Source organism: Nansenia antarctica, assembly GCF_963989245.1.
Source record: "Nansenia antarctica genome assembly, chromosome: 4".
Classification (NCBI taxonomy): domain Eukaryota; kingdom Metazoa; phylum Chordata; class Actinopteri; order Argentiniformes; family Microstomatidae; genus Nansenia; species Nansenia antarctica.
In genome coordinates this window covers 31,488,316-31,560,404 of record NC_137689.1, presented here as the reverse complement: position 1 = coordinate 31,560,404, position 72,089 = coordinate 31,488,316, and the positions used below count along the sequence as shown (strand labels likewise).

At 45.0% G+C, this 72,089-nt stretch overlaps 2 protein-coding genes across 2 annotated transcripts; both read left to right on the top strand.

Annotated features, from left to right (window-relative positions):
* Positions 1-4,338: 4,338 nt before the first annotated feature.
* On the top strand, positions 4,339-8,986 carry nrgna (neurogranin (protein kinase C substrate, RC3) a; the record flags this gene model as incomplete). The annotated part of the gene is made up of 3 exons (XM_080529335.1): positions 4,339-4,368; positions 4,575-4,721; positions 8,966-8,986. The coding sequence occupies 3 exons, from the start codon at positions 4,339-4,341 to the stop codon at positions 8,984-8,986; spliced, it is 198 nt and encodes a 65-aa protein (XP_080385461.1).
* Positions 8,987-38,056: 29,070 nt separating this feature from the next.
* hepacamb (hepatic and glial cell adhesion molecule b) lies at positions 38,057-44,998 on the top strand (the record flags this gene model as incomplete). Its single annotated transcript, XM_080529334.1, has 7 exons — positions 38,057-38,204; positions 40,082-40,420; positions 42,544-42,825; positions 43,364-43,457; positions 43,700-43,770; positions 44,145-44,212; positions 44,675-44,998. The coding sequence occupies exons 1-7, from the start codon at positions 38,117-38,119 to the stop codon at positions 44,996-44,998; spliced, it is 1,266 nt and encodes a 421-aa protein (XP_080385460.1). The 5' UTR covers positions 38,057-38,116.
* Positions 44,999-72,089: the final 27,091 nt, after the last annotated feature.

The window sequence follows — 72,089 nt, the reverse complement described above, 5'->3', positions numbered from 1 at the left end:
GACCATCCTGTCGCTGGTCGGTACGCCGCCAAACGCCTTCACTCTCTCCGTCAAGGTTCCCGCAGTGTGGCTGGGTTAGCCATTGAGTTCCGTACCCTCGCTGCAGAGAGCGGGTGGAATGATGAGGCACTCCGGAGCGCTTTTTCACAAGCGCTGAGTGACAAACTTAAGGACGAACTAGCTACCCGGGATGAACCGGAGAATCTGGAACAATTTATAATCCTAGCTATCCGTATTGACAACCGGCTTCGGGAGCGCCGCAGGAACGGCCGCAGGAACGGCCGCAGGAACGGCCTGACCACCCAGCCGTGTATACTTGCTCGCCGCAGGAACGGCCTGACCACCCAGCCGTGTTTACTTGCTCCTCATCCTCCCCGGTCATCACCCCTGTCCTATGCCGGGGCCTCCCGAGAATGAACAGAGATTGCCGAGCCTGAGCCCATGCAACTCGGTAGAGCTCGCTTAATGTCAGAGGAACGAGCTCGCCGAGTCAACTCCAATGCGTGCTTATACTGCGGACGCATGCGGCACTTCCTATCCTCGTGTCCCCTCCGTCCTCCTAAAATAGTTGGCTCGTCCGTAGGTGACGAGTTACGTTCGAGCCAGGCCTATCTTACTTCCCCTCTCTCTCTTCCCCTACTTCAAGCCTGATCATAACACTGACAGTGTTTTACTTTGTGGCTCGGTATGCTTGTGGCTGGATACGAGTAGTCTAATGACTAGGACATACTGTAGGTCGTTCACATCGCCAACAATTAATATTTTACTTGTACAGAATGACCATTGTCATTTCCCAAGCATGCTTAAGAGGCAGGGTTTGACGCTTACCTTTTCCCCAGGTAGCACTGTGCTACCATGTCAAAACATTTAGTAGCACACCAAGAATTTCAATAGCACAATGAAAATTGCGCAATTTTCGTATGACGACAACAAATTATCATAATCATAACATATCAGAATTATCATAACCGGCTCTTGGCCGTAATAAAAATGGAGACTCACACAATGTAAAGGGGAAGTAAGAATATTCATTTATTAATAAATGATTCATGAATAAATAAATAATTAAGCCCAGGCTTTCATATAAAATTAATACATTCTGAGCAATTAAATGCAAAGAATGTCTGTGGTCCAGCAGTCTTGATAATCTGGTCGCCTGGCCCGCTTAGAGCTATCAAGCCATCTTTCAACCGCTGGACTTGGATCAAACTGCTCAAGCGGAGGCCCCTCCAAACTGATTCGCATTAGGTCTTCTGTGGTAGAAACGGCCAGCCTACTTCTGGTTGCACTTTTAATGCGGTTCTGGGCTGAAAACACCCTCTCACATTGGGCATCCGAGATTGGGAGCACCAACATAATTTGGACCAGTTCCAGTATGTTCTAAGGGGAGAACAATTTTCATTTTTAATAAATTTTTAACCCTCACCTCTCACTATTCAAAAACAACATACATACAATAAACATGAATGTGTTTAAGTGTAGGGCTATCTGGATCTACTTTGCCTTACTTGGTAGTCTTTCTTATAGGGGTCCTTTGTGAGGAGAACCTCCCACAGCTCAGCATAGCTTTTGTCGCTGAAGTTCTCGCTTACGAGTACTTTCAGCCCTTCCCATTCCTGTTGCAGGGCAGGAATATCACACCCCGCTCTGAAGGATAGAAGAGAGCAATTGGGTTAGCACATATGCAACTAGTGTCTCACGTCTGTCAATGCAATGTCTTAAAATGCATTCTTACCCTGTCAGAGGCTCATGGAAATGCCTTGCCAGATCTGCAATGCTCTCATTTCCATAAGTGAGTAGGCTGGCTTGGTCTTTTGGCCAGGCATCAGGGTTGAAGACTTTGAAAGAGTCCAGCGTAGACTTGACGCCCTCATCTGACACCAAACTACCAAACCTAAAAAATAAGATTTATTGCGATGTCAACACAATCGATTTGTGATTTACCTTGGTGTGATGCTTTTAAATACAAAAGAGAGCACAGAGCTCCTTTAGTGTTTGTTGCCCATACCTCGCTTTGATAGCATCCATGCTGATGTCAATGGCAGCATCCACATGTCGCTTCAGCTGTGGATGTGTGAGGCCGTTCATGTTCCCCTTCAGGGTCATTCCCTTCAAAAGACACACACACACACACACAAAATCTTGGTTGTGACCATAGCAGTATTACACAATCATGGTTGTGACCATAGCAGTATTTCATCCTCAAACTCTCTCAACCCTGCATAATCCTCAAGATGATCAATGTTAAACCCTGACATCACAAACACTGACTTATCCTAAACTAACCTGGAATCTCATCTCATTTCCCTGCTGCTGTGTGAATGTGGCCAGGATTCTCTCAAACAAGCCACCTTCCTTTGGCTGTGTCTTGAGTGCCTGAAGCTTGGTTAACGTTTTTCTTATTTCTGAAGTGGCTGTGGGGAGGATTAAACTGTTCCTCTGCAGTGTGAGGCTGAGGCTGGCTAGCAGGCCAAACAGGTCACAGAGAAAGTGGCAGAATACACAGAAAAGTGTAGTCTCCATTTCCTTCTTTATCTGTTGAGTAGTTGAGTAAATGGATACGATAAAAAATGGTTAGCTGTTGAAAATAAACTTAACCATCTAACAAAAACAAACAAACAAAAAAAAACTTGATGACAGTAGTGTTTGCGTTTTTAACCTATTCTTTAAAGCCTAACTTTAGTTTATTTATTCATATTGGTCAACACAAGAAAACTTTTTGGCCCGTCCTTGCAATTCCACAGAAGTGGACTGTGAGGCTGCCAGATGCTCCATATGTTGGAGAACCACAGAGTATTGATCAGGATCACTGGCAAGGTCCTTCCCCTCTCCATACTGCAGGAATACCTTCAGCGCCCGGTGAATGTGGGGGATCCACCGAGTTCCCTTAATAATAATAATAATTATTAAGTGTTTTACAGGGTAAAACATCTGAATCATGTCCATAACAAAACAACATTCCAGATAAGTATTAAATACAACACCTTGACACTGCTGGGATTGTGGACATCCACTCCAAGCTCCTGTCCAAGAGCACAGAGCTCTCGTTTAGATTTTCCACTGTAGTGGTAGGTCTTCCAGATGAGGTGCAGGAGATCATAGACTATCGACACCTTTGGCTCTGTCTTCTGTAGAGTGAGTATGGCAAGCTCCAATCTGTGTAAGAAGCAGACATATTCTTCCAACACAAGATACTCAAACAAATGTGTTGCCACTTAATTAAAAATGTTTTCAAGGTTAAGAGTATGGAGATTGTAATGCAACTATGAATGGTTGTGTTCATGAGTATTTATTTAAAGTGTATAGTATTTATAGTGTACAGTATTTATGTATATGGTAGTGTTATCATAGGCTTATTTATTTAGTGCATAGTATTTATAGTTTACAGTAGGTAGTAATTATTTATGTATAGTGTAGCGTTATGCATTTACACTCACCTGTGTGGCATACAATGGATGGGTATGATGTGAGGCCCTGCCGCTGAAGATGGGCTATCACCCCCCCCCTGCCTGCCCATGTTCACTGCGGCCCCATCAGCACCAAACGACACACACTTCTGCATCCATGCCGCTCCATCACCTTCACAAACAGCTGCAAAGGCAGCCTTTGTGGCCTTCAGAACCCCTTTACAGAAAAAAACACAATTAGAAAAACACAATAGTCTCCAAAACCAAATAGACTAATTACAACTTACATAAATTAAGACTATAAAAAAAAAAACTTACCAATGGCATGGGCATGTTCGAGGGCTTGTTGTCCCACCAGAAGCTTCACAGGCTTTGCTTGCGGGTCACGTGTCTGTTTTTTTTCCCTTCTGTTTTCAAAGGATTGCATTGGTTTAGATGCGCTGTGATCTTATTAACGAACATAAGATTGACTGCGCATGACAGTAATTCAGCTTTTTTTTTTTTTGTCGCACTGGTGCGATTGAATGTATTTCCAAGTCGCACAGAAATATATTCACTCGCAAATGCAACCAAAACAGTCGAACTGTCGAACCCTGAGAGGGTAGGCGTCGATGTGACCTACAGGTGTACCATATATCTGTGGTGCGCTGTTCCTTGTTGCTCTGTTGTCATGGTTTTGACACTATGATGGTTTTATTTGACATGCGTACTGTAGGTACTCTGTATATTCTTTGGTATCATCTTTTGAGGGATACCTTTTGTTTCAGGACTCGTTCTTGGAGTATGGTATTCCATCTGCCTGACGTAAACACTAGCCCGGGGCCCTCGTGCAGTGGAAGCCTGCCTCAAGTTACATCCTAAATAGATAGTATCAAACTTTCACAGCACAGCCACCATCTGTATCATACAGCTGCAGGGTATGACTGCAGTAATGTACAGCACACCTAAACTAGACACTCAGGTACCCTACGCTTACTGTCATATCCAAGGGTTAGGGTTATGTCATCATAAAAGCGCATCATTCAGGATACACATATCTATCTATATATATATATATGTAATTTAGCAGATTTTACACTTACATTGCAGTGAGTGCATATATTTTTCAGTTTTTTCAGTATTGCATCTCTGAGTGGAAAAGCAGTGTAAAGTGGTGTGGTGTTGCAGGTTGGGTGTCCCAGGACCCAGGAGGAGGACATCATGGACATCCCCCTGGACGACCCTGAGGCCAACAAGGCGGCAGCCAAGATCCAGGCCAGCTTCCGCGGTCACATGACCCGCAAGAAAATGAAGGATGATAAACCCAGGGAGGAGGTGAGCTTTGATCTCACAATCACAATCACAATCTCTTTGTTGTGATTCAATGACCTCTGTCAGAAACGTGTCTGCTTTCCAGCTTTGTATTAGTATTACAGTTTTTCCCAATTGCTAAAACACAAAAGCCAATTCTCTAAACCAAATGACCAGTTCTCTAAACACATTTAATAAAACTAGCTCCCATTTGCCAAAACCATAAACACATTTCACATGAAGACACAATTCACAAAACACAAACGCAAAAAACTCAATTTAATTCTCAAATTAAAGCTCATGTGATGCAAAATGCTTGCCACAGTCAGCAAAATTTGAACACAATGAACACACCTGGCTTCATTCATTAAACATAACGACTCAAAATGTAAGACACTTGTTGCAAATGATTGTGGTGTGTGTGTGCGCGCGTGTGTGGTATAGTTCCATATAAAAAATAAAAAAAAACATCACACCCTGAACATTGTTTTCAGTGAGTATTGTTGTGTGTAATGGATCCTCTGTAGTGTTTGCATTGAGTTGTGATACAGTACAGTAGTGTACATGTTACGGTACATGTGGGAATACGGTACATGTGGGAAAACTAGGGTTAGGGTTAGGTGCTAGGGTGCTAGGGTTAAGGTTAGGGTTAGGATTAGGATTAGGGTTAGGGTTAGACATGCCAGCATGTACCAAGTCACCCTAGCACCTAACCCTAACCCTAGTTTTCCCACATGTACCGTATTCCCACATGTACCGTAACATACATTGTCTATTTTCTGTAGATTTACATACTCTTCATATGAAACACACACATCTATGAATGCCCAATACTCTACAGTGATATATTCTGAGAACAGATACTGTAAGGTTTCTAAAAATGTGACTGCTCCTGGTGTTTCTGGACACCTCTCGGAAATGAGAAAGACGTCAAATTCGTCTTTAAAGTTTTTTTTTTTTTCCCCCCCCAGATTTTCGTTTTTTTAGCTAACATTCAACTCGAAGATGTGAAGTACCCACTCGTTATTTTTCCGAACAGTTTTACGTTCATTAAATAAGTGTAATCTATAACACAATGACTTCGTTTCTTGTTGTTTGATGGGGATTCATTATCTTTGATGGGGATTTTCTGTGCTTAGTGATTTCCGGTATAGCAACTTTCAAATACTCATGTCGTCTTCAATTTGTTTCGTATGATGCATCATTTGAAAGCTTACAATCTGTAGTTTAAGCACATGTAAAAAACAGAAAAATGATTTCGCCTACAGGTAGCCCTTTTCATTGGGCTGTGTCACAAATGTGCTTTGGCAGTTGTGGAAAAAAAAGAACATTCTCACACACTGAACATTGTGTTTTCAGTTGTATTGTTGTAGTCTGTAATGATGCGTATAGTCAGGGGTGCACATAACTTTTTGGGGCCAGTGCTCAGGGGAGCACCTAGGGATGCTGCTTGGTGCTCCCCGAGCTCACGAGTCACGACCCGTCCCACAGGATGGATAAAAAAGGGATACATGGATAACTTATATTAGCAAAACGACATTTATTCAAAAATAAGATGAACGAACAAATGATTGTGTGCAAAACAAAAGAAACAAATGAAAAATCAAATGACTGCTCTTTAAGCATGAAAGTCTGTCAGACTCCTTTAAACACAATGAAATCAACTGACATCTCTTTAAGCACTAACTGAATGTCTGTTCTTTAAATACAATGAAATCAACTGATATCTCCTTAAGCACTGCTCTGTTCTGTAAACACTGAAATCAACTTTCAACAAAAAGTTACAGCCTAAGCATTTACTTATGCTACAAGCTTAATCATCATCATCACTGCTCTCTTGACTGTTGTTAATACTGTCCTCAATTTCAACCATGGTAGAGGATGTTGTCTATCACTTTAAATAGCTCATTATTTTGATTGTGCAACAAAGTCTTTTTTTTTTTCCTTCTAATATAATTCCCAACCATATTCCCTGGGTCAGGGGTCGAGGTGCGATAATGAAGCTGTAAAACAAACGTCTGAACGTTTGAAAGCTTCAGAGAAAAGAAACGTGAAGTGCCTTGGTGTTGTTTTTCCTTTTAGCGACGAGTCGTTCGGGACTGAATTTTCACGTGTCGGCGTGATAACCATGCGATGCGCGATACGCGGAATGAAAGTACAAGTTACGATACTTTCCGAATGTTTTCGTGAGGGGAGTCGCCGTGGTCGTCGTCGGTGGGTACATTGTGGTCATGAAAGGATATGGTATTGGTATTAACGGGCAGTCAGCAGTTAGCAGTAGGAGTTTTGAGGAAGTCAATTCCTCTCCCAGCGCTTCCAGCTGTTGGTGCGCAAGAGCGCGTTCATGCCGCTGATCCTCCGCGCAACATGCATTTTGGCGACGCATGCGCACTGGCGCACCAGTTATGTGCACCCCTGCGTATAGTGTTTACATTTTTGCAGGCTTTGAGCTGCTGTTTTGGTGTGAAAGTTTGAGTTTTGAAGAGAGAAGGTGTGGTTTTGTTTATGTTGCTTTAGAAAAGTGTGTTGTGTTTAGAGTTTTGGGAAAATGGAGGAAAGTTTTGTGAAATGTGTTTTAGCAATTGAGAAAAACTGTAAGTTCCTAGAACTTAGGCTTGGTCTTAGGCTTGGTCTTAGGCTTGGTCTTAGCTCTCAGGCGTATTACTGTAGTTCAAGGGCTCTGATCTTCATTCAAGTGGCAGAGAAACTACCTGGAGAATTAGTCCCCTAACAGAAATATAATATACCTCTAAGATCTTTGTATATTTACTTACGCGCACATATTAGACATTTAGGACAACCTTTATCATGAACACACTTTCTTCATAACATACTTGAAAGGAAAGTATGAGAAATACAATTCTCATACTTTCCTTTCAAGTATGTTATGAAGAAAGATATGCAATTTGCAACATTTAGATCCAGTTGGACACAGCGCAAGCCTATTTATATTTGCACGATGCCATTATACACGAGAGGGGAGGATAGAGAGAGAGAGAGAGAGAGAGAGAGAGAGAGAGAGAGAGAGAGAGAGAGAGAGAGAGAGAGAGAGAGAAAGAGAGAGAGAGAGAAAGAGAGAGAGAAAGAAAGAGAGAGAGAGAGAGAGAGAGAGAGAGAGAGAGAGAGAGAGAGAGAGAGAGAGAGAGAGAGAGAGAGAGAGAGAGAGAGAGAGAGACATTCCCAAACCTTAGTGGCATCTTTTTTAATTGTATGTATGATTCATTTAGTGATGGTGCTCTGGTTCACAGACTGCCAAGACGCAATGTTAGGAGAAAAGACAAGGATATGGAAAATGTATGTAGGCACATTGCAAGAGAGTCATTACATATGAATTACATACAAGTAGGATGTCGTAGCCCTCACTCTGCTTATCATCTATTGTATTCCCACTGAGACCATATCTACTGAAACATGTATGCACTCACTGCAATGAAAGTCACTTTGGATAAAAGTGTCAGCTAAATGGCATATACTTATTGTTCACACCAAAATGTCCCATATCCTTAAAATAAATATATAAGTGATACCTATAGTGAGCATACGCATATAATCCAGTATGGAACAACATGCTTGGTTGTCTGTAATAATGATACCATCATACCTGTCAGGCTCACAGGGTCAGCTGTACTGTAGGAAATATTCCTAATGTGCTCCACATTCAAGTCTAGCGGTGGTTCTACAGGGAGAACTAACAGAATCAGTTCCCCAGGAATCAGTAACCCAGCTGCCCAGTCCCCGGATGGAAAAAAGAAAGGTTACAGAGCTGACTTAATTGCTTGTTGCTAGGCAATAATACAGCTGGTATCCACTTAATGTCATGAGAGTGCAAGATCTCAACTGTGTTTTGTTCATGAATCATGAACACTCGCAGCACATTGTAGACAATGGGGATTATGTAGTGCATATTTTATTTGCCTGGAAGTTTTATTTATTTATTACAATTTGCATTTATTTCATAATGTTTGAGGCATGATCCATGCAATGCATGTGGGCTACATACATACAGTGGATATTTAGCATACTGTAGACTCAGTAGGACATCCTTCACACCAGTCTCTACATTGACACTAAAAGTGTTCTCAAAGAAACCAAGATTCACATTTTGTGACATGTTTCATTAGATACTAAAAGTTGATGCTAAAAGACTTGTAGAGGGACTATTTTTCAGTTTCCGTTTTTTGAAGTTTGTTTTGGGATCATTCTGGTAATGTGTTATACATCCTGCTACTCCAGCTTGTGATGCCTGTGCTGTGCTGCTCTCTCTCCAGAAGCGCCGGGATCAGAAGTAAAGAGGGGAGAGAGAGGTGACGCGTCAGTGCCTGAACTGGGAGGTCTCTGTTCCTGGCAGGAAACACGCACGCCACTGCAATAACCAAGAGCTCTTATCATGAAGAGTCAAAGCATCACCACACCACACAAATAGAACTAGATCTAGGTAGGTTTTGGAGTTACCTCCGCTTATCAGTGAACTTTCTCTATCTCTCTTACACACAAGTCTACACAAGTCCACACACACACACACACACACACACACACACACACACACACACACACACACACACACTATCTCCTTCCTCTTCTAGTATCAGGGTAGATGTCTGTGACCCCAAATAACTTTTCACAGCACTTCCATTTGTGCTCACTTATCTGGCTATATAATCGGATACATTTTACAATAGAAAAGTATGCATTTGAACGGATATGACAGTTCAATTCAAAAAAATGTGTATGTTTGTGAATATGTTTGTGCTTTATGTCACTTTAATAAAATGCATTGATCGATGGAAAATGTATATTATTGCTCAGTGCTTTATTAGGTATAATGACTCATGTTTATGTCGTGATAAGTATTGGCAAGGTGCACAGTGGATTGAGGTATAAGGATGGTAATCCTTACTTGAGATCTGTGCGCATTAACTGTCATTGGCATGAATCTTTGCATTGAAGTCAATTGGAAATGTGTTGGACGAGTTACACACACACAGACCTTGAGTTAGGATTCCTCCCTGAATGATGGACCCCAAAGTTGCTGTATTTCTTCAATTCCTTTTCTTTCCCTGTCTCTCTTTTCTCTTCTGGATAGTTGTCATGGTATCAGTATAGTAATAGTAAACGCTCTACATGGTAAACTAAACAGAAATGTGCGTGAAAGTCGGTGTTCAGATGACTTGCTGTGAAAAATGAAATAAAAGGAGGATTAGCCATTGAATCAACACCATTAGCATAGTGTACAGTTTGTTACATACCTCCGTACAGCAATGGGATTTTCGTGTTGTTGCTAATCAATCTTTTAAACATGGCTAATTTGTCTTCCATGTAGCACTGATGCTGGTTAAAAATGGATTGAGTGAAATGCACTCACTCTGTGCACTGTTGCAGATGTAACCCTTTACAACGCATCTGAATGGATGCTAATCATGAGTTTAGATTCAGCCATTTGGAGTGCTGGAGGATAGGGCTATCTCAGAGGTATGCAAGAGGAAGTTACTCCCATGCACCAACCCCCCCCCCCCACACACACACACACACACACTCTCTCTCTCTCTTCCCCTCTGTCTGTCAGTCACGCAAACGTACATGCGCACACACACGACACAAACAAACAAACAAAACAATAGAATGAACTCACGGCCGAACCAAACACCTTCACCTCCTCCCACCCCCATCCTCTACTGACTCTCCAGCCTCCTCTTCACCTCCTCCCACCCACATCCTCTACCGACTCTCTAGTCTCCTCCGCTCCTCCACCCCCCCCTCCTAACCTAATAGACTCAGTGCAACTTTTTTACCCCGGCACTCATGTTTTAATTACTATGCACAAATCACAATGGACAGGAGAAACTGGAGCATGTGGTAATTATCTCTCCCTGCCTCCCCTCCCCATCGTGCCTCAGTTATATTTAATGCCTAGCTAAAAGGACAGGTTGTGAAGCATGCTACAGTTACATCACAACTACATTAGTAACATCAGCATCTATTAGCTGAGACAGAACAGCGGGGCTTTGATTGCACTTCTGGTGATGGTAGTGGAGGGAGGGTTAGGGGACTGGTGATGGTAGTGGAGGGAGGGTTAGGGGACTGGTGATGGTAGTGGAAGGAGGGTTAGGGGACTGGTGATGGTAGTGGAGGTAGGGTTAGGGGACTGGTGATGGTAGTGGAGGGAGGGTTAGGGGACTGGTGATGGTAGTGGAGGTAGGGTTAGGGGACTGGTGATGGTAGTGGAAGGAGGGTTAGGGGACTGTTGATGGTAGTGGAGGTAGGGTTAGGGGACTGGTGATGGTAGTGGAGGTAGGTTAAGGGGACTGGTGATGGTAGTGGAGGTAGGATTAGGGGACTGGTGATGGTAGTGGAGGGAGGGTTAGGGGACTGGTGATGGTAGTGGAGGGAGGGTTAGGGGACTGGTGATGGTAGTGGAGGTAGGGTTAGGGGATTGCTTGGGGGGTGCGGGCGGGTGGTTGTTGCAAATCTAAAACGGCATTCCAAGAGTGCTCTTTATCTCTATTATTTATTTTGGTGTTGCGTCTAATCTGCATCTAATGTGACCTGTGCTTTGCCAGTTTCTTTGCTTATTCTTGATGATAATAGTCCGCTGTTGAAATAGCCGGAAGTGTGTGTGTGTGTGTGTGTGGGGGGGGGTCCTTCTCTGACCCCGCCATAAAACAGACACTGTAGCAGACTGTGCACTGAGAATGTTAATTCAAATATCAACCTCACTAACAATAGCAAATCCTATCCAGTGTTTCTTTCCCTTCTGAAGTTGAACCCTCAATCTTACGTAAAAAAAAAACAGCCAAGCTGTCAGTTCTTTCTAAGTTTTCACTTCTTCAAGTTGAACCCTCCTGTGTAGACTCCTGCACTTGGGCAGCTCTGCAGCCGCCTACTCAGAGCTCCCACCCACACCGCTGTTTCCACACTGGAGTGGGGAAACAGCTCTGGGATGCTAATGACGCTATGCTCGCTCGCTGAGGTGGGAGTTCTGAATTATGAATCTTTTTTTCAGAGGTTTCCAATGGCAACCCACCGCCGACATTGCAGCTGCCACCCTGGTTGATTTCCCCTCCTCTAGTCTTGTTGGGTTTGAAACACACCACTTTTTTTTTTAAGTTATGGAGATTGCTGTCATTTAAAAAAATAAAAACATTTTGAGGTGTTCATTTTCTTAGTGCCAATGCGTCAGATGCATCAGATTGCATCACCCGAGATGTGGTTGGGGGTGTCACGGATTTATCAGGAAAGATGAGAGATGAATGCGCATGAGAGGAACAGAGGGAGGAACGAGTTTTAGTGAACCAAATGATAGTGATTGCAGTGGCATTTGACAGAAATGAACAGCAAAGTCAATCTCAAATGATTGTATATTCATCCTGTTATTATTGTCAGGTTGTTAAGGTGGGTTTGAGCCTGCCCAGGGGCATCTGACAGTTTGTATTGGTCCCCTATTAATAACCACTATCACAAAAGGGAAGACAATGTCACCGTGAATGGCTACAGTAGGCAGAGCACTTGAGGCATGCTACAAGGTTGAGATTGAGAAACAGGCAATAAATTGATTTCTGAAAAACTGAACACCACACAACCCCAATACAGTCTGATCTCTCACTGTGTTTGTTTATCTGGTTCCAAACTACTGCTGGTTGTCAAGCAGAAGTTCATTCAAAAGAAGATTTTTTTTCTATCTATAAGAGAACAGTGAACAGCAGAGGGTGTAGTTACAACATAGATCTGTTGTTGCCCTTGCATTTAGTTGCTGCCTGTTATGTTATTATGTTGTATTTTAATGTTGTTTAATTCAATGGGGATCTATATCAGAGAAGAACCATCCATTACGCCAAATCTATGTATATGTAACGATGGTCAAACAGGCAAACTTCTTTCAACCAATTATTTTTATTGATCTGCATGGAAGACATATAAAACACAAATCTTCCTCTGGTCTGCAACTCTTGTGAATCCATTATGATGGCAGCCATATTCTGGTACCACCGTGTATGTATATTTCACATCAGGATAATTTGTTTACAGAAAGAACACAAATTTCCCTCAAACATTACAAATAACAATTACAAACAACATGTGGAGCAACATACCTGCATGGAAGACATATAAAACACAAATCTTCCTCTGGTCTGCAACTCTTGTGAATCTGCGCATTCAAAATAACATACAATAAATGTTCTGTTTCACATCATCACAATACATCACATCATCACAATACATGTAAAAACAAACAGCACAGTACTACACCAACATTTTCACCCTACATTACAAGATTCTCCACACAAACAACAAAACACGAGGAGCATTTTACATCGCGCACATACCCATTAAGATGGCAGCCATATTCTGGTACCACCGTAAGTACGGCAGCAACAGAAGGACCAAAGAACGCGCAGACCTGCAGTACACCCAAACTCCAAAGGGGGCTCCAACAACAACCAGGGCTGCTCAAGCACGGCGAAACTCATCTACATTCACCACAACTAAACATACATTCCCAACTCTGTTACACCCACCTCCCCTGAATTTCGCCAACCTTGAGCAGCAACTATACATTTAAATACTACTTTTTACTTTTTACACTATTACATAGGGCCGCCAAAGGACAGGACAGCCAACTTGAAAAGTATCCTATAAGGATGAAGTGGAAAGAGAGGTAAACTATCTCTCCAACCAACTACTGGCGGTAGGATGCGTTCTACACCCCACAAGACCCTTTTTTTCACTGTGTATTACTAGCCTTCAAGAGGCCACAACCTCTTATGAAACAATCAGAATAACGAACAAACCTATATGTCATAGGATGTCAGTGTGCACAGTGTATACATGCACTGAACTGAGCTTCGGCTTATCTAACTGTGGAAAGCCTGGAACACTGACCTACAAACAGCTGACATAGTATAAATCAATCTGTCAACTGGTTTGATAAGGCGACCAAACTTGGACTTGACCTGTGTGACTGTACTAGGATGTTCACACTGTGTGACAGAAGCTAGAGTGTCAGTACGCAGTGTGTCACTAGCATCATCTGTCTGATTTGTGTTACCAGAAACATCAGTACAATCATCAGCGCTAACCACAAATCTAGAATCAGAGTTAATGGACTGATCTACCATTTGCTCCTCAGCCATCTGCTCGGGGACCCTCTGAGGGGCAAACAAGACTGAAGACACTACAGTGTTAGTAGCTTCTGTCCGTGAGTGGTCAGGGAATGGTAACTGGGTGACCCACTCTAGGGTTCTTCCCTTGGGATCCGTGGGCTCTGGAACAGTCAAGGGAACATCCCTCTCCCGAACAGCTCTTCCCCCATACTCCATGTCTTCAACCTCCCCTCCCTCACTCCCAGGACAGGAATCCACTCTCTCCGACTCGAACGCGGTTCCTCTACTCACTTCCCCAGGCAAGGAATCCTGTTCCACTTCCGACACGGACATGTCACTTGGCTCATTTGATGTATGAACAGCAGACAGGGATGAAACTGGGTCAGAGATCACACTCGTATCATACACCGGCAGAAAGTTCACCAACATCAATAGATTACGGTGGACTACCTTCTCTCGTCCAGTGACAGTGTCTTGTATCCTATATGTGTGAGTCTCAGAGTTCCTATCCACCACAGTGTATACAGTAGACTCCCAACGGTCAGCCACCTTTCTCTTTCCTCTCTCTCTCTTGTTCGCCAACAGCACACGGTCTCCGACGTCAATGGTGGGCCCTTTCACTCGTCTGTTGTAGAGCTCTGTGTGACGGTGCTGTTCTTTTATGACATGTTCCTGGGCTATGACCATAGCTTCTCTCCGATCCTTCGTGAGAGACATCACATACTTGTCGTAGCTGACCACAGCTGGATCATTCAGGACTGTCCGGAAGAGTATATCGACAGGGAGACGAGGAGTACGCCCGAACATCAGATAGAAAGGTGCATAGCCAGTTGACTCATGTGCTGTGCTATTGTACATGAACGTCAGAGTTTGCAAACGCCTCGGCCAGTTGATTTTTGCCTCTGGTTCAAGTGCTCGGATCATGTTACCGAGAGTTCTATTGAAACGTTCCACACTACCGTTACCCATCGGGTGATACGGGGTTGTGTGCGACTTTCTGACACCGGAGACTCTGAGCAGCTCACTCACTAGTTGACTCTCGAAGCTAGCTCCCTGGTCGCTATGGATACGTTCTGGGAACCCAAAGACGCAGAAGAACTTGTCCCATAGAACTCTCGCCACCTGTTTGGCTGACTGATCTTTGCAGGGGAATGCCTGGGCCATTCTTGTAAAATGGTCAGTAACAACTAACACATCAACTGACTTGTTCCTTGAGTCCTCCGCTGACCAGAAATCAATGCAAACCAGCTGAAGTGGCCTGGTTGATGTGATACTCTGCAAAGGCGCCCTCGCAGCAGGTTCAACAGTCTTACTGACAATACACCGCTGACAGTTACGGACGTAGTCTCTTACGTCTCTGTCGAGGTTGAGCCAGAAGAACCTCTGTCTGGCCAAGCCAAGACTCCTGAACTGAACTTGATGGCCAGCATGGTCATGAACACCTCTCAGAACTTCAACTTTCTTAGACTCAGGAACCACATACTGGCGGCGTTTTGACTTCACGACTTGATCCCTCGAGACTCTGTAGAGTCAACAACACAACAAGTTTCTCCCAGTGCTTCAGGTACCTCATGACTGTGACTGATTCCTTATCTCTCTCTCTCCTGGAGGGTCTCCAATGTCTCTCCACATAGTACAAGACTCGAGAGAGAGTCCTGTCTCTGAGCTGTTCATCCCGGAGTTCCTTCTCACTGTAAGCAGGAAGTGAGTCCTGACCACCTGGGACTAACTGAGGCAAATGGTGCAAGACTGCTACAGCGCGCGTTCTTGCTCCGACCTCCCACAGATCGTCATATGACTGTAGAACAACAGACACTTCATCCATCTCCATAGACTGAGCGTGGACATGCAGAGGTGATGGGACACTTTGAGCGTAACTCTCTGCCTGGCGTGGAGTGTCACCACTATCATTGGACGACCGGAAGGCGTCCTGTACAGAAGCACTCGACACATCCTGGACTTCGGAGAGGAGATTCTTGTAGGGCTCTTCAAGTAATCTGTGACTGACTCTTTGCTTGACGAAAGGCACACGCCTCAAGGCATCAGCGACAACATTCTGTGGGCCTGGCACGTACTTGATGTCGAAGTTATAGCTCGCTAACTTAGCCACCCATCGTTGCTCGCAGCAGTCCAGCTTGGGCTTCGTCATGATATGAGTCAATGGATTATTGTCCGTCCAAACAGTGAAATCATGCCCTTTCAACCAATGGCTGAACTTGTCACAGACACTCCACTTCAAGGCTAGGAATTCCAACCGATGGGCTGGGTAGTTTCTCTGAGACTGAGAAAGGGACTTGCTGGCGAATGCGATTGGCCTTGCTCGGTCTTCACCCTCTTGGATCTGCGACAGGACAGCACCGATGCCATCAAGGGACGCGTCCGTTGACAGCATGAAGGGACGGCTGAAGTCAGGGTGAGCCAGGACAGCCGTCTCAACCAGCGCCGTTTTCAGCTTCTGGAAAGCCTGCTCCGTTTCGGGGGTCCAGTCAGTAACATTCAACTTCCTGCTTTGTGACCTTTGTTTCGACTGTTTCTCCTTCCCTTTTCTCTTCTGGCCCGTCAACAGAGAGAAGAGAGGCTTTGCAATAGTGGAGAAGCTAGGTACAAAGTTCTGGTAGAAATTGATCATCCCCAAGAAAGATCTGATTTGTTTCTGTGAGGGGGTTACACCGTCCGCTTCCATCAGGTCAGCACTTGTCATCTTTGCGATGCTCTCAACTTTGCTGGGATCAGTCAACACACCGTTGTCATTAATTATGTGGCCGAGGAATTTGACGGATTTCCGGAGAAAAAAACACTTCTTGGGGGCCAATTTCAGGTTATGACCACGCAGTCTACTGAACACCATCTCCAAGCGTTCCAGAGCTGTCCTCTCATCAGGGGCGTACACCAATAAATCATCCAGATAAACCAGTAAGCTCAGATAGTTCTGGTCTCCGAAAATGCTAGTCATCATACGCATGAAGCACCCAGGACTATTACAGAGGCCCTGCGGGAGGCGATTATACTCATACAAGCCCATAGGTGTTGTAAAGGCAGAGTACTTTCTGTCATCCTCGTGTAGTGGCATGTTATAAAACCCTGAGGTTAGATCCATAGTACTAAACAAGGAGTTACCTTCAAGTGCAGCTAAGCAGTCGGCCTGGTGAGGGAGTGGGTGAGCATCCTTCAGGGTCCTCTTGTTCAGCCAGCGAAAGTCTGTACAGATACGGAGATGCATATTCACTGGTTGACTTCCTTATTATATCTTTCTCCTCCATCTCACTCAGTACTTGGCGCAACTTCTGATACTGACTGGGGGGCACTCGTCTGAATGGGAGCCGGAATGGCCTGTGATCTGAGAGGTGAATGCGATGTATGAAGCCCTTTGCCTCTCCACAATCCAGGTGATGGCGTGAGAAGATGTCCTCGTAGCGCACAACCAGGTCAGCCATCTTGCTTCTACACTGTTCAGACACGTCACAGGAGTGTATGTCGAGCCCACTCAATCCCATGTACTCGCCACCCTGGTATCTTCTGCCACGAGGAGCACTGTCACGCTGCTGCACTTTCCCCATCATCTGCTCCAGCCTCTCCATAATGCGAGCAAGAATCCTGTCTTCAGATTGCTGAGTGTTCTGGGCCACAGCAGTCGCGGAGGAGGGGCACGGAAGCTGGCCTAAAGCATGGTCCTGGGAAGGAATGAGGGTAGAAGGCGGACACTGTGTGTGGTACACTGGACTATGGGCAGGAGCAGGGGGGTACTGGGTGGAACACTGCTCAGACACAGACTGAATCGAAGGCTCTGGATGAGACTGCACAGTGTGGAGGGCGGTGGCATGGCTCTTCAATGGCACAGAACTACCGGTCCTGCCAGAGGCTCTCAGCTCTCTCTGATAATTATCAATCTTCAACTGTATGTCTCGTGAGCTCCACTCCTCAATAGCCTTGCATTCCAGAATACGGGATAGTCCAGAGTCCGGGCAATGCCTGACAAACATCCGTGCTACCTCTTCACCCATGTTCTCCATCCTCCTACCTTGTCTGCGAAGGCCCTCACCAGCTACATCAGCTGCTTTGTTGATCCTCAACCAGTAGTCTACAGGGTTCTCATTGGGTCTGGGTAGAGTGGCATAGAAATCTGACAACGGGAGGCATGATGACACATCACTGAAGTACTTGAGAAGGATATCATAGATGAGATCAGGGTTCTGCTTCACATCAAGTGTCTGATCGCTACGCAAACCAACCCTCACGACATCCTTTGCCTTACCCAACAGCCTTGCCAGTATCTCCTCAGCCTGTTCATGCATTGGACATTTCTGCTTTCTCAGATAAGCTTTAGACATGTCAATCCAGTCCTGGACTGAACACTTATCAGAACTATCACCTCGGAACATTGGTGGTTCCCTGTCTGATTTTACATACACAGTAACGCGCGGAACCTCCTGTCTAACAACATTAGGATCAGTTACAGGATCTGGAGGCGATGTGCAGTTGAGGTGTGCACTGCTCATACTACTTGAGTGAACTACACCAGCTGAAATTAACTTGGTTACAATGGACTCGCCAATCTGAGCACCTAGCTGACCCATCATGTCTGAAAGGTGATGAAGAGCTTCAGTGTCATTAACACTGGGTGTGGATGTGGGAGGAGCCTCCCCTGTAAACTGCCCGACAGCAGCACAACCTGGGTCCTGACTTGACCCTGTGCCTCTACCACTGTCAGTAAACAACTGGGAACACCCCACCTCCCTACTATTCAACCCACCGATGACAGCACTGTCAGAAAAGCTCTGACATGCCCCCCATGCACCCCTCCCCATAGGCAACACTGGACTGGCAAAAATATCATCATTAAAACCTGGCCTCTGAGCCATAGTGGTACAGACTTGCGTTGTGTAATATTACTGAATGAAAAAAAAATTAATAATAATAATAATGTTTAAAAAATATATAAAGTTACAGCAGGACATAAAAAACAAAACAATCAAAGCACTTTTTAAACTGATGTAATCACAGACCTCAGACTGAACAGTGGTGTGCCGTCAGGGCCAGCAAGGCCTTCTCTGCTGGCCTAAACATCATCAGAATATACATTTTATTTTAATATATTTTTTCCACAAATATGTATTAATGATTCCCCATAGTCTATTCTCTTCATTTCATAGCTTTCCTCTTGGTTGCGCTGCTTCCAGTCTCCGATTGAGATTTGGAGGGCTGGCCTTTATGTTAGAGCTTTTATCCAATCAAAATGTGTTGCCAGGGGGCTCCAAAATCTGCCCGCCTGCACAATAAACCGTGCCGCGAATACGACCTGTAACTTAACGTTGAACGAGAAAACCTGTGGCGTTCCTAGTGGAAACCTATGTAGATTTCGAGTTGGCGAGCAAAAGCAACAACGGCGCCTGCTGTAAGGCTCAATGATGTCAGCACCCAGCACGTCTTTTGATTGGATACGCACTATTGATACGCACTATTGATATTCACTATTGAGATGCGTAACTTTGCCGGTAGATGTGGGACTTTTGAACACCTTTGGGACACCCGAGTGGATTTACAGCTCAACGAACAAGTGCGCAGGGAAACGGAGCTCCACAACGAAAGGGTGATCAGTACCTATGTCCCTATTTTTGCTCACCCTTTCGTTGACTGATCGATAATACTGATCGATTGTGTCCTGTTTTTGGGTAAACAATAACTTTCATTTAGGGGACACGATGAAAGCGCCGAGTCCACAAACAGAGGAAACTACGTTGAGCTTCTTTCTTTTCTTGCTGAAAACAACCCAGATTTACATTACCACCTGTCCACAAACAAAGTGTTTACTGGGACGTCAGGCAAAATACAAAACGACCTGATTTTTGCTATTGCTGAAGTGATGGGAGAAGAGATCAAAATGGAGATTAAAAAGGCACCCTTTGTCACTATTATGGTGGACGAGACGACAGACGTGGGTAATGTAGCGATCTTAAATATGTTAGTTTAACACTCTTCATTGTAAATGCGGATTTATTGATAAAAAATGCTTCGGAAATATTAATATACCTCTGTCTGACTATGTTAAGGTGATGCAACGCCCGGTTATACTGTGTTTCTGTCTAGTTTCTAGAGCCATGGCGTCATAACGATGGTATTAAGAGGTAGAATAATTCAGGTAGGAATGTGTCGGACATCACTGAAGGCCTAGGTGTGAAATGCACCGCCCGCCACTGAGACTGAATGACCATTTACTATAATACTCTGACCACACTTGATCTATCACACTAAGACCTGGCATCCACGCAGCATCCACGGAGATCGGCGTTCAGCTGATCTTGAGATCGACGTGTCACGGCACCAGTGTAACGATGGTCAAACAGGCAAACTTCTTTCAACCAATTATTTTTATTGATCTGCATGGAAGACATATAAAACACAAATCTTCCTCTGGTCTGCAACTCTTGTGAATCCATTAAGATGGTAGCCATATTCTGGTACCACCGTGTATGTATATTTCACATCAGGATAATTTGTTTACAGAAAGAACACAAATTTCCCTCAAACATTACAAATAACAATTACAAACAACATGTGGAGCAACATACCTGCATGGAAGACATATAAAACACAAATCTTCCTCTGGTCTGCAACTCTTGTGAATCTGCGCATTCAAAATAACATACAATAAATGTTCTGTTTCACATCATCACAATACATCACATCATCACAATACATGTAAAAACAAACAGCACAGTACTACACCAACATTTTCACCCTACATTACAAGATTCTCCACACAAACAACAAAACACGAGGAGCATTTTACATCGCGCACATACCCATTAAGAAGGCAGCCATATTCTGGTACCACCGTAAGTACGGCAACAACAGAAGGACAAAAGAACGCGCAGACCTGCAGTACACCCAAACTCCAAAGGGTGCTCCAACAACAACCAGGGCTGCTCAAGCACGGCGAAACTCATCTACATTCACCACAACTAAACATACATTCCCAACTCTGTTACATATATTCATTGAACTAAATAAATGACATCAATGACTTAAGTGTCCTGACTGAACTTCCATTTATCAAAATATGATGTATGTATTGAGTCAAGACTTAACACTTGTGCTCTTCTTTATACAGACCATAGACGTGTTTGTTCTGAGAACGTAAAAGCTGCAGCAAAACAACAAAGGAGCATGCCTTCTATTCCGTTTCCTTGGTTCCATACACTCACCCAGAGTTTTGGCAACGCAGAAACCACGTTGACATCCTAATGGCAAAACACGGACTGAACCACATTTCTCACTTTGGGCCAAAGAATTATAGAAGAATAATATTATCTTTGTAACCTGTCTCCAACATGAGCAGATCCAACATGCAGATTGCAGAGTGTTGAAACTCCTCGCTTTCTTTGAAGTGCATCTGGCTCATTGGTCCCCTGTTTTTTCCTTCTCTTCTAGGCCCAGAAGGGCTCTCCTCTCTACAGCCCTCCTTGTATTGATAAGAGAGGAAAAGAAAAACAACAAGTGGTTCCAGGCTGAGGTAGTGGAGGGCATTCAGTGCCCCCCAAGGAGCCTGCGTCTCTGTGTGGCATTGTCAACTCATTGTGGCCGTTTCCATCTCAGGAGTGTTTGAATACGCTCAATTGAAGTCGTAAGGGGATGTTTTGTGTTCGTTGATGTGCTGCACTTGGACTTTTTCTGCCTCTGCTCTTCTCTCACGTTTTTTGGGGTTGTCTTTTTGGTGTTTGGATGTTACCAGTGTCCAATGGCGCAAAAGAATGAATGAAAATGTTGGTGTTAAATAATACATTTCTTTACGGCTCTTGTGAAAAAAACGAAACCACACCCTGCGAGAGTGAAACAAAAACAAACGTTAGGTCATTTGTCGTGTCGTCTAACAGAATTTATAAAACGGATGGGTGAAATCAAGCAATCTGATTGGTTCATAGCCGTGGTATATTGAGCGTATTCATAGCTTTCATGTGACGTCACAGCATAGTGGAAACGCCCACCTGACGGGCAAAAGGCACTTTTTGCGGGCAAAACCCACGGGCAAAACCCACTTTTTGCGGGTTAATAACTTTGATTCTCCGGGGGTTAGGAAAATAATTCCAACGTGTCCGGATAGAGTAGAAGACAGGGAATCCAACACTATTTGAATGGAGTCGATCCTCCACTCCTATCACCGTGGACACATAAATAAATATTCCCTCGCCTCGCTGACAGCAGGAGTTGGGAGTTTCGTCCAGTAGCCGGTGAACGCCCGGTTGATCGAGTTTCATATTAAAAGTACATCTTCTCGGGGTGTCAGCGCGGTGGTTAAGGGCTCAAAATGACCGTATACTGATGGTGAATTTAGCAATAATAGTCTTATGTTTGTACCACCTCCATAACCGGTGTTATTCACGGGAAAAGCCGGTCAAGGAGGCGAGCAAGCGGGAAAAAAATGGAAGTCACTGTCGTGTTTCGTAAGTAAACGCGTGAGACAACTGTTAACTATATACCACGTACTTTATTCACCATCCAGTTCCACCATTCATTCCACTCTTCATTCCACTCTGCCCGCTTACCCACTGCGCATGCTCTCCCCTGTCTCCCCAACTCATTCCCATTGGTCTACAGCATAAGCGTCACACCATATATTAACATAACACCACATCTCCCCTTTCTAGAGACAAAGGGTAGACTGCCTTTGCCTCGTCAGACCTTAGAGGATTATTCTGCCTCTTTTGTTGTAAAGGTCTGTCCCTGTGTAAATCCTGAACATACGTTACTATAGCGGTTTGCTCCATAAATCTCAAAACTAACAGGGCTACTAAAAGTGCTCAAACTAGACCCCATCCAACGTAACATGGAATAACTTTTCCTTAAATACAACAGTAACATTACCCATATACTCCTTTTTTTTTTTTTTGGGTAAACACTTATACAAACACTTGTCCACATTTCTCAGTTACATGTCAAACCTCCTAGGTTTAACCACTGCTCTCCCCCCCCTTGTTCTGAGCGTGGGAGTCTCTGCAGGTGGGGCCTGTGTTCCGACTGTAGGTGACATGGGAGCCTGCCCAGGGGTCGGGTCTGGGGCCGGCTCCGGGGCTTGTTGCTGCGGCGGGGAGCCCCTGTCTTGTGTAGGTGTGTGTAGGGGTATCAGATGCTGTCGGTTGCGTCTCACCACCCCCTGGGGCAGGCCCACCAGGTAGGACCTCGGAGTAGAGTGGTTTCGGAGCACAGTTCCCGACGTCTTAGCATCCGTGACCCATACCTGCTCTCCCGAAGACAGGTCACAGAGGGGTCTTGCACGGTGTCGCCGGTTGTAGTTTACCGCATCCGACCTCCCTTTCACCTCCTCTTTCTGCGCGAACGCGTCGCTGTCCGGCAGTGTAGGGACCAGTCGAGAGGGCAGCACTGGCACCGTGGTGCGCAGACGTCGGCCCATGAGGAGCTGGGCCGGGCTGTACCCACTCTGAAGGGGTGTGGCTCGGTAGGCGAGTAGAGCCAGGTAGGGGTCGCTCGCTTTTTTCAGGAGGTTTTTCATAGTCTGGACTGCCCTTTCTGCTTCACCATTACTCTGTGGAAACCTTGGGCTGCTGGTGATGTGTCTGAACCCGTACGCAGCAGCAAAGGAGGTGAAGGCTTGACCAGAAAACTGAGGCCCATTATCTGACATCAGGACCTCCGGGATGCCATGGCGGGCAAACATGGACTTCAGATGTACAATAATGTCAGTGGACCTGGTGTGAGACAATTGGGCAATCTCAACATACCTGGAGAAGTAATCGACGACGAGTAGGTATGTGTCTTTTCCCAGGACGAACAGGTCGGCCCCCAACTTCTGCCATGGTCTTTCAGGGCACTCTGACGGCATGAGAGGTTCTCTGGGATTCTGTCGCTCCTGAATGCATGCCCTGCAATTGAGCACCATTTCATTTACCTGTTGGCTGAGTCCAGGCCACCACACAGACTGGCGGGCACGCTCCTTGCACTTCACAACACCTTGGTGTCCTTCGTGTAGTCTGGCCAGCACGTCGTTCCTCATTACTGAAGGTATCACCAGTCGTGTGCCTTTCAGCAGTAGACCGTCTTCCACTGTGAGCGTAGCTTGCTCCCGCCAGTAGCTCTTCAGCACAGGTTCCTGGCTTGCGTGGTCAGGCCATCCCTCTGTGCACAGCATCATAACACGTGAGCAGACACTGTCAGCATTTAGCTCCTTCCTCAGGTTTTCCATATATGAGGCACCAACGGGTAGATTGTCCATTACACAGTCCACATATATATTGGTGCTCTCCATTAGCTCCTCTTCTGATGTAGACCTGGATCTTGTCACTGGGGAGCGCGACAGCGTGTCTGCTGTCCAGAGTGATTTTCCTGGCACGTGCACGATAGAATATGAGTAGCGCATCAACCGCATCCTGAAACGCTGGATTCTTGGCGGCAGAAGATCCAGGGCTTGGCCTCCCAGTAAGCTGAGAAGGGGTTTATGGTCGGTCTCCAGGCAGAAGTGTTTTCCTATGAGGAAATCCTGGAACCGTTCGCAGGCCCATGTGAGGCCCAGGGCCTCCTTCTCGATCTGTGCGTATCGTTGTTCTGTGGGAGTGAGGGACCGAGACGCGTAAGCCACAGGCTTCCATTCAACCCCCCACCTCTGGAGCAGAACACCTCCCAAGCCGAACGAGGATGCGTCGGCTGACACTTTGGTGTCTCTCTTTTGATCATAGACCGCCAGCACTGGAGGAGAGGACAGGGCTTCCTTCAGTGTTCTGAATGCTGTCACCTGGGCCACGTCCCAGGCCCAGCTGTTTCTTTTCGAGAGAAGGTCACGGAGCGGCTTGTCCTTTTCTGCTAACTGGGGAATGAATTTTCCCAGTTGATTGACCATTCCAAGAAAGCTTCGCAGCTCGCTGACGTTTGCGGGCTCCTTCATCTCCATGATGGCCTCCGTCTTCCTCGGATCTGGGCGGACCCCTGTAGCCGTGACGATCTGGCCCAGGAAGACCACCTCACTCTTTGAGAGTTCACATTTGTCCATATTCAGGGTGATGTGGGCCCTTTCCACCCTTTGCAGTACTGCGTGGAGTCGAGTATCGTGCTCTTCCTGATCCCGCCCCCACACCAGCAGGTCATCGATGTGGCATATCACACCTTCCAGCCCCTCGGTTACCTCCGCCATCATGCACTGAAAATGTTCAGGTGCTGAGGCAATTCCGAAAGGAAGGCGGTTGAAATGAAACCTTCCGAATGGGGTGATGAACGTAGTGTACTTGGCTGATTCTGCTGCAAGTGGAACCTGCCAAAACCCCATGTTTGCGTCCAGTTTACTGAAAACCTTTGCTCCGGCAAGCATCCCGAGGCTCTGCTCTATCGACGGCAGAATGTACTTCTCCCTGCATACAAACTCGTTCAAGCCGGTCAGATCCACACATAGACGCACTGATTTACCGTCCTTTTTGGGGACGACCACCATGGCGGCGCACCAGTCGGTTGGCTCTTCCACGCGGCTGATGACACCCAGGTTCTCCATGCGCTGGAGCTCATCTTTGACTTTCCCCATCATAGGCAGCGGAATCCTCCTGGGGGTTTTCAAGGAAAATGGCACAGCACCCGGTTTGAGTTTTATGGTGTATGCTTGTTGTACCTCACCCAGGCCACTGCACAGCTTGGGGTAGGTCGTCTTGAGGGTCTCCATGTCTATGCTGTTGACACGGAGGAGTAAGCCCAGGGCTACGATGGCTGGCCTCCCAAGCAAAGGCGTGCTCAGGTTATTCACCACATAGACCTTCTCCGTGGTCTGCTTGCCTCCTCTCCCCAGCTGCAGCTTGGTGAACCCTGCCACGTCCAGCGGCATTCGTCCTGGACCAAACAAAGGTTTCTCTGCTTTGTAGAGAATGGGTGGCTGTGTGTTAGAAAACATGTTAGCAAAAACAGCCTGTGACACAACAGTGACATCGGCTCCAGTATCGAGCTTGAAGGTGACCTGTTTTCCCATCACTTCTATTTCTACAATCCATGGATCAGCCTCTGACGTCACAGAACCAAGGAACCAGCCCTCCACCTCTTCTTCAATACCGTGCACAGCTTTACCTGCAAGGCACACACGCTTGTAGTGACCCATTTTTCCACAGGAGTGACACTTCACCTCGTTGGCAGGACACTCCAGCTTGGGGTGTGGCGCGCCACCACATTTGTAGCACTGGGAGCTGCTCTGGCTGCTGTGTGCCTTTGCTCCAAAGCTCTTATACATGTTAGGTTTGGGCTTTTCCTTTGGCCTCCCTTTAAACACTCTGTCTACAGAGCTGACGTCCATCTGCACTGCACTACTGCTGCTGTCACTCCTCAGTGTGCTTTGCTGCTTTTTGATCTCCTCTGATTGTCTCGCCATGTTGATAGCTTTTTCTAAGTCCAAGTCTTTTTCCATTTGCATGCGTTCTGAGAGCCGCAAGTCTGCCAGCCCTACCACTAACCTATCCCTGATCAGTTCATCATGCAATTGTCCATAATTGCAGTGCTCTGCCAATGCATACAAGGCAGTGACAAATGCATCCACGGTCTCATTTGCTTCCTGTTTGCGCATGTTAAATCGCGCACGTTCGTACACAATGTTCTTTTTCACTACAAAGAAGGATTGAAAGCCATCCCTCACTTTACTGTACAGATGCAGGTCTCCCTCGCTGAGTTTCAAACCCCTCAAAACATCGTCGGCCTCATCTCCCATACAATAAATCAAAGTGTTCACCTGAGTATCATCAGAGCTGGCGGCTAGGTTGCTTGCCTGTCGGAACCTCTCAAATCTCCGTATCCACTTTGTCCACTCGAGCGGCTTAGAAAAATCAAAAGGCTCCGGCGGCTGAATGTTGAACGTCGCATTTGTAGTAGCCATTCTGCTAGCTTCCTCTTCCTCTTGCGGCACGTTGTCGTTAGCCAGCTGCTCGCCTTCTTGTCCGCTAGCCAGCTCGCCGTCAGCATGTAACGTGGAATCGCTCATACAGCCTGTCGATTAGGCACATCTCTGTACTGATTTAGTTCAACAGCACTTCTGACACCATGTCGTGTTTCGTAAGTAAACGCGTGAGACAACTGTTAACTATATACCACGTACTTTATTCACCATCCAGTTCCACCATTCATTCCACTCTTCATTCCACTCTGCCCGCTTACCCACTGCGCATGCTCTCCCCTGTCTCCCCAACTCATTCCCATTGGTCTACAGCATAAGCGTCACACCATATATTAACATAACACCACAGTCACCAGCCTCCACTGACATATACATATATTTATAAAACGGATGGGTGAAATCAAGCAATCTGATTGGTTCATAGCCGTGGTATATTGAGCGTATACCACAGCTACGATTAGTAGAGCCTCATCACAGTTCGAAATGAATACGCCTGTTTCACGGTCAACATTCCAAACAGACTTTTAATTCAATCTCAAGGACATTTTATCAACTTCAAAAAAGTAATAATAATAATCCTACGCAAAGTAACCATGTAGATTCCCAATATGTGGTCTGTTTATCAAAATAAAGCCTGTTTGAAAATGTGTCGAGACGTTTTCGGAGTGCCCTGCCTGCGTCCACTACAGCCGCGCGCTGTGACAACAGCACTTGTCAGCGTTCCAAATCCGTCAATATCAAACACCATACTACAATCCGTTACAAACTAACAAACGTTTCTGAAGCTAGGTAAAAGATATGGAAATGGAAACATTTCAGGTGAATTTTGACCTCCTGGGTGGCCTAACTATGGAGGAGTGGTTAGAGTGCTCTCCAGGTAAAGTTACACATAAACGGCGACATACCGAGATAACTGACGGAGAGCTGGCCCAACTGGAGAAAGACCGAAGTGACCACAACACCGTGAAGCAGACCAAGTGGGTAGTGAAGTGCTTTGAAGACTGGTGTCAGAGTAAAGGTGTGGTCGTGGACTTTCAGACAGCGTCAAAACAGCAGTTAAATGGCATTTTGAGGGAATTTTATGCTACTGTTAGAAACGGTAAAGGCGAACAATATGGACTGAGCAGCTACATTGGTCTCCGTGCTGGACTCAACCGACACATTAACGACCCACCGCTCAGTCTGTCCTGGTGCCTCCTCAAAGACACAGAGTTCACAACTTCAAACAATGTGTTCACCGGCGTTGTCAAAATGTTGAGGAAGAAGGGACTCGACACAACAGCACATCACTCGTCCATTACAGACTCGGATTTCAATGCTATAAAGCGAATCCTAAACCCTAACACCCCAGAAGGACTCACAACAAAGTGTGGTTTGTAGTGCCGAGAGACGGGAGTCGGAGGCGGCGTATCAAATGTCACAGCTAGACGTTTATTAACAGACATGAACAAGTTGCTACCACACACTTAAAACAGGAACTAAAACTGAGTACCACCCACTTAACCCTCCGTACGGAACAATACTCCCAACTATTAGTTCCGGGGGTGAATTATGTTAACCCAACACACAAGCCCCCCCAGAATTCACCCATAGTCAAAATCCCTGTGTCGGGGAGGGACGACGATCCGACCCCGGCGGGTGCGGGACGCAGGGGCATCCGGGGCAGGGGCAGGGGCAGGGCCAGCCGGGGCCGGGGCAGGGGGAACCGGGACAGGGGCAGGGGCAGGGGCAGCTGAAGGCACCGCGACCAGGGGCGGGGGGTGGGGCATGGGGGGGCGGCCACGGCGTGGGGGCTGAGCCAGTTCCAATGGCCGGGAAACGTCCACGTGAGCGGACTTGATCCTATCAATGGAGACCGTCTCGTGTCTACCACCAACGTCCACCACCAGGGTCTTGTCCCCGTGTTGTAGGACCTTGAACGGGCCATCGTAAGGGGGGCGTAGGGGGCCGCGGTGGGCGTCGTGGCGAATGAAGACAAAGTCTGACGAGCGCAGCTCGGTGGGGACCCGGAAAGCAGGGGTACCGTGCTGTGAAGTGGGGACGGGTGCGAACACCTCAGCGGCTTCCAGTAGGGAGGAGCGCTGCCTGGCTGCAGACCAGGGGACAGTGGCATCCGGGATGAAATCCCCGGGGACTCGTAGGGTTTGGCCGTACACGAGTTCGGCAGACGAGGACTGCAAGTCCTCTTTGGGGGCACATCTGAGGCCAAGCATGACCCACGGAAGTTTGTCCACCCAGTTGCCGTCCGTCAAACTCGCGCGTAGGGCCGCCTTCATTGAGCGGTGGAACCGCTCGCACAAACCGTTAGCCTGGGGGTGATAGGCAGTAGTGCGGTGCAGCTTTACCCCCAAACCACCAGCTACAGCGTTCCACAGTTCCGAGGTAAACTGCGAGCCACGGTCAGAGGACAGGTCAGACGGGGTCCCAAAGCGCGCGACCCACGTGCCGATGAACGCACGGGCCACGTCGGAAGACGCCGTCGAGGAGAGGGGAACGGCTTCGGGCCAGCGGGTCGTCCTGTCCACCATGGTGAAAAGGTAGGTGAAGCCGTGAGAGGCGGGCAGTGGTCCCACAAGGTCGACGTTGACGTGGTCGAACCTCCTCTCAGGAACAGTGAAGGGCTCAAAAGGGGCTCTGGTATGGCGGTGTACTTTGGCGCGTTGACAGGCCACGCACGTGTCGACCCAGCCCCTTACCTCCTTCTTGAGTCCCTGCCATACGAACTTCTCAGAAACCAATTTTACGGATGGTTTCCTGCCGGGGTGGGAGAGGTTGTGTACAGCCTCAAAAACGGGCCAGCGCCAGTTCACAGGGACTAGCGGCTGCGGCTGGCCCGTAGAGAAGTCGCACAGCAGTTTTGCGCCTGAGTCACCGACTGCGACATCCTCCAAGCGTAGTCCTGTGTCCGCGTTCTTGAGGGTCTGGACCCCGTGATCGGAGGCCTGGTCCGCACTCATGCGGAGGTAGTCGAGACCCAGTTGAACGGCCCCGACGACCGCTCTGGAGAGACAGTCCGCGACCACGTTGGACTTGCCAGCGATGTGTTGGATGTCTGTGGTGTACTCAGATATGTACGAGAGCTGGCGCTGCTGGCGGGCAGACCAAGGCTCGGCCACCTTGGACATGGAGAACGTGAGGGGTTTGTGATCCACGAACGCCGTGAACTCACGGCCTTCCAGCAGGAACCGGAAGTGGCGGACTGCCAAAAAGAGGCCAAGGAGCTCCCTGTCGAACGCGCTGTATTTGCGCTCTCTGGGCGTCAACTGACGGCTGAAAAAGGCGAGCGGCTGCCAGGCGCCTGCGACCCATTGTTCGTGCACCGCGCCGACGGCGTAGTCGGACGCATCGGTGGTGATGGCAATAGGGGCCTTGGGTGACGGGTGGGCCAACATGGCGGCCTGGCTTAGGGCGGTCTTGGTGGCAATGAAGGCGGCTTCCCTCTCGGCCGTCCAGTCGATGGCCTGGTTGGGGGATTTGTCCTTCATAGCCTCGTACAGCGGGTGCATGGTGTGGGCTGCACGGTGGATGAACCGGTGATAAAAAGTCACCATTCCGAGAAACTCTCGGAGTGCTCGAGCTGTGTGTGGGCGGGGGAAGGCGGAAACGGCCTCCACCTTCGATGGAAGGGGGGCGGCCCCATCTTTGTTGATGAGATGCCCAAGGAATCGGATGGAGGGTAACCCGAACAGACACTTCGCCGGGTTAATGATCAGGCCATGTTGGCTGAGCCTCGTGAAGAGGTCTCGGAGATGTGCCAGATGCTCTTCCACCGAGGAGCTGGCAATGAGGATGTCGTCCAAATAGACGAATAGGAATGGCATTTCCCTGAGCGTCGAATCCATTAGCCGCTGAAAGGACTGGGCCGCATTCTTAAGTCCAAACGGCATGCGTAGGAATTCGAATAGCCCGAACGGCGTGATCACCGCCGTTTTGGGAATGTCTGAAGGGTGCACGGAGACTTGGTGGTATCCACGCACTAGGTCCACCTTTGAGAAAACCAGCTTACCCGCCAGATGCGCAGAGAAGTCCTGAATGTGGGGGACTGGGTAGCGGTCGGGTGTCGTAGCGTCGTTGAGGCGGCGGTAGTCGCCACACGGTCGCCATCCGCCGTCTGGTTTCGGCACGATGTGTAGCGGTGAGGCCCATGGGCTGTCTGAGCGGCGGATGATACCAAGGCGCTCCATGTTGGCGAACTCAGACTTAGCGACTGCTAGCCTGTCGGGGTTGAGCCGCCGGGCCCTAGCGTAGATGGGGGCGCCCTTGGTCTCTATGTGGTGCTCCACCCCATGCTTGGTAGTGGTGGCGGAAAATGTGGGCTGTGTCAAGCTGGGGAACTCGCTGAGCAGGCGCTGATAGTTGTCACCCTCTGAGAGTGAGCTGGAGAGCCCACCATATGTCGCCTCACCGCGGACACATGCAAGTGAGGAGAATGTCAGTGCGTCCACCAGGCGGTTGTTCTTGACGTCCACGAGCAGTCCGTGAGCACATAGGAAATCTGCACCGAGGAGGGGGAAAGAGATGTCGGCCGTGACGAATTCCCATGTAAACCGCTGACCCCCGAAACATAGGTCTACAGCTTTCGTGCCATAGGTGCGGATGGGGGTGTCGTTAGCGGACTTTAAATGTGGGCCATGACCTCCCCTGGCGGTGTCATCCACTGTCGCAGGCAGGACGCTCCTCTGAGCACCGGTGTCACAGAGGAATTTGCACCCGGAGAGAGTGTCTCTGATGAACAGTAGCTGGTTTGCTGTGCCCACGCTCATAGCCACTACAGAACGCAGGCTTTGCCGTTTCCCGCCGAGCCGTAGTTGCAAGGGGAGCGGCACCTCTTCGCCTTCGCGCCAAAGCGTGAGTGGAAATAGCACATGCCTGGGCTAGTACGGCTATCGGTGGTAGGTGGGCCCTTGTTAGCTAGCCTGTCTCTGCCAGGGGGAGTGTAATTGTGTGTCGGGGCTAGCACTTCAGGGGTAAAACGCTGGGTAGCTAGGAAGAAGCGGTCAGCCTCCTCTGCTAACTCACGGGGTTCCGTAATAGTCGTATTAGCGAGCGCCGTCTGTACATGAGCAGGCATGTGCCGAAGAAACAGTTCAATAAAAAGAAAATTTGGTTCTTCCGTACCTAGTAGGTTCAGCATCATGTCCATGTGCTGGGAAGGCTTGCTGTCTCCCAGCCCCTGAATTGCGAACAGACGTCGGGCTCGTTCCGACCGTGATAGTCCGAAGGTCCTGAGGAGGAGAGTCTTAAACGCTGTATATTTATTCAGGGCAGGGGGAGCTGTAATGAAGCCCACCGTTCTGGCTGCAGTGGAGCTCCCCAGAGCCGAGACGACATGGTAGTAGCGTGCGGCGTCGTCTGCAATCCCACGGAGGGCGAACTGCGCCTCCGTCTGTGCGAACCATGCTGCCGCGGACGTCTCCCAAAACTCCGGCAATTTGAGAATAACGGCGTTATTTGCCATGTTCGGTTCAGTCTCGGATACTTCAACGGGACTGACGTCGGGGTCACCAATGGAGTGCCGAGAGACGGGAGTCGGAGGCGGCGTATCAAATGTCACAGCTAGACGTTTATTAACAGACATGAACAAGTTGCTACCACACACTTAAAACAGGAACTAAAACTGAGTACCACCCACTTAACCCTCCGTACGGAACAATACTCCCAACTATTAGTTCCGGGGGTGAATTATGTTAACCCACCACAGGTTTGATATTCAGCTACACTTTGGGCAAGGGGAAACGAGGGGAATCGGCAGCTCAAACCCTCGTCATTCACCATAAAAACGGACGAAAACGGAGTGAAGTATGCAACGTTGACATTCAATGAGCACACAAAAAACCACAACGACCCACAGGCGAGGAACAGAGAGAGCACAAGAGGATTTATGTATGAACTGCCTGGTGATCCTCTCTGCCCTGTCTCTTCGTTGGCAAAATACCTCTCCCTCCTACCTCGGGACGCACCAGCCTTTTATCTTCACCCAAGAAGAAAAGTGAACGTTGATATCGACAGTGTTTGGTAAATAGCCTACTTAGCCTAGCCTAATGCGTAATGCATATCATTTAGATTACAACTAAATTAGGATGAAATGAAATTGTATTTATATAGCGCATTTCATAGAGGCTATAACGTTACTAAAATCTAATGAATGAATGAATGAATGAATGAATGGTCTTTATTGTCATTGCTACAGTACAGGTACCAAACAACGAAATTTAGGAGGGGTGGCTCCCCTGGTGTTAGGAAAGGAAAAAAAAAAAAAACACTTAAAAAAAAAGAAAAGAAACACAAGAAGGGAAGGAGCTGGTTTACATAAATAAAGGCTATGTACACTATCCACTATACTATACTGTACAGATAGACGACTAGGGTTGTCAGATTGCACATAGTGTTATTGCACATTTATTTAAAGTGTCGCAGTTTGCAGGCTTGAAATGTACATATTTGTGCCTCAGCACTACACCTGATTTTTTCAGTCCAGCAGCTGCCATCAATCCGTCCAGACTGTCCAGGGCCCAGAACCTAGGTCTTTGCTGTGTTCAGGGCCTGGACGGCCCTGTGGTAGAAGCTGTTCTTCAGTCTGTTTGTCCTTGCGGCCATGGTCCTGAACCGCCTTTTCGAGGGCAGCCGGGTAAAGTGTTTGTACCCAGGGTGGGTTGGGTCCCTGGAGATCTTGGAGGCCTTCCTGAGACAGCGTGTGTTGTACAGCTCTTCCAGAGAGGGGAGGGGGGCGCCGGTGATCTTCTGGGCTGTTCTCTCTCTCTGTAGCGCATTTCTCTCCGCGGTTGTGCAGCTGGAGAACCAGTTGCAGATGCCGTAGGTGAGGATGCTCTCCACTGCGCCGCGGTAGAAGGTCACCAGTATCTCCTGCTTGCTGTGTTCCTTCCTGAGGACTCTCAGGATGTATAGCCGCTGTTGTGCCTTCTTGATGGTGGCTTTTGTGTTGTCCTTCCAGGTCAGGTCATCCTGCATGTGCACCCCCAGGAATCGGAGGGTTGAGACTCTCTCCACGCTCTCTCCGTCGATGAGCAGGGGCTGGATCTCGGACTTTTTCCTCCTGAAGTCTATGATGATTTCCTGGGTCTTTGACTTGTTCAGCAGCAGGTTGTTAACCTTGCACAGCTTGCTCAGTTGCTCTACCTCATCCCTGTACGCCGTCTCGTCCCCCCCCGAGATGCATCCCACCACGGTGGTGTCGTCTGCAAACTTTACGATGGAGTTGCTGGGGTGGACGGGGGTGAAGTCGTAGGTGTAGAGGTTGTAGAGGATGGGGCTTAGCACGCAGCCCTGGGGGGACCCAGTGCTGAGTCTGAGGGCTGTGGAGATGTGGGGGCCCACCCGCACCCTCTGGGGGCGGTCGGTCAGGAAGTCCTTGATCCATGCACATATAGAGTGTGATAGACCCAGGTCTAGTAGTTTGGTCACTAGCCTGTCTGGAAGGATGGTGTTGAAGGCGGAGCTGAAGTCCACAAAGAGCAGTCTCGCGTAGCTGTTTCCCCTCTCCAGGTGGGATAGAGTGGCGTGGAGAGTCGTCGCGATGGCATCCTCTGTGGACCTGTGGGCTCTGTAGGCGAACTGGTATGGATCCAGGTTGGGCGGGAGGCGTGTGAGTATGTGGGCCCGGACTAGTTTCTCGAAGCACTTCATGATGATTGGTGTGAGTGCCACCGGGCGGTAGTCGTTTAGGCAGCTCACCGTGCTTTTCTTCGGGACTGGGATGATAGTTGAGGTTTTCAGGCAGGGTGGGATGGTGGCCTGGGACAGGGACTGGTTGAAGATGTTGGTGAAAACCCCGGCCAGCTGGTCGGCGCAGTCCCTCAGCACCCGTCCCAGGACGCCATCCGGCCCCGAGGCTTTCCTGGGGTCCACCGCGTTCAGCACGCGTCTCACTTCATGCTCTGTGAGGGTGAGGCTGCTGAGAGCTGGAGAGAGTGGTGTTTGTGTTGTGGTTACCTCCGTTTGCCCCTCGTCGACCTCGGGCGTAGAAGGTGTTCAGCTTTCCCGCCAGCAGGGGGTCGTCCTCTGCGGCTGTGAGCCTGTTGGCTCTGAAGTTTGTCATGTGCTGAACCCCCTGCCACATCCGCCTGGAGTCGTTGCTCAGGAAGCATTCCTCAATCTTCTCTCTGTGGTCTGCCTTGGCCTCTTTGATGCCGCGCTTTAGGTTAGCCCTGGTGGTGCTGTACAGCGGTGTGCTCTTCCCTGCGAAGAAGGCGTTGTCCCTCTCGTTGATCAGTTTTTGGACCTTCCCAGTCATCCATGGCTTCGTGTTGGGGTAGACCCGGACCCGTTTGTCCACGGTGACTGAGTTGGTGCTCATGCTCATATTCCTGCCATGGGGTGTCATTTAGGCAGATCTGCAGTGGAGCGGACCCTTCTGGCCAGGTTCTGACAGTCTTAGTGGTGATGGGAGCACTTTTCCCCATGGTAGTGTATGCTGGGATCAGGAGGATTGACACATGGTCAGACATGCCTAGATGAGCTAGCGGTCTAGCCTTGTAAGCACGTTTGATGTTGGTGTATACCTTGTCCAGTGTTTTTTCTCCTCTTGTTGCACATTTAACATGCTGATAGAACTTGGGTAGTACTGCCTTCAGGTCGACATGATTGAAGTCTCCTGCCACAATGTGAATTGCCTGTGGATCTGTGCTTTGTTGACCACTGATGACGTCATATAGCCGCGCCAATGCTAAGCTACCGTCTGCATTTGGTGCAATATAAACGCTTGTAATATACACTGCATTGAATTCTCTCGGTAGGTAAGTGGGTCGGCATTTAACAGTCAAGTATTCCAGGTTTGGGGAACAGTGGCTACTTACAGTTTTCGTGTTTAAGCACCAGCTATCCTTCGTAGATATTATGATGCCGCCTCCGCGAGTCTTACCGCTGAGTAGCGTGCGGTCTGCGCGGTGTAAGGTCCGTCCTTCCAAGCTAATCGCGGAGTCCAAGATAGTTTCATTTAGCCAGGTTTCAGTGAGAATAATCACACAGCTATCTCCCACGATGTTATTTTTGGCAACCTGTAGTCTCAATTCATCCATCTTATTCGTCAGGGACCTGACGTTGGATAGGAAAATACGCGGCAAAGCAGGTTTGTCTGGGCTCCTCCTTAGCCTAGCTAACAGGCCTGCCCTGCAGCCCCGTCGTTGCTTGCGGTCCTTACGCCGACGTTTGCGCCTCAGGGAAGGGACTGAGTACCAAGGTTCTCCCGGTAAACGGGCGATCTCGTGATAAATCCTTTGTTGCTTCAGGAACTCCGCTGTTACTGTCTTCTCGTTTTGCGTGCCAACTTCTAGTAAGTCGTGCCTGCTGTAGGTACTATTTCCACAACCGTTCCCTATAAGTACTAAAGTAAAAATGTACATACAAATGCACTTAAAATCAATGTTACAGGTTCACTCGAGACGAGAGCCGATGGGCGTCAATCACCTGGCTACAATGTTTCCCCGACTCTGCAAGCAAGCAGGGACGCAGAGATATACAAACCACTGCCTCCGCAGCACCACGATACAGAAGCTGTCGGATGCCGGTCTCGATACCAGAGAGATAATGACTGTTAGCGGTCACAAGTGTGAAACGTCTCTGCAAAGCTACTGGAGACCAAATCACGGGGACCGAAGAAAGTGGAGCAATATCCTCGCTGCACCCACACCCACACACAACAACACACAGGCTGCTCCACCTAACAAAAAATGCAAGCCCAGTAACGATACAAGTGCTAGTTATCCTGCACAGTTTTTTAGTGGGTGTACAATCAACGGAGACATCCAAATTAATGTAAATAAATGCTAAATTCCTATGAAATCTACAATGCTAGTAGCCTAGGCTAATGAAAAAGAATGTTAGTGTTGTTGCTTAGTGACCAACTGCAATAAGAGGAACTATTTTATTTGAGGGGAACTATTTAAGATGATTAACTCATTGACTGCCAAAGACGCCATTTGGCGTCTTATAAAATAGTAACGTTGACTGCCAAAGACGCCATTTGGCGTCTTTGTTTTTGTTTTTTTGTTTTTTCGGGGATGGCTTTATTGACGTCTTATACACCTGGTGTGTGAATTTCAGACTTGGGTGTAATGTATTTCTGCCCCAGATGGGGGCAGCAGTTCGATTTAGCTCAGATATAAAAAGCTGGAGACGGAAGTGGCGTGTTGTGGGTTGTAGAAAATGACGAAATGAATAGCGAAGACGAGAGGAGACAAGCATTATAAGCAGTTGACACTGGCACAGTGCTTGTCTGGCAGTGGATCTGCAAGGAGTGTGGTGCCGATCAGGTCAACTGCAAGCAGATCTGGTGCAGGAGATGCGCCAAATGTTGCAGATGGTGAGAACCGGAGCAACGCGCAATGCTACACTCGTGGTAGCATTGCTGGACCATCGGAGCCACATCGCCGCGACTCTTCAAACAGTTCAGAGTCGCAGGACGTAGAACCAGACCCCGACTCGTCGGACGAGATGTATGCCCAGCTTCGCGTCGGGCCGAACAACGCCCCTTAGCTGTGATATAATAAGCATATACCACGGCCTGTCGTGAGCTATTGCTTAAACGTACGTCCCCAGATGAGCTTCTCCTGTTAGTGTGCAGAGAGTTACACAAACCGCTGAGCAGCCCCCTGGGCCCTCTCCCCCATCCAATGCCTGTGTCAAATTGGAATCTTATGTTCAGCGGTATCATAAAATGTAGATTGTTAACAGCAGATGATGCTTGCGAAAGAAAGTAACAAAAAGAAAGTTTGCGAAAGAAAGTAACAAAAAGAACGTTTGCGAAAGAAAGTAACAAAAAGAAAGTTTGTTAGCATTTGTGGCGGTAATGACTAGCCCATATGATGTCATCAGACAGGAATCCAGGGCCTCACAGAAGATGTATTTGGCTCCGCTCAGCAGGTGTCCACCATCTGATAGTGTCAAAGAATGATGTACTGTTGATACTGATGTTTTTGGAAATAGGGTAACAGAACCTTCAAGACTTTTGGTTCTCAAAAATTATGATATACCCCAAATGACTAAACTCTACCCAACCAAGAGCCACACTTTTAACATCTGATTCTATCTTACAGACTGTGATTTTATCTCTCTCTCTCTCTCTATCATGTGTGTGATACAGCAGAACTCGTTAAAGAAGAACTTGTGTTCAGTGTATCTAGACACACACACACACACACACACACACACACACACATCCCTCTATCCTGCTGGTGCACACACACACACACACACACACACACGCACAGGCACAGGCACAGGCACAGGCACGGGCACACACACACACACACACACACACACACACACACACACACATCCCTCCCACCGTCCTGCTGGTGCATTAGCTTTTGTGTGCAGTGTGTGCACCCAGTCCCAGCTGAGCCCAGCCTTGGGGAAATGGCTGCGTGCTCTCTCAGGGGACGTGCCTAGAGTGGACAAATCATGCTAATTGTCTGGGTGAGAAACGGAGTGTTAGACCCAAGATGAAGGCAGAGAGGGAGGCTCTCTCCAAAGCCACAGCTGCTCCTCAACTTTTACTCCTCTGGTGTCTCCTCATTTCAGCCCAGTCAGGTAAGGGAAACTTTCATCTGTTTTTGGCCACCAAACTTGTGCTGACCTAAAGGAATGTGTAGGCTATACTGTGGGTGGGAGGCATTTGGATTGAACAAGTGTATGGCGGTTAAGGCTCTCTGCCAGAATTCATTGGCTCTAGAATTGGACATTTCTGGATGTTTATTCAGGTTTTCTTTTCTATTTATGGTAATCTAATACATTATTCCTACTGTTGGTGGTAAATTAATATTATGTAAATACATGTATCTGTTTAAGTGGAAAAATGTTTCAATTAACTTTCTTAGTTAAGCAGCAACAATTAGAAGCTACATCATGAGCAATTCTGAATTCAAATGTTACTAATGATTGCATTTACTAATTTGATTACATTTACTAATTTGATTACATTTACTAATTTGATTACATTTACTAATTTGATTACATTCAAATTCGCCACAAATATGCTACAATTACAATATACATTTCTTGTATCATAGATTACATCTTACAGTAAGTCAAAGGGGAAACCTTTTCTGAGACTAATCCAAGAGTCTAAGCATAATTCAAAAGTAATGTATTGCATAAATAAACATCAGTGGCATATGTAGATGTAGAACGATTGATGTAGGCCCTCTGTAGATATGATGTTTGGCAGACAATGACATAGTTTATAGTAAGAGCTACTGTATCAATGCTGATGGTTCATAACAATAAAAAAAAGCACTTTGAGCTGCAACATTTGCAGGAAAAGTGCTATACAAATAAAGGTGATTTATTATTATTATTATTATTATTATTTTATTTTTTTTAAATTATTATTATTATCACAATGAGGTCTGACCTCTGGAGAGCCATGTGGGACACTGGGGATCAGTAGGTGAGCCATCAGTATGCATAGTGTCAGTGATGCCATGGAGCCAAGCTGCACCCTAACCACAGCACAGTCAGAGGATCCTCCAAGCTGAGAGGATTATGTTTACTTCCTGAATGACCTCCAGTAGACATTTTGAGGTTCCAGACAAAACAAAGGAGCTATATGAGGACTTGATATACAAGCACAATTCTAAATCGGTGAGTGATTGATGAGTGAGTTTAATTTTCGTCGACTTGGTTATTTTCAAGGTGCGGTTATGTCTTGTCACTGCGGTTGTGTTGTGAGTCGGTCAGCAGCACCATCACTGTGGGGCCCTCTGTCTACGCTTCAGCCAATCAGGGAGCTTGTGTTCTCTGAGTGCTCTTTTCATGGGCTGCCAGGGAGGAAACGGGGCCAAACAATCCCAGCTTTTGTTAAGATTTCCTCCAGAGCCGTCCCTTGAGACTGTGAGCCGTTGCCACGGCGATGCGGAACTACCATGAAGGCATCGCCGCCCACCTCAACAGCCAACAGCGCTAGCTACAGCACTGGCACTCACTTTTGGCCCCACAGTCTGATCACATTATTGTTCTTCCCAGAGAACAGCCTGGGGGTCAATGAACTCTGAGAAAGCTGATATGCTAGCATTAGAGTAACGCGTGGAGGTAGGCCTGAACTAGAGGGCTAACGGTTGATTAACATACGTCCTTGGATTCACCTGCTGATGATGTCACGCCTGCCAGCCACTTAATGCTTGAATACAAAACATTCCAATCAATTTAAAGGTTTAAGTTGCTTTTTTTTCCATCAGAAAGTGGAAGTGTCTGTGGGTTCAGAAAGTTGGCCACACTTCAAGTGATACACATAGCGACACAAATGATGAACGCATTTAATTTACATGTAAAGAAAGACTGACCGTGAACCAGATATTGCTTAAAAAAATAACTTTCATGAAGCAACATTATTGTGTATGATTCAAGGTTGAATGGAGAAAAAACAAAAACAGCGAGGAATTTAGTCACACCCCCCCTCATGTGTTCAGGTGTTGAGGGGGTCAACATCTCCAGCCCAGGCTCTCTGATCCGGGGTATGTTAGGAGGGGAAGCGCTTCTCTCCGTCCGCTACAGCAGCATCAGCCCCGACGCTCCTGTCATCAAGTGGCAGCTGAAGAGGGACAAGCCCGTCACCGTGGTCCAGTCCATCGGCACCGAAATCATCGGGAACCTGCGGCCCGAGTACAGGGACCGCATCCTGGTGTTTGAGAATGGAACCCTCCTGCTCCACAACCTCAAGCTGTCTGACGAGGGAACCTACGACGTGGAGATATCCATCACCGATGATACCTTCACTGGAGAGGGCAGTATCGACCTTACTGTGGATGGTATGTGGCACACGATAAACTCACAATCATATTTTTTCACGTCTATATTTGTATGACTGAGAGCCAAAGAGAGAGAGAGAGAGAGAGAGAGAGCAGGAAGCGTAGTGTCTGACCATTGGTTAACTCAAATAAAATATCTACTGTAAGTACAATACTTCATTCAAAAGGTACTCTAGTCAAAGTAAACATATTTACATTCAAAGCTACTTGAACACAAATCCTTGAAAAATCTACTTAGTTACAGTAACTACAGCTTACCACCTCAGACACAATGGTGATGGTGGTCCACAGTGTTCCTTGTGTGGTAAGATATTGTCATGAAGAGGTTCTCTGGGTACCGTATGTTCCTGTTCTGTCCTGCCCTAAATTGTTGATGCAGCACAGATAGTTGTTCATTTTCTTCTGAATGCAGTACCAAAAACTATTACCGTATTTTCCGCACTATAAGGCGCACCGGATTATAAGGCACCTTCAATGAATGGCCTATTTTAGAACTGTTTTCATATATAGGGCGCACCGGATTATAAGGCGCATAGAATAGAATATAGAATACTGCAGTCAAACGTTTGACTGGGGTTGCGTTACGCCCAAGCTCCACCTACTGCGTTGCGTCACCTCTCCATCGGTGTTGTGTCAACTTCCCGTTGTCCATGCTCCACCTGAGCGTTGTCACCGTCAACGTTCTACCTGCTCCACTGTCAAAAATATATATTTTTCCACCTCAAGTATCAGCCGTTCGTCATCCATTTTTGCAACAAGCGTCAAGGACCTGCGGTGATTCACAGCTGACTCGCGTGAATAGCAATTCGCAATAGCTGCGACCACGAGATATAGAGTAGTTAGCTACAAGCATTTTCAATCTGCTATTATCTCTATTAGTGGATTAACCGCTGTGGTGATTTAACAGCTGATAAAAAATACATCAAGTAGACTACAAACAGAGCAAAACAACACCAGAAAACAACCAATAGGCTATACAATTATAACCAACAACCAATATGTGACAGCTCCTGGTGAAATGTGCAACGTAATTTTTCAGTTTTTACACATGCTTAAACTACAGATGGTAAGCTTTCAAATTATGTGTCATACATTCAAATCAGAGAAAGATTGAACACGACAGGCGTATTTGAATGTTGGTTCACCTCAAACACTGAATGGGAGAAAAGTGACTCTGAACGCAGCCCCAGCTATGAACGCAGCCACAGCTACGAACGCTCCTAACAAAACACATCGCTACGAAGGTAGAGGGCTGCAAGGGAATTTTTCCTGGCTACATAGTATACAGGTTTTTTACTTTTGCCTGCTCGCGGCTCTGTCAGTATTGATTGATTGATTGACTGATTGACTGAACATTTTCATTGTGTGAAGCGCATTGAGTTGCATCTTGTAGGAAATGCGCTATACAAATAAAATTTGATTTGATTTGATTTGAAGGTCTCAACTGTATTTTAATAACATGACAACATACTGGGAGAACATCGACATGCTAAAAACACATAACTACACATAACTAGATGAACACACAGTTCTTGCTTTTGAACACGAGCTAAAACGAAAGTATGTTTACAAGTCAACCCTCCCTTACCGGTAGCCTCCGGCAAACGAGAATAATGAATCCAATACACAAATTATAAGTGTTTAGTGATCGTTAAACTGTTGTTTATTATATCGAGTGGGTACTTTAAAACTTCAAGTTGAAAGCACCAAGAAGGACCGCCTCGAAATTCATCGATGTTCATGTCCCGTGCTCGCGCTGTTGCCTTCATTCGAATAGTGACTGTAGAGACGCTTCTACTTGGTGTTTACTGATTACCGTAATGCTGCAAGCGGTGCGGCTTTGTAGTTTACCAGTCGTACTGAAACATTTTGACAGAGCGCCTTGAGCGCCGTGTACAACCAGTATGGATCAACAAATTAACCAATTGATCCATATATAAGGCGCTCCGGGTTATAAGGCGCACCGTTTTTTTTGAAAATTAAAGGCTTTTAAGTGCGCCTTATAGTGCGGAAAATACGGTATGAGCATACACTGATAATATCCTCTAAGGACATGAAGTCTTCACTTTGAGTTGAAGGCACTTCACCGGTGACCATCCTGACCGCTCCCTGCCTCTCCACAGAGCCTATATCCAGACCCTACATCCACATGGAAGCATCCTCGGTACTGGAGCTCACGGAGCACTTTACCCTCAACTGCTCCCATGACAATGGAACCAAGACCACCTACAGCTGGCTCAAAGGTGGTAAAGCACTGACCAATGAGTCGCGCCTGCTGCTGTCACCTGACCAGAAGCTCTTGACCATCAGGCGGGTGCTGATGGTCGATGATGACATCTACAGCTGCACAGTGGAGAACCCTATTGGCAGCATGAAGAGCCTGCCCATCAAACTCACTGTCTACAGTAGGTGGAGGGACTGTTTGTTGCCTTAACTACATGGGGGGGGTATCACAGACTTGAACCAATGACCAGGGTAGAGTCTCAGATATGCATGGCTCAGATGTATGGAGCATGAGCCAACATGGTGTGCAACAACATAATGGTGGCAAATATGGTAAAGCTCATGTGTGAATTCTGTGGGGTTCCTCCCTCTACCTGGCAGGGGTTCATGCCTGTAAGGGTACCCCTCATCATTTCCCAAGCCTGGGCTCAGTTAACACTGAGGAAGGGGTGCAAGTTATGAAAAGGTAAAAATAGAGAAGAAAAAAAGGAAAAACGCACCCCATAGGGAAAAAAAGTCATCTTTAATGTAGCAGAAAACCCATCAGGAATGGGAGGACCGGGACATGATCACATGATCACAACTACTATGTTCAAAGAGTGTGTGGGTAGACGGGGGAAGAAGCACATACAGTCAATTTTGCTTGAACATGCTTTAAACCAGCACTGTGCTGTTTGTTTCCCCATTCCCTGGTGTGACCCTAAGATGGTCTCTTCACAGGGAGGAGCTCCCTTTACATCATTCTCTCCACTGGGGGCATTTTCCTCCTCATCACCCTGGTAACGGTGTGCGCCTGCTGGAAGCCTTCCAAAAAGTAAGAACTCATTGTTGCTGATCCTTTTTTGCAGATGTTTCTGTGTGCTTTCATGTCCGTGCTGCGGCCCTTTGGGATAGAGTACAGTAAAGAGGATTTGTTAATTGCCCCGTTAACATAATTGTCTCCTCCGTATGATACAGTTCATTGAGTAATGGTGCGTGAATGATCATTTGGAAAGTACAAATATGTAATGTATCCACTAAGTGATTTACTCTTTTCCCCACTTTTCTGTTTTCTAGGCCAAAACGACCTATTAGAAAGCCCCTCTCAAGGCTAGACCACTATGTACATTCACCAATGAACCATGCAGGTATGGAACTTAGTTATAACTCTTTACAACTCTTTACAATGTCTTAATCAGTACTCCTGGATGGGCTCAATAACACACACCCTTCTCCCCATCTGTTTTAATTTGATATGTCTGATCAGTTATTCATAATACAGTAAACTGCATATTTCTATAGAAACCCTTTTTTTCTCTCTTGAAAGTAACTAAATAGTGTTCACATATTTGTTGACAAATTGATAAGGGACTGTGGAGTGTATATGGTGAGTAGTTTGCGTATGGTCATTTAGGTAGAAATGAGGAAAATAGGGAGTGAGTGAGTTTTCATCTAATGGCCATGTTAAATGACAATGGTTGTTGTAGTCGTAGTTCAACAATGGTTGTTTATTTCTATACAGTTGACATTTTGCCCAAAATGACAGAACATGAACGCAAGAATCCAGTGGCGCTCTACATCCTTAAAGAAACGGTACAGTCCTGTCATCAAACAGACAAAAACAGTCATTGTTTTATTATTACTACTACACTGCACCCTTATGCACGACTACCGTCAGTATTACTTCATTGTTTTATTATAAAGTATTGTTGATTTATTGACTGTTGTTGTACAAGGAGCTAGATTCAAAAAGCATTTCACTTCATCATTTACGGCTACGTGACCGATACAATTAGATTTGATTTGAACAGTCCCGAGAATGCCTAAAAATACTCACACTTTGATCAATTCAGTTATTAAAGAAATGCCCAGACATACTGACACAGGCTAGTAGAGGCTAATATTCAGCCTTCCTACAAGCCATTACAAACTGTTAGAATGTCATATATATAAAATGTCATATACTGTACAATGTACTGTGACTTCATGCCTGAGGTGATGTGGACCTGTTCAGAGAGCATGTGAGTATTGACTTGGTTTGTTTCATCTTAGGATTCCCCTACGAGTGACCATGAGTCCTCCCGCATCCTGGGCTCCCCTCTTGAACCAGGCAGTCCCCCGAGCTACAGCAGCTCTCTGCCCCCGTCCTCCCGCTCCCCTGAACCCCCTGCCCGCTCCTCTCGCAGGTACCCCCGCACCCCTGTCAGCTCCCCCCCTACACAGCACAACAAGGTACAAGGCAAAGCAAGTCCCTCCCCACCACGCACGCGGAGCTCAGGGCGGGTGTCTGGCCGCGTCCCAGTGGGCATAACTCCTGTCCGTCAGATGGAAGAGCCCGCCCCCAAACCGGAGACCAACGGTACCACTCAGGCCTGACGATCCTGATGTACACAGGTGGCGTCGCTCCTCGGCCCCCCAGACCCAGCCACCCCTGGGAGCTCCCGGTGCTCCAGACGGCCAGTCCACTACTTCCTCCCTCCATACCGTGATCATGCTGCACAGAGATCTTTTCATTTTTAAATTTAATTTTCATACACTGTGTGAAGTTCACATAGTGACTATATGTACAGTATGTGTGTACGTATGTTTTTATGATCTTAAGACTTTTTAGTACAGTAATGTTTGTCTCAGAGCCCAACGCAGCACTTAAAGCTCTCTCCTCAACGGACTTGTAAATACACTGCCATCATCCACACATTCTTTATAGACCAGTTTGAAGTTGTAGTTGAAGTTGAGGAGTCAGCCCCAATCTGGCTTTGATCAGATGAGTTAAACATACATGTTATTTTTTTAATCTCATGTAATTTATCTTTTTAATTGGACAATGTATGAACATCTTTGTTTAAAGATACCCTTTATTCATACATTCGTATATTTGTATTGTGTGAGTGTTCGGAATTGAACTAATAATGTCTGCTCTTGGTTTTATATAATACAATTTCCTTTGTATAGATTCATAAAATTGTTAAGAAAATCAAAGGATACATTGCACATATCAGTAGAGATGTTAAATAAATAAAGAAAAGAGAAGGAATTAATTATGTCATTTGAAAATCTGTTTCACTCAATGTTTTGCAGGTACATTCATAAAATAAAATAAATAAAAAGTAATTATGGTATCAGTTTGCATTATGGTCTTGCTTACATGCATTTGTGTCAATTATCCATTTAGCAATGTCTGAAGTTTAAGTTTTAATAACCTTGAATCAAAAAATGCATCCACATTTTTACAACATCAATGCAATGTCTTAATCTGGATGAACAGAGAATGTTTGTACACAGAAATAAATGGAACGAGACATACTTTCATGGCAGTACAGTACAAGCCTTATGTAACTGTGGCTCTCTTTGTAAATTCTCTTCATACTGTTCTCACACACAGGGAATGTGTTTGCTGATTCACATGAGAGTACAATAGTACTTGTGTTCAGTAACTACATGGCTGTGCAGCTCAGGCATTGAAACAGAAAGAAGCGATTCATCTGCCTATCCCAACATATACATTCAGACTGGAGATAGTTACACAATCTGGTTACAGAACAGTGACAGATTATCACGTGTGGATAACAATTACATGTTGTTATGTCTTCTCACAAGAAAAGTATGTCACTCCATGTTCCTTGACATTTTCCATGTACAACTTTTCCACCAATCATGCTTGTTACAGAGGCACATTCATATTAGGAGGAGAGAGAGGTTGATAATATTTCTCAAATATTGGATATACAGTGGGATGCAAAAAGCTGTGCACCTCTGGTTTAAATGTCTGTTACAATTAATCTCCAAGGGATTGAAAGCAAACCTGAACACTAAATGCTACAAAGTTAATGACACCTTTCTGCAAAAAACTAAAAAAAGGTTTCTTTTTCTTTTCATTTTCCATTTTTGAAATGATAAAAAAGGAAAAGGGCCCTGTGGAAAAGTTTGGGAACCCTTTTGGATTATTCTTTGTTACCTTTTGAGACGATGATTACTCAGGCCCAGACCAAGGTGATTTACTCATTAGGGCTTCAATGAGTCAGGTGAATATAATTCCAGGGTTGAACTATATATTCTGAAGTAACTCCATGCCTTCTAAAGTATTTGACTGCGGTGGCTGTTGTGTCTGGTGTTAAAAACCATGGGTTCCTCTAAACAGATGTCCAAGGATGTCAGAATCAAGATAGTTCACTTCCAACATACGATTTCCACTGTCAGAAACATCATCAGAAAATGGAAAATAAATTCAAGTCAAGGCAAGATCTGGAAGACCAAGAAAAATGTCAGATAGAATGGCCCGAGATCTGGTGAGAAATGCTCAGAAGAACCCATTATCAGTGCAAAAGAGCAGCAAAAAAGAGTAACAGACACTGTTCTAGTTGTTCACAGGACAACAATACAGTGTACCGCAACAAAGACCTACATGGCAGAGTTGCCAGAAAGAAGCCTTTCCTACGACCTCAACACAAAATTAAGCGTCTGAAGTATGCAAAAGAAAATCTTGAGAAACCTGAAGCCTATTGGAACAATGTGCTTTGGACTGACGAAACCAAAATGTTACTTTTTAGCCACAACCAAAGAAGGTATGTTTGGAGAAAAAAGGGTGAAGCATTTGTAGTGGTGAGGGGGATCCATTATGCTTTGGGGTTGTGTAGCAGCTGGGGGCACAGGCAATTATTGTGCGGGTGGAAGGAAGAATGGATTCCACCAACTATCAAGACATTCTAGAGGCTAACGTTCGAAGGTCAGTCCAGAAATGACCCGAAGCCTACCTCAAAATCAACCATGAAGTACCTCCAGGAAAGACAGATGAAGGTTTTGGAATGGCCATCACAGTCCCCAGACTTGAATATTATTGAAAATCTGTGGAGAGTTCTCAAACATGCCGTGCATGCAAGAAGGCCAAATAATATTTAGGAGCTAGATGTGTTCTGCCAGGAAGAATGGGGAAGAATTCCAAAAACTAAAATTGAAAGACTCTTAGCTGGCTACAGGGGGTTCCCAAATGTTTGCACAAGGCCCTTTTTCTTGTTTTATTATTTTGAAACTATAAAAAGTTGAAAATAAAAATTAAATCCATTGCTTTAAAATGTGATGAAATGTGTCATGTTTAACTTTGTACCATTTAGAGGTTAGTTTTGCTTCTTTTCACTTAGATATTAATTGTAAAAGGCATTTTGACTAGGTGTGCCCACATTTCGTACCCCACTGTAACTGATATTGTCTTTGATAATGGACCTGCATGCCAGACTGGTCACCACCAGAGGGCGCACTATCCAAAGTAATACTGTCCTGTTGAAAGTGCAGAGGATGGTAATTGTAATGTTATTCCCTATGTTTGGTAAGTAACACTCAAAACGGAAGATACAAATACACATTTGGCAATGTCAGCTTACCAAATGGGAAACAATAATGTCTATCTCTTTAAGGCTTTTTAAGACCAGGGAACCCTGGCAATCAGTAACTTATCCAGTAATGTTTGTATACATTGTGCATAGATGCCAATGGGAGACTTCTGCAAATACTCAAGGTGTTATGGATGGATCGGTTAGATTTCAGTCTCAAAATCATCATTCACACAGTAGGTAAACACCCACATCTGGTGGCTAGTTGTTGCCTTCATGATACACTTACCAACTTTTTGTCTGAGAAATCCATAAACTATTTTGTTATTTGCACTAACTTGACCCATACACCCCATCTCTCCCTTGCAACCTTACACCCATATTGAATAGTTAAAGGTAGAAAGTGCCATTAGGTGCGATTTAGCCACTAAACTGAGTCACTTGTAAGCCACTTCTACATGTCACAGCATACTGTAGATGTAGAGGCCTTAGATTACTTCATTATAGTCAAGGACAAAGTGAAGGAAATAGACAAAATCTATGAGACATAGAGTACATCATCTTTTTATCTGTGTGAATAATTACCACATGATAACTTTTACTCAACAACATCAAGTTAATATAGCTGCGAGCAGCCATGCCATGCATCTAAGCTGTGCCACAATATCGCAATGCATTTCACAGGGCACCAACAGACCTATTGGAAAAGTGTCCGATACAGTGCTTTGTTAGCGTTTCCTGTCATTTTGAAAAATGTGAGAAATGCTTATGTGTTCTGGGGCCTCATTTATAAAAAAAAGTACTTGAACGTCATCTTTGACTTTCACGTAACCACATTTTTCTAAACGGACGTAAGCATTATTTATAAAACGGGCTGAGATGGTTTAAAGTTGCGTACGTGCTTCCTTCTATAAATACCAACGCAGGTAAAATGAACGCAGGTGAATGAGGCTTCATAGCTTTCATGTGACGTCACAGCATAGTGGAAACGCCCACCTGACGGGCAAAAGGCACTGCCCGTGAAGTTGCAGAGCACCAGGAAACACAGTAGCATTGGTTAGAAAACAATCATGCCAGATAGTTGCTGTGCAATCGGGTGTACAAACCGGCGAGGAGATAGGCAGAGACTCACCAGAGATTCATGCTTGGCCATGATAAGTGTGAGATGTGTGTTGTGTTGTGGTATGTGCTCTTGTGGACGTAACTAATGAGTGACTATACATACGCATCCAATGTCCTTCCAAACGAGCAGTTTTGCTTCGTCTCAAACACAACATGAAAGGTATGTCCAACTTGGCGAACGTTTCCCAGTGTTTCCAATTTGCGCGAGTTCCTCAACTTGCGAGAGTTTTTCAACTTAATGTGATGGCTATCATGTCTATCAAATTATCAAATTAGCCATCGTCCTGGCATGAGTGGGTGTTGGTTTCAACGCACCTGTTTGTTTGTAGTTCCTCCGTTTGCAACAAAGACTCTGGACCTTTCCATGAATTGAAGTGGTCTTGTAATCCAAAGTCCAAATAAAAGTAACAAACGAAAGTAATATAATATATTATGTTGGTGTGGTGTGGTATGTATGCGTATGTAAATGTTTGTTTGTATGTGTGTCACTTCTGGGTCGGGCCTATCCCCGATCGGAATTCAAAAGCAAAGTTATCAAACAAAGTTGTCAAACAAAATAACTTGTATCAAACCAAAACGTGTATCAAACAAAACAATACATCTTTTCTAATGTGGTGGTGGTTTATCGTGATGGTTGAAAAACGGTGTCGCACCCTCACGTGTCAGGACTCATCAAGCCCAAGCAAGGAGTACTTTAAATCAATGAAACGAAAATATGATTGAACATGACTGACTGGTTGATATTAAACTGGTTTAAATGATTATTGACACAATTAATGTATGGATTGTCATTCGATGTTGTCTCTCTGTTTTTGTTGTAGCTAATTATGCATTCAGTATTAGATGTGTGTGCAATGTGAGATTACAAATAAATTGCACTACTCGAACCAATGATTAATTAGTCTGTTCTCATTTATGTTGACCATCGTGTAAGGGTTTGAGTCAATAACATTTCACTTGAATATGCATGCCTACACATTATTCCTAGTGCCTGTTAGCTGCGACGTTTGCAGGAAAAGTGCTATACAAATAAATGTTATTATTATATTATTATTATCGACATCGAAGCTTACACTTATTCAACGTCTATGCGTTTTACTCAAGTGTTTTTTTTCCGTCTTTTTTTTTTTAAATGTCTTTTTGTTATCAGGATGGGCTATTTAGTCCTTGGGCCAAACCCCCAAATTGAACATTTCACTACCAAATTCTGGGCAAATCCTAGATGTGATTTTCTTATTCCTATACATCCCTAGATTATGTTTTGATATGATAGACCTTTTGGATTGGCAGCTTATTAGTAGTTATCACCTCGTAAAGGTACGGAGTGCTTTTTTCAAAACCGGAGTTTTGCCTAGAAATGTCCCCTGCCATATCCTGCTCCCCTTCGCATGATTCGCGCCTAGCTGTGCTGTGATTGTGATAGAGACATGAGCCCTTTCATGTTCTTTATGCGCCTGAGTCTCCTAAACACGTAGAGACAAACCCCGAGTCGATCAATGATTCCTACGATGAGCTATGGTAACTTTACCGCACCTACCCCCTACCGATGAATGCCTAATTTTTGCGGTTTTCCGGAGGTATTGTGCGGTAGGTGCGGGAAAGTTACCATAGCTCAGCGTAGGAAGCTCTGATCGACTCGGGGTTGGTCTCTACTTGTTCAGGAGACCCAGGCGCATAAAGCTAACCTGGCTCATGTTTCTATCACAAGCACAGCCCGAGCTATGCGCTACTGACGCGAAGGGGAGCAGAATATGGCCGGGGACTTTTTGATGGGTAAAACATTTTACCTAATAGATATCACCATGAAACTTCCCCAGTTGATTACTTACATTGAGACAATAATTTTTTGTATTACAAGTTTTCAGAAATGTTCTGTTTAAATATGCAAATGATGTATTATCTACTTAAAATATGAGTTAATTTGCATATCTTTAAAGAACATTTGGACCACAGATTGGATAAAGACAGTAATTAATTACTATACATCCCTAGAATATTATTTGATGTGATAGACCTTGTTGGACCTTGTTGTTAGTAGTTTAATACCTTATCCCCTCTTAAAGTATGGACTGCTGTCATTTAAAATGTGTGTTAGCCTACGTTCTGTACGGGAGTGGACCCGAATGCAGGACACTGAGGCGGAGGCAAATGAACAGTTACATTTATTTAGCCCACAAGGCAGTGAAAGCTGTAGGTGTATGGAGTCCGGTGGTAGGTGTGGTCCAAAATTGGGAGATGTTTTCTGATTTCTGCCGCCCTCAACAAAGTTCTCCATAAGTCCAGGTTTTGGGGTGACACCAGGTTTGAGTTGGAGTCATCATCAGAGCAGTGGATGATGCTGTCCATAATCAGAGCAGTGGATGATGCTGTCCATGATCAGAGCAGTGGGTGATGCTGTCCATGATCAGAGCAGTGGGTGATGCTGTCCATGATCAGAGCAGTGGATGATGCTGTCCATGACAGAGCAGTGGATGATGCTGTCCATGATCAGAGCAGTGGATGATGCTGTCCATGATCAGAGCAGTGGATGATGCTGTCCATGACAGAGCAGTGGATGATGCTGTCCATGATCAGAGCAGTGGATGATGCTGTCCATCATCAGAGCAGTGGATGATGCTGTCCATGATCAGAGCAGTGGATGATGCTGTCCATGATCAGAGCAGTGGATGATGCTGTCCATCATCAGAGCAGTGGATGATGCTGTCCATGCCGCTTTCTTGGCAGGTTGCTGCTGCATTCACCTGAAGTTGGATCCATCATTAGACTTACACTTACTGCTGATGATGTGGGTCTCTGAAATAGAGGAATACATCTAGTTTGACATTAAATTACCAACCTTATTCTAAACTAAAATATTGTCAGGGTGCAGTAATTGGGGCAGATCTCATTACAACTTAGAGGGGCTACAAACAAGGAATCTTCTGTAAATGTAATGTAAATTAAGTTACATTAATATTACTACAATATAAAACCCTGTCTCAAGCCTGGGTACACAACAGGCTACTTTGCTAGTTTAGCTAGCTAACTAAAGTGTTATTAACTATAAATAATAATAATGCATTTTATTTGTATTGCACTTTTCATTCAAAAGAATTTCAGAGTGCTACAGAGTAAAAAAAACTAAAACATAATAAGTTAAAAACATAGTAAAACAACTCAAAATAAATCACAAAAATGAACACAGTTCAACAGTCAAAGGCCTGTCTTAAAAGAGTCCAGGCTCTGTACTGCCCATAGCTGGCTAGGAAGGCTGTTCCACAGGCTCTGTACTGCCCTTAGCTGGCTAGGAAGGCTGTTGCACAGGCTCTGTACTGCCCTTAGCTGGCTAGGAAGGCTGTTCCACAGGCTCTGTACTGCCCTTAGCTGGCTAGGAAGGCTGTTCCACAGGCGCTGTACTGCCCTTAGCTGGCTAGGAAGGCTGTTGCACAGGCTCTGTACTGCCCTTAGCTGGCTAGGAAGGCTGTTCCACAGGCACGGCAGAGCCGAACAGAAGGCTCGGTCCCCCATGGTGCGGAGCCTGGTATTGGGGACCTGGAGGAGCAAACTGTTTGAAGACCTGAGGGTGCGGGTGGAGGTTTGTGGAGTGATGAGTTCTTGTAGATAGGGAGGTGCGTGTCCGTTGATGCATTTGTGGGTGAGAAGAAGGACTTTGTAGTCAACCCTGAATGAGACAGGGAGCCAGTGTAGTGAGTGTAGAACAGGGGAGTATGTGCTTGTATTTGTGGACTCTCATCAGGATCCTGGCAGCGCTGTTCTGGATGTATGGCAGCTTCTGTATGCTTTTGCCAGGAATCCCGATGAAGAGCATTGCATTTATTCATGCATTGAATATTGCAGTAGTCAAAGGCATGGACAAGTTCTCTGCATCTGACAGGGTTAGAGTGGGACGGAGTTTGGAAATATTTCTGAGATGATAGAAGGAGGTTTTGCACAGGTGTTTTATTTGGTCACTGAAGGTCAGGTGAGGGTCAAATCTAACCCCCAGATTTGAAACTGAGGAGGAGAAGAGGATGACTTGACCCTCGAAGGTGAGCTGTGATATGGGCGAAGACTGAACCTGGTGTGGGGTGCCAACAAGACGAGCTTCGGATTTGTTACTGTTTAACTGAAGGAAGTTGTTGTTCATCCATGCCTTTATCTCCTCAAGACAGGTGGTGAGACATGACATGGCTGCAGAGGGGCTTGGGGTAGTTTTAATGTAGAGCTGTGTGTCATCAGCATAACAATGGAAAGACATCCCATATCTGGTGATGACACGACCGAGGGGGAGCATGTAGGTGATGAAGAGGATGGGGCCGAAAACCGACCCCTGTGGAACACCACAGGTAACAGGGAGAAGTCTGGACTTGCATCCTCCCAGTGAGACGTATTCAGTCCTGCCAGAGAGATAGGACTGAAACCACTTCAGTGCAGAGTCTGAGAGTCCAATGGTGGTGTGGAGGCGCTCTAGGAGGATAGTGTGATCCACCATGTCAAATGCTGCTGTCAGGTCCAGGAGGATGTCATTAGCAGTTCATTCGTCACCCTTAGCATAGCCGTTTCTGTACTCTGTGGGCTGAGCGAAAGCCTGACTGAAATCTTTCAAACAGGTTGTTGTGTTTGAGGTGATCCTGGAGTTGGGAAGCAACTTCCTTCACTAGCACCTTGGACAGGAAGGCAAGGTTGGTGTATGACTTGAGCAGAGCAGTGGGAATGGGGTCCAGGGCGCAAGTGCATGATTTCATTCCTCTAAGGATTTCCATAATGTGGCTCTGTTGAACCTCTGTGAAACATGGGAGAGATGGCAAACTCCCAGGCGAGGGGTTGGTAGCAGAGGGAGACAGAGAGGAAGAGCTGGGCATCAGAGAGCGAATGTTGTTGACCTTGGATCTGAAAAAGTCAATGAAGCTGTTACATCGCTGCTCTGTAGCCTCAGTAGTGGGAGATGGTTGTGGCTTCAGGAGATGATTTATGGTAGAAAAAACTAGCTAGCTAGTTATAATAATAATAATAATAATAATAATAATAATAATAATAACTTGCATTTACATAGCACCTTTCAGGGAACCCAAGGTCGCTTCGTTATCTAACCAGTAACCAGCTATACATTACCACTAACTCTAAACTAGCTTGCTAACTTACCTCTAAATATGGATCTGGCTGGGGCTAAGTTAATTTATTTGAGGAGGTAAACACACACTTTATTTGTTTTAAGCACTTTGTTTTAGATTGTTATTCTGGAAAACTATGTAAATTAACGCATATTTTAAGTAGATAATGTATCATTTGTATATTTAAACATACAAATTCAGAAAACAATAAATGTACCCATCCATGGGTTTGACCTTTCATCTGACTCCGCCTCAGTGTCCTGCATTCGGGTCCACAAGTCCCCTGCCATATTTTGCTCCCCTTCACGTCAGTCGCGCATAGCTCGGGCTGTGCTTGTGATAGAGACATGGTCTAGCCAGGTTAGCTTTATGCGCCTGGGTCTCCTGAACACGTAGAGACCAACCCCGAGTCGATCAGAGCTTCCTACGCTGAGCTATGGTAACTTTCCCGCACCTACCGCACAATACCTCCGGAAAACCGCAAAAATTAGGCATTCATCGGTAGGGGGTAGGTGCGGTAAAGTTACCATAGCTCATCGTAGGAATCATTGATCGACTCGGGGTTGGTCTCTACGTGTTTAGGAGACTCAGGCGCATAAAGAACATGAAAAGGCTCATGTCTCTATCACAACCACACCACAGCTAGGCGCGAATCATACGAAGGGGAGCAATATATGGCAGGGGACTTTTCTAGGCAAAACTCCGGTTTTGAAAAAAGCACTCCGTACCTTTACGAGGTGATAACTACTAATAAGCTGCCAATCCAAAAGGTCTATCATATCAAAACATAATCTAGGGATGTATAGGAATAAGAAAATCACATCTAGGATTTGCCCAGAATTTGGTAGTGAAAAATGGTTTGGCCCAAGGACTAATTGCAGGGGTCGGCAATTAGGTTTGGCCTCGGGCCAATTTTTTTTTGAGCCACTAGATGGCGGGCCCGAACATAATCAAAGGCTAATTTAAGTAATTGATTGTTTAAAAATGTGACACGTTCTAATGCTTTGACTTTTCTTTCGACTGTACACATCGCTAGTCAACTAACACAGCTTGTTTTGTGAACCTGCTAACAATGTAAAGTAGTGTTCTAGTTAACTAGGTAGCTGTCCAATCCATTATGTTGCAGTATTTTGGCTTGATTAGCGAGTTTGTGTTGTGATTCTCAACAACGTTGAAACATAGTTTCACACTTTTCCATATTTTTGAATAATAAATGTGTGGACTGACGATGTAGCGTAGCCTAACTTATTCTAATAATTATGTAACATAGTTTCATTCTGATAATTATTCCCCCCTCCTCCCAGACAAGGTCACATTATTATTATTGGATTGGTTGTTTGCGTGCCGGGTGAAGTTAGCCAAACATTTAACCTGCTAGCAAGAGAAACATAATGTCACTCTCCAAAGGTCTAAAGAGGAAAGTTGACGGTGGAAACAGGGCATTTAAAGAGGAATGGACAGCGAACTATACGTTCATCCTACCTGGTTTCATCAATGCAAAGCCGTTGTGAGAGACATTTTCCGTGCTCACAATGTTCCCTTTCTATACGCGAGTCGTCCTTTTCGTCAATGAATGCGATAAAGACGCACGAGAGGAATCGATGGATGCATAAAAACCTTGAGAACTGCCTGTGGATTAAAGTGACGTCAATATCACCAGATATCAAGCAAATACTGACCGATGGGAGATGCTTTTTGTTTGCGCCGATTTTGTTTTCAATGTTTTTCAGAAAATTAAACAGAATTTGCGTTGTTACTGTTCATATGTGTGTTGCAGTCACATATACGTAAACATTACGTTTGAATGGCTTACTGAGCTCGTGTTATTTTGTTCAAACCACACACGGTATGTCGGCTATTTCAGCACCGTGACGCGTTGTCCACCTGCTTATGATTCACTCTGAGGGGTTCAGCGTCAGTGCGCTTCGGTGCACCTTGCTGCCTGATTGTCTGTCCCTGTGTCATTCACTCTCAACATGGATAAAAGTACAATAAGCATTATTCAGGTGGAGTTCGATTCTCTATTCGGACATTATAGGCGCTATATGTGGGACTGTCGGTCCGATATTATTATAAAAAAATAAAAAAAATAAAAAATAAAAAGTGGATTCGCAAAATAATCTGCTGGGCCAAATATTATTGGTGACGGGCCAGCAATGGCCCACGGGCCGCCTATTGCCGACCCCTGGGCTATTGTTTAGCAGGAGTCAGCCACCTGTTTGGGGGTGGCGTTGTGTTGTGTGTAATTAACAAGCTCTAAACGGAGATAGAACCTTATCATTCTAAACGGAGATAGAACCTTATAATTCTAAGCTCACGATACATAGCGACCCAGACGCACGCTGCTTTTTGGCCATGCTTCCAGGCGACTAGCCTACACGTGCTGTCGGAACCAAAAGTGACAAGTGCACTGTAGTGTTCAGGTAGTGTTCAGGTAGTCAGGTGTTCAGACGCGTCAGATGTGGCCAGGGACACGGCCCAGCTGACCGGGCCAGGAGACACTCACACACTCACACACTTTATAAAACTGACTCAACCTAAAAGGAGTTCGTTTCGTTTGACGGATATTCTGTATGACATTATGGAGATCACATTCACAGCCCGTCGTTTCGCCCCACTGTGGCTCGTCCTGGTGGAGTGTGTTCTCCTGTCGGCTGCGGAGGAAGGTAAGTTCATCTCCCATGGATCTATTCTAGGCCTCATTAATGAACTAATGTGTCATTAATTAAAGGACCGGTCTGTGTTCTTATTTAGAATATGGGACACATATTGGCTTGAGGCTCTGTTGAACCAAGCATTGATTGATTGATTGATTGAAAACTTTATTAGAAGATTTGCAGAAGTAGGTACATGACAGTACATATTACATACAAGGTCAACTAACAGGATAAAAACCCAAGAAAGCCACTGGCTTATTTCAATTGGGGTCCTTGATTCTCAATTCATCGTTACATGTAAGACAGACAAAGAAAAAAAAAAACTAGTACTATCTACAAGATAATACAGACAAATAACTATTACTATCTACAAGATAAAAATACATCCATCATGGGAAGAACAATACAACAAAACATCAGGTATGTACAGCGGGTAGGACAGGTGGGGACATACACCACAGGTGGGGGCGGGGGACAAAACACAAAGTATGTACAGTGGGTAGTTCGGGTCTTTTAATCTGATTTTTGATTTAGAGGGTCCAGTTACGGATTGCAGCCTCCTGTAAATGTTTTTTGAGAGTGGTTTTGAAGGTGGGCAGTGTTTTGCACTCCTTTAAGATTATAGGAAGGGCGTTCCACATTTTTACTGCATAGTTTGCAAACGAGTTTAACCCCTTGTTTGTGGTGCAACGCGGTTGAACGTGGTTCGTGGAGCTTCCTCTGGTGTTGTATGTGTGGACGTTGTTCACTTTTTGGAAGTATGTTGACAGGTACTTGGGTGTCTTTGTGGTGTAGCGTATCTTGAAGACCAGGCCCAGTGCAAGCTGCTGCACTCTGTCAACTACTCGTAGCCAATCAAGGCTCAAAAAATGAGCAGCGGTTAGATGTGTCCTAGGGTTGAGGCCTAGCAGAAGCCTAACCAGTTTATTTTGGGCTGTCTGGAGTCTTGTTTTATGGGCCTTTGTGGTTCTATAGTACCATGATGTTACGGCATAGTCGAAGTGACATTGAATGAGAGCTCCTGATAGGGTCCTCAGTGTGTTTTTACTGACAAGTGAGGATATCCTGTACAAGAATCTAGTTCTATGGTTCACTTTTTTGATTACTTTTGCTGCCATTTTATCTCCGGAAAGATTTGCCTCTAAGATGGAGCCCAGGTATGTAATATCCTCTTTTCTTGTGATATTAATGTTACCCACTTTTATTTTAAAATGTTCAGCCTTTCTGAGTTTAGATGGGGATCCGTATAGGATGGTTTCAGTTTTACCTAGGTGTATTGATAGTTTATTGTCAGCTAGCCAGATGCAGATTCTACTCAGTTCAGTGCTTAGCGCTTTTTCCACCTGCAATATGTCCCTGTCAGAGACCAGCAGAGCCGAGTCATCCGCGAACAGGAACAAATTGCAATCACATGCTGATGACATGTCATTCACATATATTAGGAACAGTAAAGGTCCCAATATGCTTCCTTGTGGAACGCCGCAGGTCACTGGGAGGGGGGGGGACAGTGTTCCGTTCACACTAACCACCTGTTCCCTCCCCTCTAAGTAGGATTGCATCCAGCTCACCGATGTTCTATCGAACCCAATTGCTTTCAGTTTATCTAACAATATGTGGTGATCTACTGTGTCGAAGGCCTTCTGGAGGTCCAGCATGACCATGCCGCAGTATTTGCCCGAGTCCACCTCATGGTTGATGTGGTCGTTCAAATAGAGGAGGCATGTGTCAGTGGAATGGGATGTTCTGAATCCTGATTGAAATTCATACATCAGATTTTTTTCGGTAAGGTACCTATCAACCTGTTCATAAACTATTTTTTCCATAAGTTTCGAGATGGAATTAAGAATAGAAACAGGTCGGTAGTTGCCTGGGTCTAATTTGCTTCCTTTTTTATACAGTGGGGTTACCCTTGCTATTTTAAAGTCATGAACTTTAAAGGCATGAAGCATCAAGAGCAAAACAACAACCTGTAGCGAATACCCTGGCAATCTAACAATTATATTAGAGTGTGTAATGCATAAACTGGGCATAGTCATGGTCTTTGCTTGGCTGGCTGGCTGCATTAACCTGTTGTTGTTACTTGTATGTTCATTACGTTACTTCAAATGAATGCCCCCTAAGTCAAATCCATCAACTGAAGATAACTCGTGAGTTTAGAATGATAAGGTTCTATCTCCGTTTAGAATGATAAGGTTCTATCTCCGTTTAGAATGATAAGGTTCTATCTCCGTTTAGAATGATACGGTTCTATCTCCGTTTAGAATGATAAGGTTCTATCTCCGTTTAGGGTGGTTCAGAGATATTGAGCGTCAAAGTTTTTACATTCCATTATGTTTTGTGAGATGGAACCTTTGTATTTTATTAACCGTTTGCGTCCACTCGCCATGTTGAGCGATGTTGCTATGATACTTTTTGCCCGTCAGGTTGGTGGTTGCTAGGGAAGAAACCACGTGACTGAAAGCTATGTGATAGCGACTCAATTATAGCGGCTGAATTAAGCCAAGTGCTATATAGGGTAGGGCGTTCGTCTGGAAGTGGGAGAGGGCAGAGTAGGGTGGCTTCTCGGTAAATTGCATTTGTAACGTTTGATCATGACAACTAACCAGGCACATGCTTATACTAAGTTGTAAAAGAAAATCAGGGGAGGTGGTGGATTTTATCATAGGACAATTTTAGCATCCCCTCAGCGTCAGTGACTTCAGTGTCAGTAACTTGGTAAAAATGTCATTGCATGTGTGCGTGCCCCCTCGCACCTTGAAATAGCAGTAATACCACGTTCATTGATAAAATGACATTAAGTATGGAAAGAGGGGGGCGATTTTGACTGTTTTTATTTCAGGGGGGATGCCATCCCCCCTCAACTCGAGTGCTGCTTATACTGTAATAATATAATGGTCTTATTCTTATCAGGTGGTCTTATTCTTATATGGCTGCTCACTTCCTGACACCGGAGAAAATCCGAGAAGGGTCCAGCTGCAGACATCAAATCCATCACCCGGAAACGTGATGTACCATTTGGTTGGAGCGCGTCATCGTAAGCGCGTCGGTAAGTAACCGCGAGAAACCGCGAGATTTTGAAGGATCTTATAAACACGGCGACATTTTATAGGACATTTAACGAACAATAATTTGAACACGCAATTGATAAGAAGAAGAAGAAGAAGAAGAATTACAAATACAATGGCAAATGCAGCTCAGGTGAGATTTTCGAAATATTATTAATGAACATGTTATAGTTTTCAGATGTGTATTTATTAGGTTGTTGCATGTGTTACGCGGCTGTTTCGCACGTAGTTTTGTTCATCTGGCTTGGCTAATTGGGTAATCCTATGTGGTTTAGCGTTATCAGAGATATTAGAGAGATATTAGATTAGATTCAACTTTATTATCATTGCTGAGTACAAGTACCAACAACAAAATGCAGTTATGCATATAACCAGAAGTGCAAATAGTGACAAAACAAAGATAATGATGTACAGCTGGCCAGGGGCGCCGCTAGAGATTCTGGGCCCCATGACAGAATATCATTTTGGGCCCCCCCACCTAAACCACCCATCAACCTAAACCCAGTTGAAGTTGATGAACTATTGATGCACTGCAAGAAATCCAATGATGGACGTCTTTTGTAAATGTAATTTAAAATTACAGTTAATACAGGAATCAACAATTCAGCAAAGAAATCTCTACATTCTTTAACTTATTAAATTAAGACTTGAACAACACAAGGACAAAAGTATAATTAAATGAAGATTGGAACCCAATTATAAAAGTATAAATCACACAAAAAGTAAAAAATATAATTTTAATGGGGTGGTATTGTGTCTAAATAAATGTAGATCTTGTAAAGATCAGTTGGCCATAATACTGTCAGGATTAGATCAATGAAGAATTACAGCAGAGAGATATTTACTGACTCAGCATTGCTTGTTTCACACAAAGACAAACGTGTCTTATACAAGAGGGAGCAACACAGACATGGTGCCAGCGAAATTGAATGTGAAATGGGAAGATTTTTATTTTTACACTGCGGCAGTACTGTGGAATAGTATACCTGGAGAGCTAAAAACTATATCTAGCCTAATGCACAACGATTCAAGATAGGAGTAAAGAGATCAAATCAAATCAAAGCTAAACGCTGGGCCTTCTTAGTAGCAACATCTTTAATAAGATCCTTGAAATCTAGTGATGAAGCCAACTTGCTGTGCTGCTGTCATTGTCCTTTGTTACTTCTTGCTCTTCTTCTTCTGCCTCTTTACCTCTGCTCTCCTCTCTGGCTGCCTTGCTTGAAGAGGGCCCTGGCATGGAGTATCCATAGGTACATAATTCATAATATGTCCTATAATAGTATTAACATAATAATACATACATTACACCAGATTAGCTAACTTAGATGTTATCTAGCTAGCTAACAATATTATTAAGATGCCAGTGGTCAATGTTATTGCAATTACTGGAAGAACTATTAACTAAATATGAATATTAGCTAAAGTTGTATTAAATGCTTGCATGGTAATGCAGCATACATTAAAATATTCAAAATATGTTTGTTAACCCCAAACTCCTACTGCTCACCTCCTTCTCCTTCAACTGGGAGGTGGGTTGAGGGAAGGAGTCCTGATCCTGAAACTGCATCTGTGCATGACGTGATTAGCATGTAACATTATACTAGTTAGCTAGCTAGCTATAGCAAGAGTGCATACAAATTCACTGAGCTCTAATAACCTATATTTGGATTATCATCTCATACATTTAACTGAAATTATACTGACAGTGCACTGTAAGTTAACTTTACTTGAAGTTAATGTTAATTAGCTATAGCGAGCTAACTAGATCATCCACGCAGTGATTAGATCACTAAACCACTGTTGTCTAGATAGATAGCCTACATGTTATGGGCCCCGAATGAATACCCTTCTTCTTTTTTTTAACTTTGTGACAAGCTGTCGCCCTTTTTTGTCACTCTCCTCGTTCTTTACTTTTACTTTTCTCTTTTGAGACCCTGACTTTGGCTTTGCCTTTCACGACATCGTCTCTCTCCTTGTCAGAATATTTGCGGTAACGTTCCTCTAGTCTAGTCTAGCAGCTCGCGCGCGGTGGACTGAACCATGCAATGAATAAATAGAGGGGTAAATAATAAGGCTTAATTTTGTTAAACATAGAGAAACAAAACTCCAGTTTTGTTTTAATACATATAATTATAATTTGAATTCGGCTACATTAACGTCCTTATGATAATAATAATAATATTATTTATAAATAGAATATATTTAAAAAAAAAAGATTCTCATGGGCCCCTGTCAGTGCTGGGCCCTTAGAATCGTCCTAACTTACCACCCCCTAGCGGCGCCCCTGCAGCTGGCAGGGCTAAAAAAACGCAGCGTTGTCTTCAACCACTTAATGTAATTTAAAAGTTCACAATAGCTACATTCTCAGATGTCTACCGATTACTTATCCCCCTATTTTTATTGCTTGTTTTCTTGTTTTTGAGAGTGTCGTATATTTCTACTTAAACACACACACACATGCATGGATTGTATATGATATGGGCCTGTATATATGCTGTGGGGGAGTGTTGTGGAATGGCTCTTGTGGTCTGTGACCTGCCCCCTGACTTAAGGCCAGGTGACATCATATTGGGCTCTCCCCTTTTCACACCCCAAGCATCTGTAGTGACTGTGATAGGATCACTGGTAGATATTTGCATAAGAAAAGGACACAAAAAGGACAGGACAGGGGCAGATCTTTCTCTTAACCACCCCAGCCCAGCAGAGCAGATCACCTGCCCAGACCAGGCTCCAGCTGTTGGTATATGTATACTTTGTTTTGTACTTTAATTAAATCATCTTAAACTCAATAACTGTTCTTTGATTCATAACCAATAAGGTAATACACCACAAGAGCTGACTTTTTGCAGGCGCCGAGCTGTGGTCCCGAGCAGAGGGACAACTGGCCACCAACGGAGCTGTCCGTGTCTGACCACTGGGGGTTGGACACAACACTGAACACTACACTACACTGGACACTGGACACAAAACTGAACACTACACTACACTGGACACTGGACACAACATTGAATACTACACTACACTGGACACTGGACACAACACTGAACACTACACTACACTACACTGGACACAACACTGAACACTACACTACACTGGACACTGGACACAACACTGAACACTACACTGGACACAACACTGAACACTACACTACACTACACTGGACACTGGACACAACACTGAACACTACACTGGACACTGGACACAACACTGAACACTACACTACACTGAACACTACTGGACACTGGACACAACACTGGACACAACACTGAACACTACACTACACTGGACACTGGACACAACACTGAACACTACACTGGACACAACACTGAACACTACACTGGACACTGGACACAACACTGAACACTACACTACACTGGACACAACACTGAACACCACACTACACTGGACACAACACTGAACACTACACTACACTGGACACTGGACACAACACTGAACACTACACTGGACACAACACTGAACACTACACTACACTGGACACTGGACACAACACTGAACACTACACTGGACACTGGACACAACACTGAACACTACACTACACTGGACACAACACTGAACACTGGACACAACACTGAACACTACACTGGACACTGGACACAACACTGAACACTACACTGGACACTGGACACAACACTGAACACTACACTGGACACTGGACACAACACTGAACACTACACTGGACACTGGACACAACACTGAACACTACACTACACTGGACACTGAATATCTGTCATTACGTGAAGCGCATTGAGTCGCATCTTGTAAGAAATGCGCTATACAAATAAAACCTGAATTGATTTGATCCCTTGTACACTTTTTGGGCATTTGTGTTGCAACACACCTGTACATTGTGCACTCTACCCTAGGCCCTTATTTTACTCTAGACAGAAGGGTCGTAACACTTGTTATTAATTCCATTTGGTATACCTCAAACTTTCTTGCATTTCTGGTGTTTGCATTTTACATATTCTAAATATATGCTATCTACATGTCGCACTGGATGGGGTTATTGCTGTTGACTCATCAGAAAGTAAAGACTAATTCACAGAGTGTATGAAGATTCCAGTAAGGGTTTTGTGAAGGAGCCCTAGTGCTGTTGACTCATCAGAAATATAATGTTTTATTTAGCTCATCAGTGTGCACTCAGCACCATGGACACCTCCAGCCCAGCACCTTGCACCACGGTTCCTGCCCTGCTCCATGGATTACAACGATGATCGCCTGACCCTTGCCTGACTCCACCAAGTCCTTTGCCTGACCCCTCAAACCTGTTTGACCTAATAAAGTCCCACACCTGGGGTCATTGACATTCTTTTATTTATATACAGTTAGGTCTGGAAGTATTTGGACAGTGACACAATTTCCATAATTTTGTCTCTGTATGCCACCACAAAGGATTTGAAATGAAACAATCAAGATGTAATTGAAGTGCATACTTTCAGCTTTAATTCAAGGGGTTGAACAAAAATATTGTATGAAACATTTAGGAATTGCAACCATTTTTATACACAGTCTCCTATTTTCAGGAGCTCAAAAGTAATTGGACAAATTAACAATCATACAGTACAGGCCAAAAGTTTGGACACACCTTCTCATTCAATGCGTTTCCTTTATTTTCATGACTATTTGGTACATTGTAGATTCTCACTGAAGGCATCAAAACTATGAATGAACACATAGGAATTATGTATTTAACAATAAAGTGTGAAATAACTCTGAAAAATATGTCTTATATTTTAGATTCCTCAAAGTAGCCACCCTTTGCTTTTTTGTTGTTAATAAAATATATAATAATAATATTTAATATAATATGTGTTAATAATAATATGTTATTATATATATTTAATATTATTATTATATATTTTATTAACAACAACAAAATATATTTTATTAACAACAAAAAAGCAAAGGGTGGCTACTTTGTTAAGTACATCATTCCACATGTGTTCATTCATAGTTTTGATGCCTTCAGTGAGAATCTACAATGTAAATAGTCATGAAAATAAAGGAAACACATTGAATGAGAAGGTGTGTCCAAACTTTTGGCCTGTACTGTAAGTAAAATGTTCATTTTTAATTCTTAGTCGAGAATCCTTTGCATGCAATGACTGCCTGAAGTCTGGAACACATGGACATCACCAAATGCTGGGTTTCCTCCTTTGTGATGCTTTGTCAGGCCTTTACTGCAGCAGTCTTCAGTTGTTGTTTATTCGTGGGTCTTTCTGCCTTTAGTTTTGTCTTCAGCAAGTGAAATGCATGCTTGATTGGGTTGAGATCAGGTGATTGACTCTGGCCATTGCAGAATATTCCACTTCTTTGCCTTAAAAAAGTCCTGGGTTGCTTACACACTATATTTTGGGTCATTGTCCATCTGTATTGTGAAGCACCATCCAATCAACTTTGCTGAATTTGTCTGAATCTGAGCAGACAGAATATCCCTAAACACTTCAGAATTCATCTGTCTGCTTCTGTCTTCACATCATCAATAAACACTAGTGACCCAGTGCCATTGGAAGCCATGCATGTCCATGTCATCACACTCACCAGTGCATTCTTTTTTTCTCAGAATGTACCAAACAGTTAATTTGGCCAGTATTAATGTTCCCACTATCTCTCTGATGGATTTTTGTTTTGTTTTTACAGCCTAAGGATGGCCTGTTTCAGTTGCATTGAGAGCTCTGTTGACTGCATGTTGTGCGTATACAGCAACAGCCTCCAAATGCAAATGCCACACTTGGAATCAACTCAGACCTTTTACCTGCTTAATTGATAAAGAAATAATGAAGGAATAAATAGCCCACACTGGCCCATGAAACAGCTTTTGAGTCAATTGTCTAATTACTTTTGGTTATTATATATAAGATCTATAATTCATAAACCCTTCCTTCAATTTGGATGTGAATACCCTTAACCTAAAGCTTAGAGTCTGCACTTTAAGCCCAGTAAATTCTGTTGGAAATCTCATATAAGATACGTTAGATCCAAAGTATCAAGGAGTATTGCAGTATTGTGCAGGGCAAAACATATTCTGGAACAGAGGATGTTGTATACTCTATATTGTTGTCTTGTCTTACACTATTTGAGTTACTGTGTGGAGATATGGGGAAATGAATATAAAAGCACTTTAAACCCATTAAACCCATTACCACACTACAGAAAAAAGCTATGAGGATTGTACATAAGGTCGGATATCGTGATCACACTAATAACTTGTTCCTAATGTCAAAAATATGAAGAAAATATGAAGGAAAGCAGAAATATTGCTCTATTGCTCTATTTAAAAAAAAGTTTAAATTATTTTTAATGAAAAAGTATTAGAACGGATGATACTGAAATATATGTATTAATTAATTGGATTATATAATGTAAGCATAATTGTTAAGTATAAACAGGGGTAGGACAGGCTTCTTCCTACTCCTTTTCGAACAATTGATAGGACTGTACTCTACATATTAGTTATTTGTTATTTATTATTTTTATTTTTAAATCATGTTCGAAATAAAGATTCATTCATTCATTCATATGCATTATATGACTGTAACTTGTGTATGACTGTAACTAAGATGTTTTGGTAAACAGCTAAAATAACACAAATTCTGTCTGTGACCAAATCCATTGCTGGAAATGTGTTCATGGTTTCCACCGTAGTTTCCGCCGTAGTAAGTCGATGACGTAGTCTATGCAAATATGCAGGCGCGGTATGATGACGTATGGTCCATCACGTTTCCGGGTGATGGATTTGATGTCTGCAGCTGGATATACTTGGAGAATCCAGTATAATTTAGCGCATGGCCGGGCAAGGTCCGTTGTGGAGCGCACTAGGCATGTTGAAGGGGAGATAGACAGCTACGGAGGGATATAAAGGAAGACTGAAATACAATCATAAACATCAGTTCCTTTTAAAGCTTGAATTAAACTCATTTTCTCGGCTGATAACAACATAGCGGCTCAATTATAGCGGCTCAATTAAGTCAAGTGCTATAAATAGGCTCGATTGAGGTGTTGAGCAGAACCTTTGACGAGCAAGATGGCAGAGAAAGAAAAATTATAGTGAGGAAGAGATTGATTGTCTATTATCAGAGATCGATGCCCGATATCAGACGCTGTTCGGCAGCCTCAATAGTGGCATCACTACAAAATCTAAAGCTGTTGCCTGGCAGTGTGTCACTGCCAGTGTGAATGAAGTTGGAGAAGGGGGGAGAACACTGGCGGAGTTGCGGAAAAAGTGGGCTGACACAGTGGTGTAGTCTATTTTTTTCTAGTGGGTATACTGTGATTTTGCCCTCCCAGTCAGAGCGACACCTGTCCCGTAGCGACACCCCATAAGCACCACCACACTCACTTTGCATACAGTATGCATCTACACCAGTGTTTGCTGCCTTGGGGGGGGTGGCATGGACTGTACTTGTACATCAAGCTGCCTCACGCTACAGAAACAGGAGATAGGCTCCTGCCCCCTAAGGGCCGTTAGGCTCGAGAACCATCGGTTCTCAAGGCTACTTATGTGGTCTTGACTACATGTCCACTTTCTCACCTGGTTCTTGCTCTCTCTCTGGTGTGCCGACACCATCCTGCTCTCTCTCATTCTCTCCCTCTCTATCCTCCTCACTCCCTCTTTTGCTGTCAACCAAAAGGCAAATATAACAACCAGAGTATTTATAATTTAATAAGAGGTATACATTGAATTCATATCAAATCATAACATCATTCTAATTGAATATTGGGTTGCTGTGGGCAATGCAGTCAGATACTGTCTTTAGTTACTCTCTCACCTGTAAGAAAATCGTATGTCCAACTACAAAAAACAGACATTTCCAATGAGTGAGGGTTTGTTCCAATGCTTCAATCCACTGTCCATGTACTGTAAATATACCATTATGGTATTACCATAAAGCCCAATTCTAGCAGAATAAGAAAGATTGTATATCTACTTTAAGTAAAATAATGAAGTGCATTCAGTTAGCTCTTTAGCTGTCATGTGTGCAGCAGACTAGCTCATCTAATCACCTCTGAGCATGCTAGTTCTTTGACACTATTATTCACACCATGAAACTATAATCAGACACTTTCTAGTCACAATAATAACGACTAATTTGAACCAACTTTCTCTGTCAGAACACAGTAATTATATTTGCTAACGTTTCAACTTGCTTACTTTCTTCTGCAGAGCTTTCACCCTGCAAAAACTCTCTCGCGTCGCACGCGCACACTCGCGCAAAAACAAAACAAAACAAAACCATTCTCCAGCGCGGTACGAAGCGAAGTGTGGAGGCAGGTCTGGCCCGCCCACCCCAAGGCAATTGTAGAGGAAATACTGAGCATTCTGAACGACTGGTTATGCGATAACAAACATGTCAGAAAGTTCGAAGTAAGTGCTTCCTAACACAGAATGAATTTTATGAATAAAAGTGTGAAAGTTTTGTCACAAAACGCCGTTACGTATCCTCGCGCATTTTTAAGTGGGTATACGCAAATCCTTGTCCTTTCCAAGTGGGTATACGGCGTAGTCCTGCGTATCACGTAGAGTACACCACTGGGCTGACATGAAGCTTCAGGCCAAGAAACGAATCGCGGACCACAAAGCGAGCGTGCTGGCAACAGGAGGAGGACCAGGCGCACCGGAGCTGTCTACAAGGGACCAGCTCATCGCCTCCATCCTGGGGCCATGTGCAACTGGTGGCATTTCATCACAAGGCGACACAGAGCTTTTGGTGGATGAAGGTGAGTTTCCTGTGTGCTTAGAAGGTCATAAAACTCAAAATGTTGATATTGTAGCGAACGTGAACTGGTAGTGTAACTCGCCCCATGCGGGAGTTGAACCCCGACCTCCCACATAACCGACGGCCGCGCTAACCATTAGACCAAGAGAGTTAACTCCCTTGAAGGAGCTGTTAACGGGGCCTCATACAGGATCGTTACACTATCCTCACCGTTCGGGAGAGCGTGCCCTCACCCTTCACTATGTCAAGTCCCTCACGTGGACACGCCTCTCCGATGGCCTTCCTTCCATCCCACTTCTGACACCAGAGTTAACTCTCTTGGTATAGTGGTTAGCGCGGCCGTCGGTGATGCGGGAGATCGGGGTTCGATTCCCGCATGGGGCGAGTTACACTAGAAGATTCCCGTTCGCTACAATATGGACCCATATGATCGTAAATAACCTTATAACAGGGCTTAATACCGAACTTCTTTAATCCAATTAAAAGTAATCCAATTAAATAATGACATCTCATGTGGTTGTTTCAACAATGTACATTTTTATTTACAGCATCGCAGGAGACTGATGAGCCTGCATTGAAAGTAGCGCCTGTCGCCAAGGAGCGCGAGGCCACCGCACAGCAGAGGGAAAGGCGAACCGCCTCGGCAGCATCCCCCACACCTCCAGAGGAAAGGCCCTCCACCTCAGGCAGTCGTCCCACCCCCAATGCCTTCAATGACGAGGTCCTCCAGACACAGTGAGACCTCTGCAATGCAGCTAATGCGATTGTAGAAGAGTTGAAAAAAATCCGTAGAGTTCTCACTCATCTGAATAATTCAATCATTGAAAGCATGCAGTCCGAATATTATTTTTTTGATGTGTGCATCAACTACATTGTGTTAATGAGCTGTTATTGACGTGCTACCTTAAATGCGTTGTATTAGCTGGCGCCTTATCCTTATCGCCTTGGTCAGGGCTGCTGCTCCATCAGGTGGCGGATTAGGGGGCTCTTGTGGATCCATTCTCACGTCCAGTGGGTTCAGCACCAGTCCATGGCTTAGTGCAATGTTGTGGAGCACACCGCACGCCAAAATTATGCCCGACACCTTTTAGGGGGAAAATGTTTAGTTAAAACAATTTAATAGGCTACTGATAAGACTGCAGGAGCTTCCATACACAATAGGCTATGCAGCATCTGAAGGAGGGATGAAGAATACCTTGTTGGGTGTATAGAGGAGGGTCCCTCCGGAGCTGTCAAGGCAACGCCATCTCCCCTTCAACATGCCTATAGTGCGCTCCACAACGCACCTTGCCCGGCCATGCGCTAAATTATACCGGATTTCCTCCGGTGTCTGGGGGTTTGCGAAGGGAGTGAGCAGCCATGTTTTCAATGGATAACCCCTGTCACCTGAGAAGACCATATTCAATTATTACAGTATAAGCATTTGCTTGGATAGTTGTCATGATCAAACGTTACAAATGCAATTTACCGAGAAGCCACCCCTCTCTGCCCTCTCCCGCTTCCAGACGAACGCCTACCCTGCTCTGGCGTACTATAAAAGAGTCATGGGTAGAACCCGGCCAATTAGCACAGACATTCAGCAGTGCCATACGGGCATCGCAGATAAGCTGTACGTTGATCGAATGAAAATTCTTTCGATTAACGAAAACATGCTCATCCACTGACGGTGCCCGTATGGCAACGTGCGTGCAGTCTATTGCCCCTATAACGCCAGGGAACCCAAAGGAGTCGGCAAACCCGTCTTTTACCCGCGCCTGCTCAAGGTGTGTGAATGGGAAACGGAGGTGTCTTGGGGAAATTCTCAGAATTCCCCCGATCACATCAGGCAGCTGAAGGAGGGCTGGGATATACCCGACCGGTCAGCCAGCTCCCTTTCAAATGGCCCCGTGGCGAGGAACCCCAGGGTGGAGAGCACCTGTACAGGGACAGGTATGGGCCTGTTGCAGCGTGTCCTCCTCTCCAAGCCTGGGGATAGTTGGTCGCACAAATCAATGAGAATGGCTCTCGGGAACCGGTAGCGGCTCGTTAGCCATTCATCGTCGTGGGCAAAAAAGTCCGGCCGGTCCCTAAACACTCTCTCCCTACGAAACGCATGGTTTGCCAAGTCCTCCAATAAAACAAGCACAGCCATGGTTGAGTGTAAATGTTTTGCTTATGGTAGTAGAGTATATATAGGATAGTCTTTAATGTGCAACACCTGAGGAATCACAATTAATTTATCATGCCTCAATTTAGAGTGATTACACCATACAATAGCCTAATGATGGCATATAAAGGAAGACTGAAATACAATTATAAACATCAGTTCCCTTTAAATATTGAATTTAACTAATTTTCTCGGCTGGTAACAACATCGTTAATTTTATTACGAGCCACTTAAACTTCGCATGAATTACAGTAGGCAACGTTTTTCCAGTGCGGCTCACACGCCTGTAATAACTCCGCATAACTAGTAGGTAATGTGCGTAAGCAAATTAATACTCGACGTAGAGCTACGATCGTCTCCACGGTCAAATTGACTCACGTTGAAATTGTATAAATCACTACGTTGACGTGGTTTTCTACGTACGACACGGGTAAGATTGATCTAAGCACGTTCTATAAATGAGGCCCCAGGCCTCTGTCTCTCCTCCTGTCTCCTATCCTGTCTGTCTGTCTCCTCATCTCCTCTGCTCTCTCCTCATGTCTCCTATCCTGTCTGTCTCCTCCTCTCCTCTGCTCTCTACTCCTGTCTCCTATCCTGGTCATAGAAAGGATCATAATCAGCATGACGACCAAAATCTAAACAAATCTCTTATTTTTTTGTATGTGATGATTAGATCATAAACACATGTATGTATCCATTTATTTATACATAAACATGACCAATTTGACACACCAACTAATATCAGATTATACCAAAGCAAATCATGAATGCAGTATTCCATCCCTAGGGGCTAAAACAGTCATCAAGGTTCATCATTCCATAGGCTGACAGTCACACAACACAGCAACACTATTGAATGCCAGCTACTATTGGATGCTAGAGGCCAATAATATTCAATGCAGAAACAGATGTACATCAATCGGCATTCTTATAATAATAATAATAATACATTAGACTTATATAGCGCTTTTCTAGACTCAAAGACGCTTTACAAACTGAAAAGATCGAGTAGTAATAATAAAAAGAAACAAAAAGGTAAATAGAAGAAAGTATAGGGGCCTAATTAATGTCATGGTGGATTGGTCCATGGAGGACCTGCCCCTAATATTCAGGGGTTTTAACAGGGCACCTGCTCTATAGCCTGCTAGCTAGATGTTTGCACCTTTTGCCTGGAACTGGTTCTCTGAATGTCAGTTATTGTGTGAGCTTCACCTAGTGGTAGGAATATGTTCTGCAGGTTATCACACAATGTATGTGTTGAATAAAACATAGTTCCATAAAACCCTCCATTTATTGTAAATATTTAAACACTGAAGTTACATAGC